This window comes from Acinonyx jubatus, chromosome X (assembly GCF_027475565.1).
Source record: "Acinonyx jubatus isolate Ajub_Pintada_27869175 chromosome X, VMU_Ajub_asm_v1.0, whole genome shotgun sequence".
NCBI classification, from domain to species: domain Eukaryota; kingdom Metazoa; phylum Chordata; class Mammalia; order Carnivora; family Felidae; genus Acinonyx; species Acinonyx jubatus.
Window position 1 is genome coordinate 100,934,270 of NC_069389.1, and position 72,089 is coordinate 101,006,358.

The following is a 72,089-nucleotide window of genomic DNA, read 5'->3' on the forward strand; positions in this document are numbered from 1 at the left end:
AAAATAAACAATTTAAGAATAATAAACAAACAAACAAATAAATAAAATGGTAAAATAGTCAGTTTATGCTTATAATAAAAATAAAAATCTAAATGTATATGCTCTGGATAATATAGATTTAAATATTGAGAGGAAAAATTGATGATACTCAAAGGAAAAACATATATCTACTATTGCATTATAAGATGTAAACATACTTTTCACAATAACCAATAGAACAAGCAGATAGTAAATCAGTAAGAATAGGAACAATATGAACAACAAAATTACATAATTGAAATATATATTATAGATATAAAAACCCTAACAAACATTAACAAATCAAGTCCAATAATTTTTTTTCAGAAATGCAAGGTAAATTTAATATTTGAAAAATCAATGAAATTCACTGCAAAAAATCATATGATAATTCTAGATAGATTCATAAAATACATTTGACAAAATTCAATACTCAGCCAAGGTTTTTTTAAAAATCTTATCAAACTAAGAATATGAGGGAAGTTCTTTAATTGGAAGGGGTTCTTCAAAAAACATAATAAGTATCATACTTAATGATGAAATATAAAGTTTCCCCTGAATTTGAGAAAAAATAAGTGTATTGACTATCACCATTTCTATTCAACATTGTATTGAAAGTATTACCCAATGCAGTTAAGCTAGAAAAAGAAATAAAAGGTACTGACTGAGATTGAAAAAGAATAATAAAACTTGTCTTTATTCTCAGATATGACTGAGTACATAGATAATACACAAGCTCTTACCTCCTCCCCAAGTATTAGTAATGAGAAGGGAGTTTGGCAATTTTAATGCATATAAGGCCAATGCACAAATTTTAATTGTATTTCTAGATACTAGCATTAAAATGAAAAAAAAATTCATGTCATTTATAATACACATAAAAATATCAATTACCTAGGAAGAAATCTAAGGGAAGTTGTGTAAGGACTCTACTAAAATCTATAAAATATTACTGATTGATATAAGATCTTAAATAAATAGATATAATATGTTCCTGGAATAAAAGGATCAATATTATAAATATGTAAAATATCCCTAAACACTTAGACATAATATAATTCAAATTAAAACCCTAGATTTTAAATTCCAGATTTCTTTTTATTATTTATTTATTTATTTATTTAAATGTTTACTTATTTATTTATTTTTTTGAGAAAGAGACAAAACATGAGCAGGGGAGGGGCAGAGAGAGAGGGAGACACAGAGTCTGAAGCAGGCTACAGCCTCTGAGCTGTCAGCACAGAGTCTGACTGGGGGCTTGAACTCACAAACTGCAAGATCATGACCTGAGCCAAAGCAGGTTGCTTAACCAACTGAGCCACCCAGGTGCCCCTCAGATATCTTTTTAAATTGGCAAGCTATTTCTCAAAATACGGATATGCAAAATTCCAAGAATATCCAATATGGTATTGCAGAAAATAATAAACCTCAAGGATTTATAGTATCAAATTTCAAGATTTACTATGAAGAAAGTAATTAAGATAGCTGGGTGTTGGTGAAAAGGCAGCAAATAAATTATGGAATAGAGAGTCCACATACTGATGCCCACACATGATTTTCATCAAAGATTCTACTGCAATTAATTGAGGAAAAAAAGAAGTAAAATACATTTGGTAAATTGGATATCTATATGGCAGAAAATAAACTTGATCCTATTAATTGGAGATTGATCATATATCTAAATATGAGAGCCGAAATAATAAAACTTCTAGAGGAAAGAAATAAGCTTGGGATAATAAAAAAAAAATCTTACCTTTATTCCAGGAGGATCTAGCATGGCAGCATAGTAGGAGAAACCTCGGCCTGCCCCATCCCTCAAACACATCTAGATACTATCAAATCATTCTGAATACCCAAGAAATCAACCTCAGAACTGATGGAACAAACTGCACAACTAGGGGGAGAGAAGGGCCACATTGAAGAAGATGGGAAGTGCAGAGATATGGTTTGGGGGAGAAACTGACAACTGGAGAGGGGAGGGAGCCCTGGTTGCAGAGAAAGGTGAAAGAAAGTGGAATGCACAGGGATCCACACAAGGAGAACACTTTCCCGAAGCCATGGGCTGAGAAGATGAGAGGGGCTGATTTTCGTGAGTTTTTGCAACCAGTGGGGCTCAAAGACTAGAGTTTCAGAGGTCCTCAGGCTTGCTTGAGGATCATCTATGGCACACTGGGAGAAACTGTAATTTTTGGAGCACATCTGTGAGAAGTGGCATTACCTCTCTGGGAACAAAAGAACCCGTAGGCACCATTTCCCTCCCCCATCCCTCAGCATAGGCCCAGAGACTCCTGCTGGGGGCAGATAACCTAGACACTGGATGTTTAGCCTGCTTTGCTAAAAATCCCACACCCTGTGCTCTGGCACAACTGTCCTCCTGGGTCAAACCTGAATCAGTCCCAGCATGGTGAGACTTTTTCCCAGAGGACCAGCACAGGTCCCTGCCACAACAGGTCCCTGAAGTTTGGAATTTAAAAATCAGCACGCTGGTTGGGGTAGAGGCCAAGGTGTGCAGCGCTGTTCCAGGAAAGCAAGTGACCCAGAACAGATAGTGTGAGAACAATGATCTGAAAAATGCCTGTGATGCACGAGAGGAAATTATTCACTCATCTGAGAGCAGCAAGCACAGACTCCCTTCTCTGGGAACAAAGGAGTGTGCTGGAGCCACTTACCTCCCCTGCCCCTCAGCATAAACCAACTTCAGTAAATAGCTGCCTAACCTAACCTACACTAAGTCCAGCCACCCTGTGCTCTGTATGTATTGCTTTCTCAAGCACGTTTGCCTAAGGACCAGTGCAGCAGTCCTCTTCTCCAGAAGACCAGCACAAATGCCCACACACACCATATGTACCGGCCATAGAGTTCTACAAAGCTTCAGTTTTAGTTGAAATAGCATCAGGTCTCTTTTAACAAGCAGACCAGAGCACACCTAGTTAAAACTTGCTATATTCTGGCCAGGATCCAAACACTCCCCTCCACAGGAAAGGAGAACCTCTGTATATGACGGAACTGAAGGACAGAGCAGCCAAAACACAGAAGCAGAGTACGTGCACCACATACTAGAGACACTTCCTAAATTTCCAGGCCCTAGACATTATATGACCTCTTTTTCATAAAACCATTACACTCAGGAGTAAGAAACATAACAGGCTTTTCTAACACAGAGAAGACTGAGACCTAGACAAAATGCCAAGATAAAGGAATTCATCCCGAAAGAACAAGCAAAAGCCATGGTGAAGAATCTAACTGAAATAAATATAAGTTATATGCCTGGTCCAGAATTTAAAACAACAATCATAAGGATACTAGCTGGGCTTGAGAAAAGCATAGAAGACAACAGGCAGTCCTTACCACAGAGATGAAAGAGCTAAAAACCCATCAGGCCAAAACGAAAAATGCAATAACTGAGAATCAAAACTGACTAAATGTAAATCCCACAAGGATGGAAGAAATGGAGGAACAAATAAGTGGCATAGAAGATAGAATTATTTAAAATAATGAAACTGAACAAAAAAGAAAAAGAGAAGTTTTGGATCATGAAAGCAGACTTAGGGAACTCAGTGACTCCACCAAACATAAATGACAGTCATATCATAGTAGCCTCAGAAGAAGAAAAGAGAGAAAAGAGGCAGAAAGTTTATTTGAGGAAATTAGAGCTGAAAAGTTCCCTAATATGCAGAAAGAAACAGATATCCAAATCCAGGAAGCATAGAGAACTCCCATCAAAATCAACAAAAGCAGGCCAACACCAAGACATACTGTAGTTAAATCTGCAAAATATAGAGATGAGGAAAAAATCTTAAAAGCATCAAGACAAAAGAAGTCCCTAACTTACAAGGGAAGACCAATAAATGTAGTAGCAGATCTCTCCACAGACATTTGGTAAACCAGAAGGTAGTAGCATGATATATTCAACATGCTGAATGGGAAAAATCTGCAGCCAAGAATACTCTATCCAGGAAAGCTATCATTCAGGTTAGAAGGCGAGATAGAGTTTTCCAGACAAACAAAAACTAAAGAGGTTTGTAACCACTAAACCAGCCTTGCAAGAAATGTTAAAGAGGACTCTTTAAGTGAGAATTAAAGACCAGAAACGACAAAGACTAGAAAGGAACAAAGAAAATCTCCAGAAACAACAACAAAACAAGTATTACAATGACAAAAATACCTATCTATCAATAACCACTCTGAATGTAAATGGACTTAATTGCTCCAATCAAAACACACAGGGTGTCAGAATGGATAAAAAGAATAAGACCCATCTCTATACTGCCTATAAGAGACTCATTTTATACATAAAGACATCTGCATATTGAAAGTGAGGGGATGGAGAAACATTTATCATGCAAATGGACGTCCCAAACAAGCCAGAGTAGCTATACTTATGTCAGACAAACTAAATTGTAAGACAAAAACTGTAGCAAGAGATGAATAAGGGTACTATATCATAATAAAGGGGTCTAGCCAACAAGATCTAAACACCCAAATGTGTAAAACAATAACAAACATAAAGAAACTAATTGATAACAATTCAATAATAGTACGGGACTTTAATATCCCACTTACATCAATGGACAGATCACCTAAGCAGAAAATCAACAAGGAAACCATGGCTTTGAGTGACACAGTGAACCAGATGGACTTAACAGATATACTCAGAACATTTCATCCTAAAGCAGCAGAATACACATTCAAGTGCACATGGGACACCCTCCAAAATAGATCACACACTGGGTCACAAATCAAGCTTCAACATGTACAACATGATTGCGATCATACCATGCATGTTTTTCTACCACAATGCTATGAAACTTGAAGTCAATCACAAGAAAAAGTTTGGAAAGACCACAAATACATGGAGGTAAAAGAAAGTCTTACTAAAGAATGAATAAATCAACCAGAAAATTATAGAAGAAATAAAAAATACATGGAAAAAATGAAAACACGACAGTCCAAAATCTTTGAGATGAAGCAAAAGGTCCTAAAAGGGAAGTATATACGAATACAGGCCTACCTCAAGAAGCAAGAAAAATCTCAAATACATAACCTAACCTTACACGTAAAGCAGCTAGAAGAAGAACAACAAACAAAGGATAAAGCAAGGAGGAAGGAAATAATAAATATTAGAGCAGAAATAAATGATATACAAACAAAAATAAAAACAGCAGAACATATCAATGAAACTAGAAGCTGGTTCTTTGAAAAAAATTAAAAAAAATTGATAACCCCCTAGCCAGACTTATCAAAAAGAAAATAGAAAGGAACCAATTAAATGAAATCACAAATGAGAGATGAGAAATAACAACCAATAAATACCACATAAATACAATTATAAGAGAATAATATAAATTATATGCCTACAAATTGGACAATCTGGAATAAATGGATAAATTCCTAGAAACATATGAGCTATCAAAACTGAAAGAGGAAGAAATAGAAAACTTAAATGGACCAATAACAAGTGAAGAAATGTAATCAGTAATAAAAAATCTCCCAACAAACAAAAGTCTGGAACTATATGGATTGCCAGGGGAACTCTACCGACATTTAAATAAGAGTTAACACCTACTCTTCTCAAACTATTCTAAAAAATAGAAATGGAAGGAAAACTTCCAAACTCATTCTATGAAACCAGCATTATATTTATTCCAAAACCAAAGACTCCACTCAAAAAGAGAACTAGAGGCCAATATCCCTGATGAACATGGATGCAAAATTTCTCAGCAAAATACTAGCAAATTGAATCCAACAGTACATTAAAAGAATCATTCAGCAGGGTCAAGTGGGATTTATTCCCAGGCTGCAAGGGTGTTTCAATATTTACAAATCAATCAATGTTGATACACCACATTAATAAAAGAAAAGATAAGAAGCATATTATCCTGTCAATAAATGCAGAAAAAGAATTTGAGAAAAAACAGCACTCATTCTTTATAAAATCCCCCAGCAAAGTAGGGATAGAGGGAACATACCTCAACATAATAAAGGACATGTATGAAAAACTCACAGCTAATATCATCCTCAATGGAAAAAACTGAGAGCTTTTTCTCTAAAGTCAGGCACAGGACAGGGATGTCCACTCTCACCACTGTCATTTAACATAGTACTAGAAGTCCTACCCTCACGAATCAGATGACGACAACAACAACAAAACAACTAAATAAATAAATAAATAAATGGCATCTAAATCAGCAAGAAAGAAGTCAAACTTTCACTATTTGCAGATGCCATGATACTCTCTATAGAAACCCAAAAGACTCCACCAAAAAATTGCTAGAACTGGTACAGGAATTCAATAAATTCACAGGATACAAAATTAACATATAGAAATCTGCTGCATTTCTATAAAGCAATAATGAAGCAGTAGAAGGAGAAATCAAGGAACCAATCCCTTTTATAATTCCACCCAAAATGATAAGATATATAGAAAAAACCTAACCAAAGAGGTGAAAGATCCATACTCTGAAAACTATAAAACACTGATGAAAGAAATTGAAGATGACACAAATGGAAAAACACTCCATACTCTTGGATTGGAAGAACAAATATCATTAAAATGTCTATGCTACACAAAGCAATCTACACATTTATTTTTTTAATATTTATTTATTTTGAGAGAGAGAAAGAGCGAGTGCAAGTGGGGGACGGGCAGAGAGAGGGAGACACAGAATGTGAAGCAGGCTCCAGGCTCTGAGCTGTCAGCACAGAGCCTGATGCGGGGCCCTAACTCACAAACCATGAGATCATGACCTAAGCCGTAGTTGGATGCTTAACCAACTGAGCCACCCAGGCATCCCCAATCTACACATTTAATGCAATCCTCATCAAAATACCATAAGAATTTTTCACAGGCCTAGAACAAGCAATCCTAAAATTTGCATGGAACCCCAAAAGACCATGAATAACCAGAACAATCTTTAAAAAGCAAAGCAAAGCCAGAGGCATCACAATTCTGGACTTCAAGTTATATTGCAAACTGTAGTGATCAAGACAGTATGGTACTGGCATAAAAACAGACACATAGATCAATGGAACACAATAGAAAACCCAGAAATGGACACACAACTACATAGTCAATTAATGTTCAACAAAGCAGAAAGAATACCCATTGGGGAAAAAAGTCTCTTTAACACATCGTGTTAGGAAAACTGGAGAGCAACATGCAAAGAATGAAACTGGCTCACTTTATTGAACCATAAAAAGAATAAATTCAAAATGAATGGAATACCTAAATGTGAGATAGAAACCGTCAAAATCCTAGAGAAGAACACAGGCAGTAACCTCTTTGACATCGACCATAGCAACTTCTTACTAGATATGTCTCCTGAGTCAAGGGAAACAAGCACCAAAATAAACTCTTGGGACTTCATGAAGATAAAAACTCCTGCATAGCAAAGGAAACAATCAACAAAACTAAAAGGCAGCCTTCAGAATGGGAGATTATATTTTCATATAACATATTTGATATAGGGTTAGTATCTAAAATCTACATAGAACTTATCAAACTCAACATCCCAAAACAAATAATCAAGTTAAAAAATGGGCAGAAGACATGAATAGACATTTTTCCAAAGCAGACATCCAGATGGCTGACACTTGAAAAGATGCTCAACATCACTTACCATCAGGGGAATGCAAATCAAAACTCCAATGAGAGATCATCTTACCCCTGTCAGAATGGCTAAAATTAACAACACAGGAAACAACAAGTGTTGGCGAGGATGCAGAGAAAGGGGAACACTCTTGCACTGTTGTTGAGTGCACCCACTCTGGAAAACAGTATGCACGTTCCTCAAAAAGTTAGAAATAGAACTACTATACAAGCCATCAATTGCCCTACAAAGTATTTACCCGAAAGATACAAAAAAGATACTGATTTGAAGGGATACATGCACCCCAATGTTTATAGCACCATTAACAACAATAGCAAAATTATGGAAAGAGCACAAATGTCCATTGACTGATGAATAGGTAAAGAAGAGGTGGTATATATTACTCAGCCAATAAAATATAATGAAATCTTGCCACTTACAACAATGTGGATAGAGCTAAAGGGTATATGCTACGTGAAATAAGTCAGTCAGAGAAAGACAAATACCATATGACTTCATACATATGTGGCATTAAAAAAAACAAAACAGATGAACATAGGGAGGAAAAAAGAGAGGCAAACCAGAAAACAGACACTTAACGATAGAGAACAAACTGAAGGTTACTAGATGGGAGATGGGCAGGAGGATGGGTTACATGGGTGATGAATATTAAGGATGGAACTTGTTATGATGACTACTGGGTGTTGTATGTAAGTGATGAGTCACTAATTTCTACACTTGAAACTAATATTATACTGTATGTTAACTAACTGGAATTTCAATAAAAACTTGAAAAGAAAAAGAAAAGGAAAAAATGCCAACACACCACAACAACATTTAATTATAAAATTTTAAAATTGCTAAATTTGACTTAATAAAAGTAGGAATTTCTGTTTTTCATAAGATACTATCAGGAAAATAAATAAGAGGTAGGCTATGAAGAAAAATTTCAGAATACATGTATTTAACAAAGCTCACATATCTAGAAAAAATAAAGTGCTTCCACAAATAACTTTAAAGAAGGAAAACCTCAATTTTTAAAATGGGTAGAGAATTGAAGAGACACATGAGAAAAGAGGAAACCAAAATGGACCATAAGCACATGGACAGGTCACAAACATTTTCACTGTTTAGGGTAATGCAAATAAAGACCACAATGACTACCACTGCACAGATACCACAATGGGAAAAAAAAAAGGCCAAAATCAACACTTGGAGAGGATTTGGAACAACTAGAACTCTCTTATATTGCTGATGGAATTGTAAAATAGTATAACTTTTAAAAAATGTTAGTATAGGGGTGCCTGGGTGGCTCAGTTCGTTAAGCATCCAACTTTGGTGCAAGTCATGATGTGATGTTTCATGGGTTCGAGCCCCGCATCAGGGTCTGTGCTGATGGCTCAGAACCTGGAGCCTGTTTCAGATTCTGTGTTTCTCTGTCTCTCTCTGCCCTCCCCTGCTCATGCTCTGTCTCTCTCTGTCTTTCAAAAATAAAAAAAATGTTAAAAAAATTTTTTAAAAATGTTAGTATTGAGGAAGCATGGAAGATGGCAGTGTAGGAGGAGGCTGGGCTCACCTTGTCCTGCTGATCACTTAGATTCCACCCACATCTGCCTAAATAGCCCAGAAAAATGCCAGAAGACTAGCAGAATGGACTCTCCAGAGCCAAGCATAGACAGGAGGCCCACAGAAGCAGGTAGGAAGGGCAGAGAGGTGGTGTGCACTACAGGGACTGGTGGGAGGGAGCTGGGGCAGTGGAGAGACAGCCCGCTGGGCAAGGCAGAGCCCCTTGCAAAAGTGGAGGGGCTGGACACCGTGAATTCTGACAGCCAGCTGGACTTAACGTCTGGAATGTTAAAAGTCAACAGCTTTGCTCTCGGAGAGTGGGGAGGGCGAGAGGACACAGGGAGGGAGAGTTGTTGAGCCCCAGAAGGACAGAGTGCAGCTCAGTGGGGAAACAAAGGTGCTGGCAAGCGCCATTTCCCTCTCCCATCCCCCAGCCAAAATTCCAAAGCGAGCTACTCCCTGCCACTGAACTTGCTTGCACCTTGCAAACACACAACGCTGTGCTTCTGTGGATCCATCCCTCCAAGGGGCCTGCCTCCCTCCCAGTGCTGCAGGGCTGCTCCAGCAGGGGACTACCCATGGCAAAGCTAGCTAAGCCTGTCGCTCCTGCCACTGTGTAGCAGTGGATCCACCCAGGCTAATATGCCCTTGGCCAGATCCCATCGAAGCAGCACCACAAACCTGGCAGTGTGCAAGTAGCCAAGACAGGGACCACACCACTCCACACTGAGTCCTGCCCCTGGGAGAGGGGAAGAGAAGGTACACACCAGTCTGACTGTGGCCCCAGCGGTGGACTGGGGGACACAGTGGGTCTGACTGCAGCCCTGCCCACCAACACATGTTACTCCTGACAGCAGAGGGGAAGTGCTCTGCAGTTTGGAGCTACCATAGGCACTACCTAAAATGATGAAACGGAAGAATTCTCCTCAAAAGAAACTCCAGGAAACGGCAACAGCTAATGAATTGATCAAAAATGATTTAAGCAATATAATGGAACAAGAATTTAGAATAAGAGTCATAAAATTAATCGCTGGGCTTGAAAAAAGTATAAAGGACAGCAGAGAATCTATTGCTTCAGAGATCAAGGGACTAAGAAATAGTCATGAGGAGCTAAAAAATGCTATAAAGGAGGTGCAAAATAAAATGGAGGCAACCACAGCTCGGATTGAAGAGGCAGAGGAGAGAATAGGTGAATTAGAAGATAAAATGATGGAAAAAGAGGAAGCTGAGAAAAAGAGAGATAAAAAAATTCAGGAGTATGAGGGGAGAATTGGAGAACTAAGTGATGCAATCAAATGGAACAATATCCGTATCATAGGAATTCCAGAAGAAGAAGAGAAAGGGGCTGAAGGTGTACTTGAACAAATCATAGCTGAGAACTTCCCTGATCTGGGGAAGGAAAAAGGCATTGAAATTCAAGAGACACAGAGAACTCCCTTCAGATGTAACTTGAATCGATCTTCTGCATGACATATCAGAGTGACACTGGCAAAATACAAGGATAAAGAGAAAATTCTGAAAGCAGCTAGTGATAAACAGGCCCTAACTTACAAAGGTAGACACATAAGAGTAGTGGCAGACCTATCAACTGAAACTTGGCAGGCCAGAAAGGAATGGCAGGAAATCTTCAATGTGATGAACAGAAAACATATACAGCTGAGAATCCTTTATCCAGCAAGTCTGTCATTCAGAATACAAGGACAGATAAAGGTTTTCCCAAACAAACAAAAACTGAAAGAAATAATCACCACTAAATCAGCCCTACAAGAGATCCTAAGGGGGACTCTGTGAGTGAAAAGTTGCAAGGACCACAAAGTACCAGAGACATAACTACAAGCCTGAAACCTACAGGTGTCACAATGACTCTAAACCCATATCTTTCAGTAATAACACTGAATGTAAATGGACTAAATGCTCCAACCAAAAGAAATAGGGTATCAGAATGGATAAAAAAAATAAGACCATCTATTTGCCATCTACAAGAGACTCATAGTAGACCTGAGGACACCTTCAGATTGAAAGTGAGGGGATGGAGAACAATCTATTACACTACTGGAAGCCAAAAGAAAGCTAGAGTAGCCATACTTATATCAGACAAACTAGACTTTATGTTAAAGGCTGTAACAAGAGATGAAGAAGGGCATTATATAATAATTACAGGGTCTATTCTTCAGGAAGAGCTAACAATTATAAACGTCTATGCGCCGAATATGGGAGCCCCCAAATATGTAAAACAATTAATCACAAACATAAGCAACCTTATTGATAAGAATGTGGTAATTGCAGGGGACTTTAATACTCCACTTACAACAATCTAGACACAGGATCAATAAACAAACAAGGGCCCTGAATGATACATTGGATCAGATGGACTTGACAAATTGATTTAGAACTCTGCATTCCAAAGCAACAGAATATACTTTCTTCTCGAGTGCACATGGAACATTCTCCAAGATAGATCACATACTGGATCACAAAACAGCCCTTTTAAGTATAAAAGAATTGATATCATACCATGCACACTTTCAGACCACAATGCTATGAAACTTGAAATCAACCACAGGAAAAAGTCTCGAAAACCTCCAAAAGCATGGAGGTTAACGAACACCCTACTAAAGAATGAATGGGTCAACTAGACAATGAGAGAAGAAATTTTAAAATATATGGAAACAAATTAAAATGAAAATACAACAATCCAAATGCTTTGGGATGCAGCAAAGGCAGTCCTGAGAGGAAAATACATTGCAATCCAGGCCTATCTCAAGAAACAAGAAAAATCCCAAATACAAAATCTAACAGCACATCTAAAGGAAATAGAAGCAGAATAGCAAAGACACCCCAAACTCAGCAGAAGAAGAGAAATAATAAAGATCAGAGCAGAAAAAAAAACAATATAGAATTAAAAAACCATAGAGCAGTTCAAGGAAACCACGAGTTGTTTTTCTGAGAAAATAAACAAAATTGATAAACCTCTAGCCAGGCTTCTCAAAAAGAAAAGGGAGATGACCCAAACAGATAAAATCATGAATGAAAATGGAATTATTACAACCAATCCCTCAGAGATACAAGCAATTATCAGGGAATACTATGAAAAATTATATGCCAACAAACTGGACAACCTGGAAGAAATGAACAAATTCCTAAGCACCCACCCACTTCCAAAACTCAAACAGGAAGAAATAGAAAACTTGAACAGACCCATAACCAATGAAGAAATTGAATCAGCTTTCAAAAATCTCCCAACAAATAAGAGTCCAGGACCAGATGGCTTCCCTGGGGAATTCTATCAGACATTTAAAACAGAGATAACACCTATCCTTCTCAAGCTGTTCCAAAAAGTAGAAAGGGAAGGAAAACTTTCATACTCATTCTATGAATCCAGCATTACTTTGATTCCCAAAGCAGACAGAGACCCTGCAAAAAAAGAGAACCACAGGCTATTACCCCTGGTGAATATGGATGCAAAAATTCTCAACAAGATATTAGCAAATCAAATTCAACAGCATACAAAAATAATTATTCACCATGATCAAGTGGGATTCATTGCTGGGCTTCAGCTCTGGTCCAACATTCACAAATCAATCAATGTGATACATCACATTAATAAAGAAAATTAAAAACCACATGATCCTGTCAATCGATGCACAACGCAGAAAAAGCATTTGACAAAATTCAGCATCCTTTCTTAATAAAAACCCTCAAGAAAGTTGGGATAGAAGGAACATACTTAAACATCATAAAAGCCACTTATGAAAACCCCCCAGCTAATATCATCCTCAATGGGGAAAAACTGAGAGCTTTCCCCTGAGATCAGGAACACAACAGGGATGTCCACTCTCACTGCTGTTGTTTAAAATAGTGTTGGAAATTCTAGCATCAGCAATCAGACAACAAAAGGAAATCAAAGGCATCAAAATTGGCAAAGATGAAGTCAAGCATTCACTTTTTGCAGATGACATGATATTATACATGGAAAACCCAATAGACTCTACCAAAAGTCTGCTAGAACTGATACATGAATTCAGCAAGGTTGCAAGATACAAAATCATTGTACAGAAATCAGTTGCATTCTTATACACTAACAATGAAGCAACAGAAAGACAAATAAAGAAACTGATCCCATTCACAATTGCACCAAGAAGCATAAAATACCTAGGAATAAATCTAACCAAAGATGTAAAAGATCTGTATGCTGAAAACTATACAAAGCTTATGAAGGATATTGAAGAAGATATAAAGAAATGGAAAGACATTCCATGCTCATGGATTGGAAGAATAAATATTGTTAAAATGTCAATACTACCCAAAGCTATCTACACATTCAATGCAATCCCAATCAAAATTGCACCAGCATTCTTCTCGAAAGTAGAACAAACAATTCTAAAATTCATATGGAACCACAAAAGGCCCTGAATAGCCAAAGTAATTTTGAAGAAGACCAAAGCAGGAGGCATCAAAATCCCAGACTTTAGCCTCTACTACAAAGCTGTAATCATCAAGACAGCATGGTATTGGCACAAAAACAGACACATAGATCAATGGAATAGAATAGAAACCCCAGAACTAGACCCACAAAAGTATGGCCAACTAATCTTTGGCAAAGCAGGAAAGAATATCCAATGGAAAAAAGACAGTCTCTTTAACATATGGTGCTGGGAGAACTGGACAGAATGCAGAAGAATGAAACTAGACCACTGTCTTACACCATTCACAAAAACAAACTCAAAATGGATAAAGGACGTAAATGTGAGACAGGAAACCATCGAAACCCTAGGGGAGAAAGTAGGAAAAGACCTCTCTGACCTCAGCCGCAGCAATTTTTTACTTGACACATCCCCAAAGGCAAGAGAATTAAAAGCAAAAATAACTCTCTTGGGACCTCATGAAGATAAAAAGCTTCTGCACTGCAAAGGAAACAATCCACAAAACTAAAAGGCAACTGAGGGAATGGGAAAAGATATTTGCAAATGACTTGTGAGACAAAGGGCTAGTATCCAAAATCTATAAAGAACTCACCAAACTCCACAACCAAAAAACAAATAATCCAGTGAAGAAATGGGAAGAAGGCATGAATAGACACTTCTCTAAAGAAGACATCCAGATGGCCAACAGGCAAGTGAAAAGATGCTCAATGTCACTCCTCATCAGGGAAATACAAATCACAACCACACTGAGATATCACCTCACACCAGTCAGAGTGGCTAAAATGAAGAAATAAGGAGAATATAGATGCTGGAGAGGATGTGGAAAAACAGGAACCCTCTTGCACTGTTGGTGGGAATGCAAACTGGTGCAGCCAATCTGGAAAACAGTGTGGAGGTTCCTCAAAAAATTAAAAGTAGAACTACCCTATGACCCAGCAATAGCACTGCTAGGAATTTACCCAAGGGATACAGAAGTGCTGATGCATAGGGGCACTTGTACCCCAATGTTTATAGCAGCACATTCAACAATAGCCAAATTATGGAAAGAGCCTAAATGTCCATCAACTGATGAATGGATAAAGAAGTTGTGGTTTATATACACAATGGAATACTACTTGGCAATGAGAAAGAATGAAGTCTGGCCTTTTGTAGCAACGTGGATGGAACTGGAGAGTATTATGCTACGTGAAATATGTCATACAGAGAAAGACAGATACCATATGTTTTCACTCTTTTGTGGATCCTGAGAAACTTAACAGAGGACCATGGGGGAGGAGAAGGGGAAAAAATAGTTACAGAGAAGGAGGAGGAAAACTATAAGAGACTCTTAAAGACTGAGAATAAACTGAAAGTTGATGGGGGTGGGAGGGGGGGAAAGTAGGTGATGGGCATTGAGGAGGGCACCTATTGGGATGAGCACTTGTGTTGTATGGAAACCAATTTGACAATAAATTTCATATTAAAAAGAAATAATTTATATCATTGAGTAAAAATGAATACTCATGAAATCAAATAACATTTGTCAAATCAAATAACATTTGACAGTGAAGTCAAATATACAGTGTGATCAACCCCATTACATTTTTTTTTTATATTTTAGAAGAATAAAATTTATTATTTAAAGTTTGAGTTTTCTTATATTTTTCACTTAAAATTAATTGAGCATATACTGTATTTCATGTACTTTTACAGGTTCTGAGAATGCATAGGCAAATTTAGCTGAGATAAAGTCCTCAGACTGTCACACTAGCAAGTAGGAATAAGAACATCACAGCCAATGCCTGAGTCTAAAATTATATTAATCATGTAAATCATACCTGGCCTTCTCCATGAAATTTTCTCAGGTTAACAAACCATAAGAAAAATGAGCTCTGAGAGATAACAGATAAATGGAAACTCAACACTAAACCAGTTGTTCCAAAATTTAAAAGGGCATCCGAATCTCTGATGACCACTTTTTAAATGAGTATTTCTGGGCCCAGTCAGGAATCTGAATTTGGTTTAGTTTTATTTGGTTTGGTAACATCCAAGATAACTTTAGGCAGCTAGTTCTAGGACCATACTTGAGGAAATACTGACTTCCACAAAAGAGGCAAGTGTCTAACAACCGGTGGTATTAGGCTCCATTTTCTCCTTCATTCATCTTCACTTCTAACTTGTGGGAAAATATGAGTGATTCAAAGTTTATTGTGGCTTTTATTTCCAGCTGCACTTGAAAGCACAAAAGGGAAAATAAGTTTCTCATCTGATAAGATTCACAGACAATATCTTTAAGATAGTCGCAAAAATTAAACCAGAGAAATAAAATGTAGTTAGTATGTTTGCCTGAGGCATGTTTTATTTTTAAAATGATACTTAAAAAATTAACCTCATTCACCCTCTTAAGAGAAACTAAAGACAGGGAAAGAATGTCTGGGAAAAGGCCATGACCATAAATGACCTGTTGGAAAATGATAAACATTTTTAATTACTACCATGTTTTATCAAGTTTTCTGTATCTCCAAATCCATGGGAGCATGACCAGTATTTTATGTTTAGAAAATATACTTCCATAAATTATTTTAATAATTTTATACTTAGATATGGTCATATTTGTTTTCTAAACAATCTTTCTTTTTGAAACTACTATTTTCTTGCTGTCATCCTCAATTTTTTAATTTTGAGGTTGTTGAGAAGAGAGCTAATTTAATTGAGTAAACTGCTATATTACATTTTGGTGCCCTGTTGAGCACATAAACATTTTCTATATGGAATCAACTCTTACACCATTAGAAGTTTATAAAATATGTTCACTTTGTACAAGCTGTATAAAGATCAATGTAAAGACCAATGAAAATATTTTACATAACCATCCCACTTTTAAATACACTTACATCAGCATTCCTATTTTACCTAACTCTTGGCTTCCATTCACAAATATGCTTTAAAACTTTAAAATCTCTACATCTAATTTTAAAATTAAACCTATTTTTTTTTAGATATTTTAATGTTTATTTATTTTTGAGAGAGAGAGAGAGACAGAGCATGAGCAGGGGAGAGGCAGAGAGAGTGGAAGACACAGACAGAATCTGAAGCAGGCTCCAGGCTCTGAGCTGTCAGCACAGAGCCCATCACAGTGCTCCAACTCACGAACTGCAAGACCATGACCTGAGCTGGAGTTTATGCTTAACCAACTGAGCCACCCAGGTGCCCTAAAAATTCAACTTATTTTTGAGAAAATATGATTCCAAGATGTTGAAAGTACAAGTGACATATAAGCTAACAGAGTTATATTATGGGGCCTACTTAATGCTGACTTGTGAGATATGCCAAAAAAATGGAATGGTAAAGCTTTCATTAGAATTAGAATATGGCACATCTAAAACAATGATTGCAATTCACTTTGGGGAGTAAGCCACTCCTAGATGTCAGATTTTGTGATGTTTTTTAGCATGATGGACAAAATACCTAGAGAATTCCTATGTAAGGCCATATCTTAAAGCCTAAGTGATGTCACCATGAGTAATAATGGAAATTTGAGACATAAGATATTATATGAGTGTATGGGCCTCTGTAAATGGGTTAGCAGTGATTGCATTACATAAAACAGTCCTGAAGGTAATCTTAACCTACATCATTTCCCAGACTTAACACTGAGATACTATTCAGGACCTTGAAGCAATACAAGATCTCATGCATTTCAAAGCAATTACAACTAACACTCAAGGAGTAAGCTGATCATCTTGTAGGAACTGGTACAATAATTCATACATAATGTTTTTAAATTTGTAGAAATAACAAAACCACATGACTCTAGTGAAAATGCCACTTGTTCAATTGCCATAGTTTCGGTTTAAAGTAGACTACTTCCTCTAAAGATTCAGTCATTTTATGGTTGTCTCATATTTATGCCAAAAAGAAAAAAAATCATAACAACCACTTTCTGCTAAATGAGAGCATGCATTTATCAAGGGTCAAATTCAGTGGAATGTTAGTTCTTTAAATTACTCTAATGATTTTTTTTTTCAAAAATGGACCAATAAAGGTGGAAGAGATAAAGCATCCTTTTTATGTCAGGATATCATTGCTATTCTCAGTACTACACACAGTACTATGCTGAACAACTATTTGGGAATTAATATGATGAATATCTAATTTTACTCTACTAACATTACTGAAAGTGAGTGGAAATGTGCGTGATCTTACTGAAATCTTTAGTGCAAAGTAAGACATAGCTTGTTTCATTCATTATTTGAAACAGATTTTCTAACATTGAGTTTAAAATTAGTTTCTAACATTGGGTTTAAAATTAGTTTTAGGTGTTCAAGTTTTCTATGATGTTTTGCTCTAATCTGAAACATCTCTGTCATGTTTTGTTCTATCTAACTGCCATTGAAAGTGGCATATCCTCCATTTATAACTCACTTTATTTCCCAAGACACTCCTAAGAGACTTCAGGCTAAGGTCAAATGTGAGAAACATATCCATGTGCAGAATATAATTGATAGTTATTTCTAAATTTGATTTTCAATATATGAATTTCCCCCTCAAAACACACCAAGGATAGCACTTAAAATATAATTTTCCTTACATCTAGTCAGGAACACTAGGTTTGATCAGGTAAATAAATTGGAGCTCAAATGTATTGGGGATTTTTAAAAAGTGATGATTCTAACTCTAATTTTTAAATTATCCAACTGAGTACCTTTTTGAGGAAAATATATCAAGAAAATAGACTTTCCATATGTTTTATATGTTTCAAGACTCCCTTTCCCATACTTAAATCATCATGATTTCTCCTCACAATAATCACAGCTATATATTCTGTTCCATGTGTAGTGTACGGTTAGTACTTAAGGATTGGGCTAGAATATTTGTACAAATCAATTATAAATTGAAACAAGTTTAAAAACCGCTCCTGACACCTCATGCCTCATTAGGATGGGCACTACCACAAAAACAAAAACAAAAACGAAAACAAAAACAGAAACGAAACAGAAAATAACGAATGTTGGCAAGGATGTTGAGAAATTGGAACACTTGTGTACTATTGGTAGGAATGTATAATGGTACAGCCATAATGGAAAACAGAAATTAAAAACAGAATCACCATAAGATTCAGCATGTTTACTTCTGGGCATATATACAAAAGAATTGAAATAAGTGTCTGGAACAGATATTGGCAAACCCATGTTCATAGCAGCATTACTCACAATAGCCAAGAAGTGGAAGCAACCCAGGTGTCCATCAACAGATGGATGGATCAATAAAATGTGATATATACATACAGTGGAATATTATTCAGCCTTTAAAATGAAGAAAACTTTACACATGTTACAACATGGATGAAACTTGAGGAAATTCTTCTACATGAAATAAGCCAGTTACAAAAAAGATAAATATTGTATGATTCCACTTCTATGAGGTATCTAGAATAGTCAAACTCAGAGAAAGTAGACTGGTGGTTACCAGGGGCTGGGTAAAAAATGGGAAATTGTTAGGTATAAAGTTTTAATTTTGCAAGATGAAATAGTCTTGGAGACAGTTGCACAACGTGAATATACTTGACACTATAGAACTGTACATTTAAAAATGTGTAAGATGGTAAAGTTTATGTTATGTGTATTTTACCACAATTGGAAAAACAATTTTAAGTCATAAAATAAAAGCCCTGGGTGCCTGGGTGACTCAGTCGGTTGAGTGGCCAACTCTTGTTTTTGGCTCAGGTCATGATCCCAGGGTCGTGAGATAGAGCGCTACATTGGGCTCCATGCTGAATGCGAAGCCTGCTTAACATGCTCTCTCTCTCTCTCTCTCTCTCTCTCTCTGCCACTCTCCTCCGCTTGTACTCTCTCTCTCTCTCTCAAATTACAAACAACAAAAAAAGCCCCTGATCATTAAGAAGGCAATTAAGGAAATATTTACATTCTTATTATTTCTGGAGCCACAATCAGTCTAGCATAATGATGCCCAAATAGTCTTTTTAAAAAAGTGATTTAAATATTATGAGTTTTTAAAAAGTTAAAATAGTGAAGAAAAACAAAGGATTATTTATCATCCCTGGGAGTATCTATGAGCCACACACCTTTGCTTAGGGCAATATTCATAAAGACCAGAGGAAAAGAAAGAAAACTCCTTTAGGCATGACATATGAGGGTATCCCAGAATTTGCTCTGGCTTGTGATAAATATATACATAGCAAATCAAAGTACAAGATATCCTATTTTAAGAAATCCCATTTTCTACACAAATGAAATAGGGCATAATTTATCATATTCTGAAGATATCCTTTAATATTCTTTGAAATAAGGGATTCCATTACATCACTTAGCTTTTATTTGAAGACTAAAGTACGTGTCTCAGAAGTAGAGACCGTGGTGATGTGTTAGAAACCACTGCCAATTGGAAATCAACCCATTATAAGGATGACACTTCTGAAATTATAATGTAAGTCAATGGGGGAATATATGATTCAGTTTTCAAAAATGTGCTTCATGTACAAATGTCAAGAAATGCATCCATTATATAAAATGGGGTCTAGTTTTAGCCATATGAAGCATAATTCAAAAACAAAAACCACACACAACCCTATATCTCTGGGTTAGTAAAGAAAGGGAAACAAAAATGAGCCATTTCTGAGGTGCTAGAGGATGTTAGTTGATGAATTTACTAGGAGCCTAGAGGAAACTAAAGTTGCTGCCTTCTGACTGGAACATTCAAGTTTATCATTTGTGTGTAACATAAAAGGGCAATTTAGATGTTAAAATTTAATCAACATGAAACATTAATGCCTTAAGTTGAAACAGAGGATGGCACAATAATGGCATTAGAAAGGGTGAAAATAGCACCATTACTCTCATTGACATCATCAATGTGTTTGCTTCAGTGAACTGTACCCTCCAAAATGGAAAAACAAAAAAGCAATTTGTAAGGAAGGTATCATCAATACTTAGCTTTCTTCTTGCCCAACTCTAGAATGACCTATATTCTACAAAGGACGCAAAAACACTTCTAACCAAAATATAAATTTCTTTATTTAAAACAGCAACATTTGGTATATTTCCTTTATCTTTTTTTAGTTAATGTGATTGCAGTAGGTGAATTTAAAAGTTGTTCATTACCGCATGAAAAGATGAAATATTACTTTTGGGGGACCACTAAGTAGTATTTAATATTCACTAAACAAACATTCATTTGTCCATCTACCTAGAAGTCATTAATTACGTACTATGTACCAGGAATATAGTAATGCATGTATATATTGATATGCAGACCTATTTAATATATGTGGGTTTGGGAATGGGAACCAGAAGACTTAGCTTCTGAGGTACTACACTGTTCCCTGCCTCTCTCAAGTATCATTTCTACAGAGGTGACTCTTACATTTATATCTCTAGTCCTAACCTCTCTCATGAGCTCCAGATCCATATTTCAAACTACCAACCAGACATTTACATCTAGAAGTTACTTCAAATTCTACAAGGTCAAATTGCAACAGCCCTGTATGTATGTATGTGCTCCTATGTTCCATACACTCACAATGTACTTTCAAACCAGTATTAGCACTCCGTCTCCACTCTTATTTTTCTTTCCAGATCCAGCTCAAGCATTGTCTCTTCTGGGAGTTGTCCATGACCTTCCCAGGCAGAGTCGTTTGCTATTCCCTCCATATTCTCATTGTGCTTAGTATAACCTTACTAGTGTATTTACCTTTTTTGGTCACTAGTGAATTTTTATAATAAATGAATTAGATGTCTTTCTCCTCTGCTACACCATAAACCTTTAGGGCAGATGCCCTACTTTGTTGTTGTTATCTCATTTGCTTTTTGATTGAATTAATTTGAAAACACTCGAGCAAAATGGTGCTTTAAAAGAAAACTCTGTTTCAGCAGGTTTGAATTGAGACTTGACCAGCTCTCACTTTTCAAATATGTTCAAATGACTGTGATATGATCCAATATCTGAAAATCACTGAATTAAGCGAGCATCTAGACAAAGATTATCACTACATGATGTTTACGATTAACTTTTGAGGTTTAAGTAAGTATACAATCTCATATAATCAACCCCCTTATCTGAGGGGGATACATTCCAAGACTTGCAGTGGATGCCTGAAACCCCAGGTAGTACTGAACCCTATATACTATGTTTTTTCCTATACATACCTATGACAAAGTTTAATTTATAAGTTAGGTACAGTAAGATATTGACAATGAATAATAAAATAGACCAATTATAACAAGAGATTAACAATGAATAATAAAATAGACCAATTATAACAATTATAAAGTATACTGTAATAAAATTATGTGAATGTGATCTCTCTCAAAATATCTTACTATGCTGTACTCATCCTTTCTCTTCCTGTGACGTGAGAGTATAAAATGCCTATGTGATGAGATGAAGTGAGTTGGATGATGTAGGCATTGTGATGTAGCATTAGGCTACCATTGACCTTCTGACACTAAGTCAGAAGGAAGATCATCTGCTTCCTGACTGTGGTTGAGGGTGGGTAACTGAAACCGAAGAAAGCCAAACCTCAGATAAGAGGGGATACTGTATTGGGTTAAATGTCTGATATGTTATTATAATGATTTCTGGTAATAAAAGCAATTTCCTGAGTGGTGCATCAAATCATCCATTTTGAGTTTCAACCTGTACACATTAAAAACATCCTGAATATTAATTAGGATGAATATTTCTTGCCATGAAAAGATGGAATCATTACCTGAAAAAAGATTACAAACCAAACTATACAAAATATTCTCATTTTAGTCGTGACGACATAGATGGGTACATTTATGTAAAGAAAAAAAAATCTGGAAAATTATACACTAAGTTGTTAAATAGTAGTAATCTCTGGCTGATAGAAATGAGGTTTCTCTTGTTTTCTTATATTTTGCTTTTTTATATGTCCCACTTTCCACAATGTACACAAAAATTTCCTTGTAAAACTGTAATAATTAAGTAAAAAAGTACATATACCTTTAACAGAATTAGTAGGGATCTGCAGAGGAAAAGAACTAGAATCAGTAGAGGGCTTATATGTATTAGACAGCATGTTACATTCTGGGGATTGAACAATTAGTAATATAAGGCCAGGTTTAGAGAACTTAAGAAACATACCCATGGTGATTCAGTAAAAAAATAATAGACCTGGGATTCAAACCCAGGTTTTTGTGATTCTAAAATATTATTCCATTTCATCTTGCTGGCCCAGATCCACTATCATCTCTCTATGAAACTGTTAAGTAATCAAAATTTCTGCTGCCCTACCCACATTATTCCATGCTATGAATTGCCATGATCACTACCATGGGGCCTGTTTCAAGATATTCTTCATCCATCAACCTAATCCTTATTACAGTTGCAAATATTCTGGTCAACTAATCTGATAAAATAATTGATGCCAATAAATCATTGTATCAGTAATTTCTCTGGACTTCCCAGTGCCATGTACGTGCAGCTTATTGTGTTAGGTGTTGGGATGACAGAGTTCACATTCAAACTGGGGTACGGAGGGGGTAGTGAGATGCTCACATAGTTCACTGCATTACAATCTAATAACTGCTCTATTAAGACAATAAAAAAAACATTCACTATGGAAGCATGAAAAAGTTAAATGCATACTACTCTGGGATATCAGAGTTTAAAAGAAAAAAAAAAAAAGGAGGAAGGGCCTATGAAGCAAAGACCATTGCCTGTGCAAAACAACACCTAGCAGTTAAAGACCCCTTCTTCCTAAAGATTAGCCTGTTTCATGGCAACCTCCTGTAATCACATTGCCCTTTTGCTGATGTCACACTTCAAAGCTATGTTTCTCTGGGTTTGCAGCAGGCCAGTAGTGGGAAATAGTTTTAGGCAGCCCTATCAGTAGATCTTAAAATAACATCTCTTAAAGCAAACACCTGTGTCCTATGCAGCCTTTCACAGTAGTACGTGTTGTTGTCACTGAACTGCATCCCTGAGCCGCTCACATAGTGACAAGTTTAATGCAGCTGGGTTACCTAAGACTTGCAGAGATTAGGAAGCTGTCAGTAAAACATCCGGGAGGGCTTTGTGAATTATTTTGTAAAATCACTCTAAATTAGTAATTAATGGAAAAATTTTGAAAACTTGTTCAACACTGAGTATAGCCGGAAAAAAAGTCAACCTCTGGAGAATCCAGTTTTATCATTAGTGCTAAAGCATATTTAACAGATGAATTTTTTCCAGAGTCCTCATCTCAATTTATTTCACTGGATATCCTTTGTTAGTCAATTCTTTCTTCTCTCTTCAAAAAAATTAGAGATTAATTTATCCAAAGAGTAAAGGTGAAGAACATAAATTTTCAAGTCAGCAATATTTGAGGAGGAATATGTCAATATGTAGCTACATAAATGGAACTAACATTTTTAAAACATAAATATAAAAACCTATAATACAAATGTTTTCAGACAACCACAATTGGTAATTTGCACATGAAAATATGTATCCCTTGTGTATTTTAAGTGAACTACATTTATGGGTTTCCTGGAGTTCCGGCATCTTTACTTTTTCAATTATTGCATTCACAAGCTACACAATTAATTGTACTTCTGTAGATCACTTTGTCCCTGAAGTAGGAAATACTTCAAAATAATTTAACTTCTACATAATATAAATACATACATAATTAGGCTATTTAGTGTTTTTAAAAGGCAAGTTATGTGATTCAGCATCAAAAAAATATATTCTAATTTATGAGAAAGTTAAGAGTGAGTCAATGATGAAGTTAAGGGACAAGCCCAGGAACAAATCTGAGATGTTCTATTTTTTCTTTAAACTCCACCTCATGTAAAAGTGTTATTTCCTCTCAAAATGTTCTTCCAATGTCCCCAAATAATGACCAAATACTATAAAAAACACTCTATACAGACAATGAATATTTTGGTGAAGTTGTTAGGTAACATTTAAAGACGTTTTCAGCAAATAACTATTTTTGGGTAAGGTAAGAAGACAAATTCCTACAAAAAAAGATGCTTCAAAACTAATTTCCAGGAAAAAAAAAAACATAGAATGCTTTGAAGAAAACTTCAAATCTAAGTATTTGTAGGTGAAAATATTAAATTCTAGCAACATCGAAAATTTATGCACTTCCTTTATCTTCTGTTATCCCATATGAAGAAGTTTATGAACAGATAAGCAACAGGGCCTGAATGGGAAAGGAATTAGGGCAAAGAAAAAGGGGGATGGGGGACAAAACAGGATCCCATACTATTTAAGAGTAAACTTTTTTTATGTGTTTATGCATTTATTTATTTTTCACAGTCTTGAACATTAGGTCTCCAGAGGGAAATACATTCATTCAGTAAATATTTACTGATTGCCTATGATTTGTTAGGCATTACCAGAGAAATGAGAGAATATAAAGATGACAATTATATTCTCTGCTCTCAAAACAGTTACGACTGAGTTGGAGACACATACATGCACACAAATACAATTTATTGCTATATAACAACTATATAAACCTGTTAAGACAATCTATGTAAACAAAATCTTATTTTTTCCGTATTTCTTAATTCATTTTTAGTACCATTCACTGTATTACTTGGTTCATATTTGCAACTGAACAGCATGTAGTGAACAGACACCAAGGCAGCATCTGAGTGCCAAAACATTTAAGAAAAAACAGACATGCCACAAAACTAACCCAAGGTCAGCACAACCTGGCCAGTTTTGAGGAAGGGCCAATCTTCCTTTTCACTTCCAATATTCTCATATATGGAAAAATACAAACTATTTTTCTTAACATAATATCATTTATATCTGATCCCAAAGGAATTTTCTTCAACCAAATCCCATTTATTTTAATCTCCAGACCATCTTCTTGAAACAAACTTCCTGTGTCCTTGGTAACAGTATATTATTACATTGAGGGCTATAACATCACTACTTTTTAATATATTTCTTCTACTTTAGGTAAGAATCTTTGAAATTCACAAAATAAAATCTTACTAATTTGGACTTTAAACTTAAGCATCTTTTTCAGAAGGAGTAGGGACTGGGATCATTTTTTTGTCCTTTACAGTTTTTCTTGTGTTAACTATTCAGAATTAGAAAATTTAAAATATAATGAAATATAATATTTGGTATTAAAAACAGCAACAGCAAAAATATCCAGTCTATATCTTGGATTGGTATACACTCTCCCCAACCTGCCATACATTCTACATTTTTATACTTAGAATCCCTGCGTTGAATGGTGGCACTTCAACTCTGTGCAAGTTCTTTAAACAACAAGCATTCAAATAAATTCACAAATTTTGATAGTACTAAGGCAAGAAGTGAAAAAATACACATTTGTTTATTTTACAACAGGTCATTAAAAATTAAATAAGGATTGAAGGAGAAAAAGATCAATTGGGTTTTCAGAGTAATTCTGAACATTCAACGAATAAAACCCTTGCATTCTTAAAGTGTTATGACAAACTGAGATTTTGGTACGAAGACAAGATTCTATGACAACTTTTTTTTTTAAGGAGAAAAACTTTTTAAAAAGTATGTTTAGCAACAACAACTTAGAAACTATAAACACCTACGATTACAATTTGCAAATGGAATGTTTGCAAAGTTGATAATGTAGAATTTGGAATATATTTTCCAATTGCAACAATGCTTTATAAAACGATGGCTAACTTTCCAGAACAGATTAGAAACCCTGTTTTTAAGCATGTTCTTAATATACCATCTATCTGCAACGAAAAATAACTAAACACAGTATAATTGCAATACTGACAATGGAAAACAAAGAAAAGGAAAATACACAGAACTCTAAAACCATGACTGCATAGCATTAAAAAGAGAGAATATGTTGGGGCACCTGGGTGGCTCAGTCGGTTGAGCGTCAGACTTCGGCTCATGTCATGATCTCACGGACTGTGAGTTGGAGCCCAGCATCCGGCTCTGTGCTGACAGCTCAGAGCCTGGAGCCTGCTTCACATTCTGTGTCTACCTCTCTCTCTCTGCCCCTCCCCCGCTCATGCTCTGTCTCTCTCTCTCTGTCAAAAATAAATAAACATTAAAAAAAAAAAGGAGAATATGTAACTCAAAAAAGACAACTAAGAGTTAGCCAAAACTCTTTGTAATGTGAATTCAAAAAGATGGTTTGCAAAGGTGTAAAAGGGTATTAAAGCCAAGTTTTGATTGCCTGAAGGACACCTCCCTCTCTCTCATACACTAAGGACAGGCAAATTGGGCACTTTCAACCTGGAAGACAAATGCCACACTGAGTTAAAAAGCACAAAACACAGCGTGAAGAAGAAAGTGAGAGGGGACTGGAAAGTAAATCTGGGCACTTTGAGAACACATTGGCCATCCTTAGCTCCAGAGGCCTGCATAGTTCCCGTGGAGGCCTGAAGGGAGAGGCCCTCCAGCCACGAAAAGCTTCATCTCAGGCCAGTTGTAGCAGTGGGTGTAGAGCGCGTTGGGGAAATCATCTATACGACCAAAGTAGTTCACCCACAGGTCATCGTGGTTGAGCCAGCCTCTGCCACAGGTGAGCTTGAGCTTCCTTCCTGAGGGCCCAGGACAGGAGTCTGGGCTGCCCGACGCCCTCTCCTCCAGGAACTTCTGGGCACGGATGTCATAAAAGAGCAGGGAGCCATGGCCCGTGCCCACGGTGATGATGTATTGGTAGAAACTCAGCGAGCGCACGCCCATGCCGCCGTCTCGGGAGCACAGGGGTCTGATGTTTTGGTGACCCTGGCGCGGATCTAGGAAGGAGACATGGGACTGAGAGCCAACCGCGTACAGGGACAACTCTTCGCAGTAAGTCAGGCACACGTTGTCACGGCAGTAGGGGAGCCTGATGGACAGCAGCCTGTACAGAGTGCTCCGGGCTTTCCACAGGTGGAAGTAGCCGTCCAGGGACACGGCTCCCAGCTCCTGGTTCTTGCCGCTGAAGGCCAAGGCCCGCACCTTGTGGTTAGTGGGGCTGGTGCTGGACCTGGGGATGGTCTCCATGTCCCTCGGACGGATGTGGGTGTACACAGGAAGCCCTGCGTCATTCTGCCAGGAGATGCTGCCATTGAACATGTCGGGGTCCATCTGCCACAGAGCCACAGTGCCGTCGCGGGAGCCGCTCACAACCACTGTATCGCTCATCCAGGCGATGGTGAAGATCCAGTCCTTATGGCCGTGGCGGTCGCCCAGGCACACGGGGTCCAGGGTGGGCAGCTGGTAGACGGCCAGGCTGTTGGGGTTCTCTCCCCCGGTGGCCAGAAGCGTCTTGGAGGGACTCAGCTCGATGGCGTGGATGCCGCAGCTCGGCTGGGCCCGGGCCAGCCAGGGCCCCCGGTCCCGCATCAGGGGGATGCGTGTGATTTGCCCCGAGTGCACGTCCACCACGAAGAGGGTGTTACATTTGGTGCCGCACACGACCTGCCTGGCGTTCAGCCACTGCGACGCGAACACCTTGTTGAGGGTGCCCAGGGCCAGCTCGCGCTCCCTCAAGAGTTCGGGCAGCTTCTGCACCGCGTAGCCGGGCAATTCGCCCTTCGAGCCCGACAGCCAGGCGCCGCCCAGAGCGCCCACCTCGCGGTCCTTGAGGTAGTGCACCAGCGAGCGCCGCGTCGCCGGCCGCTTCTGCTTCTTAGGCAGCAGCGGCCCTTCTGCGTCCGCCGCGGAGCCCTGAGAGGACGAGCTCTCGGCGGGCGCTTTCCGCTTCCTGCTACCTGTTTGCTGCGGGACCATGGTGGGCGGCGGACTAGCGGCCGCGGCGGCGGCGGCGGCAGTGGCATCGGCGGCGGCAGTGGCATCGGCGGCGGTGGCAGTGGCATCGGCTGCGCGGCGGCGGCGGCGGCGGCGGCGGCGGCGGCGGCCGCGGCGGCCGCGGCGCGAGGGACCCGTGTTGGCCGTGGCGGCGGCGGGGACAGCGGCGCCTCCGCGTCAGCGGGGAGCGCGTGCTCTCAGGGGCCAAGAGGCGGGTGCGACCGCAGGGCGTGGAGCCTACAGAGTCCACAACGCGAGGGCGGGAAAGGAGGCGAGGAGCGCGGACCCACGGGAGCGGAGCGCCGTCCTAGTGAGGCAACTGAGGCGTGGATCTAGGCAAGGGCGGGAAGTGCGGCTGGCGGGGCGGCTGCGAAGCGAACGCCGGCTGGGACCAAGCAGGGGGCCCCTGGTGAGGGGGCGGAGGCAGCGGGAGGCGTGGGGAAGGAGCAAGCAGGCGCAGTGGGAGGGACCGCTCGCGGTGCGGGGGAGGGGGGATGGACCCGTGGGGCCGGGGCTGTACTGAGGACCTGCGCTCCAAGATCCCCAAGCTGTCCGGACCTCCACTAAATGACACCGGATACTTCACCGCTCTCAGAGCAGCAGCCAACCGGCCTTCTTAAAATCCTTACTTAAATAGAATTTGAAATCTAAAATATAGGCCACCACGAGGCTAGAAGGAGCCGAGACAATTGTCTGCACGAAGAAACGAATGTGCACTTGCTGCAATCCCGAGAGACGCTTGGCTGCGATTGAATTTAGTGAGGGAATGTGAGTGTTTCGTAGCTACAGGGGGACCCTGCGTACTTAGGTTCGTATTGCAGCCACTTCTCTCTCAGCTCCTCTTCAGTTACCGTAAACAGTTTGCACTATCCGCTATATAGATTTACCTCATATTAAAAATATGTATATTTACCTCATTTATATAAGTGTATATATTTACCTCCTATATAAAGATAAATACATATATATTTACCTCATATGTAAATATATATACCTCATATATATAAATATGTACCTTTACCTCATAGATGTAAATATATTTACCTCATTTATATAAATATATATTTACCTCAGATATATATATTTGACTCCTATATATCTCATATATAAACATATATTTATCTCATATATATATAGATATATATTTACCTCGTATATGAAATATATATTTTTATCTCATCTATATAAATATATAATTACTTCATATATAAATATATATATTTCCCTCATATATATAAAAATATACACATATTTACCATGAATACATAAATATATATTTACCTCATATATAAATATATGTATATTTACCCCATGTGCATAAATATATATATTTACCTCACATATATAAAAAATATACATACCTCATATATATGTGTATTTGCTATATATAAATATATATATTTACATCATATATATATAAATATGTATCTTTACCTCATATAGGTCATCTATATAAGTATGTATCTTTACCTCATATAGATGTAAATAAATATATTTACCTCATTTATATTAATATATAATTACCTCATATATAAATATATATATTTACCTCAAGTATAAAAATATATACATATATTTACCTTGTATATATACATATACATTTACCTTATATATAAATATATATAGTTACCCCATATATATCTTTATCTCAAATATATAAAAATATATATACCTCATATATATATATACCATGTGTATATATATAACCTCATATACATATAAATATGTATATTTACCTCATATAAATGTAAATATAAATATTAACCTCATTTATATAAATATATAATTACCTCATATATAAATATATGTATATTTAACTCATATATATATATATTCGCTTGTATATATAAAAAATATATTTACCTCATATATAAACATATATATTTACCTCATATGTATAAATATATACATATATTTACCTTCTATACATATATATTAACCTCATATATAAATATATATATATTTACCCCATGTATATAAATATATATATTTACCTCATACATATAAAAAATATATACACCTCATATATATACATATTTCCCGTATATAAATATATATATTTACCTCATATATATATATAAATATTTTTCATTACCTCATACAGATGTAAATACATATATTTACCTCATTTATGTAAATATATAATTACCTCATATAAATATATGTATATTTACTTCATATATATAAAATATATACATATATTTATCTTGTTTATATATATATATATATTTACCTTATATAAATATATATATATATATTTACCCTATATATATATTTACCATGTATAAATATATATAACCTCATATATATAAAAATATGTATATTTACCTCATATAGATGTAAATACAAATATATACCTCATTTATATAAATATATAATCACCTCATATATAAATATATGTATATTTACCTCATTTATATAAATATATACATATTTACCTCAGATATATAAAAATATATATGTTTAGGATTGATGGGATGTGTGTGGGGGGGTGGGTGATGCATATTGAGGAGGGCACCTTTTGGGATGAGCACTGGGTGTTGTATGGAAACCAATTTGACAATAAATTTCATATTTAAAAATAAATAAATAAACAAATATTAAAAAATTAAAACAAAAAACAAACAAAATATATATATTTACCTCATATAAAAAATATATATATATTTACATCATAAAATATACATATTTACCTCATATATAAAAATATATATATTTACCTCGGCATATAAATATACAAATATTTATCTCATATATAAATATATATATATTTACCTCATATATATAAATATATATATTTACATTGTGTATACAAATGTAAATATATATACCACATGTGTAAATATATATATATACATTTATGTCATATATATTTTATATATTTACCTCATACATAACTATATTTATACATTACCTCATGTATAGAAATGTATATATATTTAACTCATGTGTATATATTTACCATATATAAATATATATTACCTCATATATATAAATATATGGAAATATATATACCTCATATATATAAAAATATATCTTTACCTCATGTATATAAAAATATATATATTTACCTGATGGATAAAAAATATATATATTTACCTGATGTATATAAATATACATTTACTTCATATATAAATATATGTTTATTTACCTCATATATATAAGTATACATAAATTTACCTCATGTATCAATATATCTATTTATATCATAATATATAAATATATATTTACTTGATATATAGAAATATATATATATTTACCCAGTTTATAAATATATATATACCTCATATATAAAAAAATATATATGTCATTTGTATATATTTACCATTTATAAATATATATTTACCTTATATATATAAATGTGTATGTTTTCCTCATATAGATATAAATATTTACCTCCTTTATATAAATATATATTTGCCTCTTAATTATAAATATATATATACATCATATATGTAAATACATATTACCTTATATATGAATATATATAATTCATATATATAAATATATAGTTACTTTATATATTATTTTATTTTTATTTATTTATTTATTTATTTATTTATTTATTTATTACCTCACATTGAAGTCTTTGAGCCCCTGCACTGGAGTGCCTTGAGGGATGAGTAGCAAATGCAGGTCTCCAAGGGCCCCACCTTCTGGCAGATGTGATTTCAAGGAGCCCTTAGGCACAACCTTAGGAACACACTGGGTCATGCTGATGGGGGAGGGGAAGTTCCTTGGAGGCTTTGGCTTCCATTATGACCTAGAGCCCTAAGGAAGTGGAGAGGAAGAGTCAAGGGGAGGAGCACCTTCCTCCCTGCTCCTGGGTTCAGTTTCTGCTCTCAGTCCCTCAGATTTAGGTGCCTTTGGCATAATCCCCTGGGGCCTGAGGAGGGGTCCTGAGGGATGGGCCAGATTTTTAGAGATAGAGATGAAGAACTTTCGGAAGGAGGCAACCAGAAGGACACATTGATGAAAGACTGTAAAGATAAAGAGCACTGGCTTAGTCTTAGGAGTTGGATGTTAAATACCCTGCTCTATGGCTTCAGAGCAGTCAAAGCTGCCTAGTAGCAGGCTCTTAACCCAGGCAAGTGGTTACACAGTAATACCTGGCTGTGAGGCTGCTGGTTGATACCAAATCTGTACACAGACCTCCTTCTCCTGACAGAAAACATACAGGTGGGTGGTGGGTGGGTGCATGGGAAGATGCATTTACTTTTCTGACCAATCAAGGTAACCCATGGGAACTACTTCAATGCTGCTTCCTCCCCACTTCCCCTGTCCTGTTTACTGATTTTTCTCCCTCCTTCCTCCACCCTTTTTTGCACAGTCACAGGAAGCACCCAAATTTCAAGTACAAACCACAGGCGTTTCCCACTCCAGTCTAAATGTTACATTCCAGTGCTCCGCAACGCTCTCCAGCACCCAAGATCTGATTCCTCCCCATCTCATTCATCCCATAGCAACAAAAGTGGTTGCTTCACATCTGCTGTTGGTGGTGAACATGAAATTAGAGGTTTCACAGTGGAGGCTGAATTTTGTTTGAGTGGGCATAGCGGAATGCACATTACAGAAAGAGGCAACCATGTGACAAGGCACAGAGACTGTAGAGAAGAGGTTCACAAACTTTAGTGTAAATTCAAGTCACAGGAGCCAGCTTAATAAATATGCACATGTCTTGGGGCGCCTGGGTGGCTCAGTCGGTTAAGCGTCCGACTTCGGCTCAGGTCATGCTCTCGCGGTTTGTGAGTTGGAGCCCCGTGTCGGGCTCTGTGCTGTCAGCTCTTAGCCCGGAGCCTGCTTCAGATCCTGTGTCTCCTTCTCTCTCTACCCCTCCCCTGCTCTCACTCTGTCTCTCTCTCTCTCAAAAATAAATAAACATTAAAAAAAAATTTTTTTTTAATATGCACGTCTCGACCCTATCCTGAAAAATTTGATGCAAATGGTCTGTGAACCACTCTTTGAGAAACAATGGTCTAGGCTATTTTCACCCAGGTCAGGGCAGGTGTGTTGCAGGTAGGAGATTAACATTTTCATTGTACTTCAGGGTTACCCTAAAAACGGACCCCTATCCAAGCAATTATTGTGAAAGCTTTAGTCATTAAAGTGGCTATGATCAGTTTGAGGCCAAATCAGAGGGTGGCCTAGACAGAGAAATTATACCTATTAAGTATATAGAACTTATTATATTTTTACTATATAACCTTACACCTTTACTATATTATACTAACAAGCATTGTTGCAGCAGTTTTAAAATAATATCTTGTTTAATCCACTATTATAATAGTGGTAGATTTTGTGGATGAGGAAAAGGAGATTTGCAGGGGTTATGATTTATTAAGTCAATGAATTAGCAAGTGATGGATGCAGGATTTTAACCCAAGTAGTCTGAATTCGTTTTCCATGTTCTTAATCACTTCTCAAGAGATTGGCGATATGTCAGGGATTGAGTGAAAGATTCTGCTAGTGATAGATTTTTAAAAAGATCTTTGCACCAACCCAAATGGTGAAATATGGTTGTGGACATCTCTGGAAGTTGTATTCCATGGGTAAAGACACTAAGAGCAGCTGTGAGAGATTCTGGGATTCAGCCTGTGATCAGTGGCAAGGCTTGCTGAAAGGGGCAACTCTATAGCTCTTCTGACACAGCAGCCAGACAGACTAACAAGGACCAGTTTAGGTCATCCTGATGTCATCGTGTAGTAGAATGAACAATGGAGGTATCCATAGCAAACAAAAAGAACTAAGGACTACATCCATCTTCTTTTTTTTCAGGACCAAGTAAACATCAAAATCTAGTAATGTCCCATAAAAGGGGGAAAAAACCCTTGGAATTACTGATATTAGACTTTTTACCAGCCAGATGTGTGCAATTCGTACTCATAGGCAACCTGGTTTAGAAAAACAAAGAAATGTGCTGTATCTTCTTCCCATGTTTTATTAAAGAATACCCATTACCCAGGATTCACAAAAACAAGGAGAGGGCTTTGTATGCTGTGGGGAATATGGTACCACAGACAGAGAGGCAAACTCTTACACAGCTAATATCATCCCCCAAGTCATAATGCAATGCCCATATTATGTCTGCATGAAGTAAGGAGGATGTGTATTATAACTGTCTAAAACATCACAGAGATACAGGAAGAGAGACTTCCAGTTCTGGAAGAGATAGAACATTGCTATTCCTTCCAGGTCCTCACTCTTAGAACTAAACAAACAAACAAACAAACACCTGGACATAGCACAAAATAAATGAAGTCTCTCAAAGGTGGAAAGAAGTTGGAAGGACTAAGGATCTCTGAATTGGAGGAAAGACAGGGTGGTGAGTTGCCTGAGTTTCCTTATTGTGTCCCATATACGCCAGACAGAGAGTTGCAGAAACTCCAACTCAGAACCTTCAACAGGCACAGATAATAAAAGCTCCAAGAAAAACCTATTTCCTGTAGGCAAAGGATCAGAGAAAGGGAGGCCTTACAACAGAAAACCTTTTTGGCAATACTCACCCTAATCCACCCAAACACTAACAGGAAGCCACCTCACCTTTCCCCTCCTCACTGTTTCAGTGGGGGAGAGTGGGGAGTTTATTTTCTGTTCTCAATATGGCAGAAACACGTATTAAATTCTGATTCCCCTACAGGGGTAGTGTCAATGTGGTCTTGAGGTAAGCTGAACCTCCACCCACATTTGGCATTAAGGGGGCTTAAAGAGGGGTTTCAAGGAAGGGCTAATCATCACTCCACTTTACTCTCTACCCTGCCCCCCATCCCGCCCTGCTTCTCACCAGTGTCAACAGGGCTCAGTGAGGAGCTGAGATTTCACATGCTCCCAGCATCAATGAGACTGAGCAAGGCAGTGAGATCAGAGCTAGTCAGCACTCCACTTACCCCCTACCCTTGGTATTAGTGAGGAGCTGAACCTCTACACCCACTCAGCAGCCAAAAGACTGAGGAAATGGGTAGGAAGCAGGGTTAGTCTTTTCCCCAAGAAATAGTGAAATAAGCCTACCTGTAGATTCAGGAAACTAAATGAACCCAAATAGCATAAGCCCAAATAAATCCATACCAAGGCACATTATAATTAAACTTCTGAAAACTAAAGACAAAGAAAATATCTTAAAAGCAACAGAAATGACTCATTATCTAGAGGGGAAAATCAAATTGAATGACACTAGATTTCTTATCTGAAATGATAGAGGCCAGAAGGAGTGCTGAAAAGAAATGTCAACTAAATATTCTATAGCCAGTAAAAAAAAATAATAATAATAATTAGGAATGAAAGGGGAAATAAAGACATTCTCAGATGAAGGAAAACTAAGAGAATTTGTTGCTAGAAAACCTACCCTTAAAAGATGGCTAAAGAAAGTTCTCTAGGCAGAATGGCGATCATAAAAGAAAAAGGCCTGGAATTTTAGAAAGGAAAGAATGCCAAAATGGATAAAAATATGATAAAATAAAAGAATATCATTAAATATAATTGACTACCTTACTTCTCATGAGTTTCTTAAATCATATTTGATGGTTGAAGCAAAAATCATTACTTAAGGTATATAGAGATAATACTTTAGACAATGATATTTAAAAGATAAAGGGAATTTAATGGAAATAAAGTTTCTTTTTTTAATTTATTTTTTAATTTACATCCAAGTTAGTTAGCATATAGTGCAATAATGATTTTAGGAATAGATTCCAGTGATTCATCCCCTGTGTATAACATCCAGTGTTCATCCCAACAAATGTCTTCCTTAATGTCCCTTATGCGTTTAGCCCATCCCCCCACCCACAATCCCTCCAGCAACCCTCAGTTTGTTCTGTATATTTAAGAGTCTCTTATGTTTTGAGCCCAAAAGTCCATTGATAGATGAGTGGATAAAGATGTGGCGCATATATATATATATATATATATATATATATACACATATACAATGGAGTATTACTCGACAATCAAAAGGAATGAAATCTTGCCATTTGCAACTACGCGGATGAAACTAGAGGGTATTATGCTAAGTGAAATTAGTCACTCAGAGAAAGACAAATATCATATGACTTCATTAATATGAGGAATTTAAGATACAAAACAGACGAACATAAGGGAAGGGAAGCAAAAATAATATAAAAACAGGAAAAAAGGTTTCTATATTTCACTCAAGGGTAGTAAAGCATTGGTAACGATATACAATGATAAATTATATTTCTTCATATTGTAATAACTGGAGTAACCACTAAGAAATTTTTACAAAGGGAAATACTCAAAAATACTATAAATAAATACAGATGAGGGGTGCCTGGGTGGTTCAGTTGGTTAAGTGTCTGACTTCAGCTCAGGTCATGATCTCACGGTTTGTGAGTTCGAGCCCTGCATCAGACTCCTTGCTGACAACTCAGAGCCTGGAGCCTGCTTCAGATTCTTTGTCTCCCCCTCTCTCTGCCCCTCCCATGCTCATGCTCTGTCTCTCTCTGTCTTTCAATGATAAATAAATAAATAAATAAATAAATAAATAAATAAATAAGGAATCATTCAATAAACAAATATTCAAATATTTAAATAGCTCACAGGAAGGTGAGAAAGGAGAAACAAGAAGAAGAAACAGAGGAAACAACAAAAAACAAATGTGCCAGACTTAAGTCCAAACATAACAATAATTACCTTAAATATAAATGTTCTAAACACACTAATCAAAAGACTGACAGCATAAACTAAGAGAACATGATCTGAAATATGCTTCCTACAAGTAACTCCCTTCAAACATGGTCTCAGTAGATTTAAAGTTAAAAGGTAGAAAAATATGTAAGATACAAACATTAAACATACAAAATCAGGAGAAACTATATTAATACCAGAAAAAATAAACTTTAGAGTGAGGAAAATTACTACAGGCAAAGAGAGTCATTATATAATGTTGGAAACATCAATCCACAAGGAAGACATTATAATCCTAAATGTGTATGTGCCAAACAAAAGAGACTTCTTGTTTGATCGATTGATTGATTGATTGATTCATTGATTTATTAAATTGGATTTATTCAAAGTATGCAAGACTGGTTCAGCATTTGAAAATCAAACAGTTAAATCACTATGTCAGAAGAAAAAAGAAGAAAAACTATATGATCATATAAACTGACACAGAAAAATCATTTGGCAAAATCCAAGCCCCCATTCATGATTTTAAAGAAGAGGAAGAGGAAGAGGAGGAAGAAGAAGAAGAAGAAGAAGAAGAAGAAGAAGAAGAAGAAGAAGAAGAAGAAAAATCTCAGCAAACTCAAAGTTAGGAGAGCTTCCTTCACTTGGTAAAGACATTTACAAAAACCTATAGCAAACATCCTAGTTAAAGGTGAGAAAGTAGATACTTTACCTCTAAGATCAGGAAATATAGTTTCTGCTTTAACCACTTTTATCCAATGTAGTGTTGGGATTTCTAACCAGTCTAATTAAGCAAGAAAAAAAATAATAAAAGGCCCACAAATTAGAAAGAAAGAAAACTGTTCCTATTTGTATTGCAATGATTGTCTATGTAGAAAATCCAAGTAATCTACAAAAAGAAATTCCTATAACTGGTCATTGAGTTTAGCAAGGTCATATAATGCAAAGTCAATGCTCAGAAATTAGTTACATTTCTATATACCAACAACAAACATATAGAAACGGAAATTAAAAACACAATACCATTTAAAATCATACAAATAAAATGAAATATTTACATATAAAATTAACAGAATATGTACAGGATATGTTTGGTGAAAATTACAAAATACTAATGCATGAAATCAATTAAGATCTAAGTACATGCCATGTTCACATATTTGAAGACACATCATAGTGAAGATGTCAATACTTCTGAAATTAATCTATCATTTTAAGGCAATTGCTAGCAATACTTGGAAAGGTATTTTCAGAGACATGACAAGATTGCTATAAAATTTACATGGAAAGGCACAGGACCAAGATCAGCTAAAACATTCTTGAATAAGGAACAAAGTGGTAGATATCATACTACCCCATACTGTCTTACTGCATAGCTACAAGAATAGAAGAGTGTGATATTATCAGAGTGATGATACATTGATAAATAGAACAGAATAGAGAACCTAGAAATAGACCTATACAAATATGCCTAGCTGATTTTTTTGAGAGAGAGAGAGAGAGAGCATTCAAGTGTGGCAGAGGGGCAGAAAGAGAGAATCTTAAGCAGGCTCCATGCCTGACCCTGGGATCATGACCCGAGCCGAAATCAAGAGTTGGATGATCAACCGACTGAGCCCCACAGGTGCCCCTGCTTAATTGATTTTTTACAAAAACGCAAAAGCAATTCAATAGAGGAAGGATGGTTTTTCAACAAATGATGCTAGAGAAATTGGACCTCTATAGACAAGAAATGAACCTCAACCTAAATCTTGCTCCTTTTACAAACTTTACCTCAAAGTTGGTGTACTTAAATTTAAAACATAAAATTATAAAACTTTGAGAAAAAATAAATAAAACTTTTGGGATCTAGGACTAGGCAAAGAGTTCTTAGAGTTGACATCAAAAGCTTAGTTCACACAAGGAAAATCTGATAAATTGAACTTCATCAGAATTACAAGCTTTTACTCTGTGAAAGACTTTGTTAAGAGGAATAAAAGTTAAATTGCAGAATCAGAGAAAATTTTTGAAAACTGTATACCCAACAAAGGACTCGTATCTTGAATATATTAAAAACTCTCAAAACTCAACATTAAAACAAGAATTCAATTAGAAAATGGGCAAAAGACATGAATAGACATTTAACTGAACAGGATACACAGATGGCAAATAAGAGCTTGAATAGATAATCAATATTATTACTTATCAGGGAAATGTAAATTAAAATCACAATGAGATATTACTACACACAGAATGCCTAAAGAAAAAATAATGACAATACCAATTTCTGAGCAGGATATGGAAAAACTGAATCACTCATACATTGCTGGTGGGAATGTAAAATGGTGTAGCCACTTGGAAAAACAATTTGGCAGTTTCTTAAAAAAATATGAGCAGGATATGGAAAAACTGAATCACTCATACATTTTTGGTGGGAATGTAAAATGGTATAGCCATTTGGAAAAACAATTTGGCAGTTTCTTTAAAAAAAATAAACATATGCTTACAATATAACCAAGCAATTGCACTTCTGGACATTTATCCTAGAGAAATTAGAACATATGTTCACACAAAATCCTGTACATGGCTGTTTATTACTGTTTTATTTGTAATGGCCAAAACCTGGAAACAATCCAGATGTCCTTTAACAGATGAATGGTTAAACAAACTGTGGTACATCCATACCATGGACACTACTCAACAATAAAAAAATGGAATGCACTATTGATACATGCTGCAACTTGATTGAGTCTTGAGAGAATTATGTTGAGTGAAAAAAGCCAATAACAAAAGGCTACCAAGTGTATGCTTCCATTCATGTAACATTTTGAAATGACAACATAGACTAATGATTGCCAGGAGTTAAATATGGAAAGGAGAGTGGGAGGGAAGTGGCTGTGGCAATAAAAGTGCAAGGCAGGTCTGCGATGGAAATATTCTCTATCTGGACTGTATCTATTCTCTATCTGGACTGGCCAATATTCTGGTCTTGATATTTCACTATAGTTTTTTTGTTGGAGGAAACTGGATAGGGGGTGCCTGGGTGGCTGAGTCGGTTAAGCGGCTGACTTCGGCTCAGGTCATGATCTCGCGGTCCGTGAGTTCAAGCCCCGCGTCGGGCTCTGTGCTGACAGCCCAGAGCCTGGAGCCTGTTTCAGATTCTGTGTCTCCCTCTCTCTGACCCTCCCCCATTCATGCTCTGTCTCTCTTTGTCTCAAAAATAAAATAAATGTTAAAAAATTTAAAAAAAATGTATGCTGAATATCTCTGCATTACTTCTTATCATTGTATGCAAGTCTACAATTATGTCAAAATAAAAAAAAATCTAAAAATCATTGAGAAAGAAACCATGAAACATATATAGATATTGGAAAGTTGTCAAGGGCATCCGGGTGGCTCAGTCATTTAAGTGTTTGGTTCTTGGTTTTGGCTCAGGTTCATGAGTTTGAGCCCCACATCGGGCTCCACACTGGCAGTGTGGAGTCAGGTTGGGATTCTCTCTCTCCCTCTCTCTGCCCCTCCCCTGCTCATTTTCTCTCTTTCTCTCTCTCTCTCTCTCTCTCTCTCTCTCTCTCTCAAAATAAATAAACTTAAAAAAATAAATACAAGTTGTCAAGATGGAAAAATTTTTAAATGTAGAGACTATAAGAATTCTTTTGTCAATAGGTTTAATATTAACATTGGACTCTGAGCCTCTAATTGTGAAAGCCTTGCCTTTTGACTTGGCAGAGGCCATTAGGAAATTTGGGGGCTAGAGGGGGAAAAAATGTAGTGAGGTGCTACTCTTCTTGGCATCACTTCTCCCACCATACACAACAACCAGGCAGCTAATAGAGCTGAGCAGAAATAGCACATTTAGCATGACAGCCACCCTGTAAATGTACATAAGAGGCTGCAACCTAACTACCTCAATAAGGTGCTGAAATCGTGATTCTTTTTTTTTTTTTTAATGTTTACTTATTTTTGAGACAGAGAGAGACAGAGCATGAACGGGGGAGGGTCAGAGAGAGGGAGACACAGAATCTGAAACAGGCTCCAGGCTCTGAGAGGTCAGCACAGAGCCTGACGCGGGGCTCGAACCCACGGACCGTGAGATCATGACCTGAGCCGAAGTCGGCCGCTTAACCGACTGAGCCACCCAGGCGCCCCTGAAATCGTGATTCTTTAGGCAGAGAGCGTCAGACACATTTCTAACCATGTAGGTTAGATGGTTGAGGTTAATATATTATCTGGCTGCCTTTTTATTAGGTTCAAATGTGACATTTAAAAGCGCCCTCACATCCTCACAGAACTTACAAAAGTAGGCAGAAGACTCTACTTCACAACATTAAAACAAAATCCAAGCAGGTACACTTGATTTTAGTTCATTTATTTAAATATGACATACACACACTACTATACCCTTATACTTTAAACATTCTTGATAACAAAAAAAAAATAATAAATTAATATAATGCAGATGTATACTAGTATTCTAGTGGGGTGCCTGGAATATATTTGTGTATCTTGGAGAAAAGGACCTAATATGGGGAAAGGAGAGAGAGAAATAAGAATAAGACAAGCAAAAAGGGAAAAATTAAAATACTTTCCAAAACTCAGCATATATGATATAATCACATATTTACATTTATTTGAAATTTTATATATGTATGTATTTATGTATGTATAAATATGATTTTAAAATAGAATAAAGTGGGGTGCCTGGGTGGCTTAGTAGGTTAAGCGTCCAACTTTGCCTCAGGTCATGATCTCATGGTTCATGAGTTGGAGCCCCACATTGGGCTCTGTGCTGACAGCTCAGAGCCTGAAGCCTGCTTGGATTCTTTGTCTTCCTCTCTCTCTGCCCCTCCCCAACTCGCACTCTCTCTCTCTCTCTTTCAAAATTAAACATTTAAGCATTGAAAAAGAATATAAAATAATATACAAATTAAATATCTAATATTTTCTTTGGTACCTCAGTGGATTATTTTGTATTCACTCCTTTGGAGATGTGGTCTAGTGGACTATTGTTTATTGAGTGTTTATTAATAAGACAGGTACTAAGCTAAGTGATTTACATAAATTATTTTATTTAATACCTACCACAACAACTGGAAGCAAGTATTATTTCTCCCATTGAACATATTAGGAAGTGGAGGTATAGCAGGTTTAAGACAACTCAGCAAATTTATACAGCTAGTAGGTGAAAGAGCTGAGATTGAAATGTATCTTGGCTTGTTTCCCAAGGCCCTGCACAGGCTGTAGTATATATTCTGTGTTGAATTTTTGCTTATAAAAACAAGTAATATAGTGAGGTTCTTATTTTATTTCTTTGAAGATAAAAAGTACTGCTTTTATTTTTAAGGTAGAATATAGTTATAAAATGCTAAATGTACAAACTCAGCTAAAAATTTGAACCAACTGTTGAGAACTACTAGAATAAAGTTAAGATATATTGAATTATTTTGACTTGAATGAGGTCTTTAGAACATTTGAGGGTTAGAGAGGGGAAAAATATAATGAGGTGCCAGTCTCTCTACTTGGCTTCTCTCATTCTACCCTCCACAACCTTTTTCATGATCATGAAAAAAAGAGATATATTGAATTCTTACCCAAATGTCTGGTTCCCTTTGTTCAGAGTTTTTGGACATGTCAAGTCAGTCTCAATCATTTCAAAAATCTAAACACAGCATAATGCACAGTCTCAAATATATAAAAAGAAAAGGAAATATGTAACAGTTTTAGTATTCTTTTCTTATACTTCCCCTAATTCCTAACTCATAGAATTAATTATAGGATCAATACACATCAATAGAGATTCCACTTCCTTCATTCCTAAATTATCCTGAACAGATGAGTAGGAAGAGCATGGTGCCTGCCTTCCCATAGCTCTTGTTCTAAAAAAAGTTTTTGTTGGTCATGCTTTATAACACATGACCCTGTAATCTTGGTCCCAGGTTACTGGACCAAGTATAGATTAGGCTGAAGATAAGTCAATCCACAGAAAGACAAGTGACTGTATCCTAGGTCAAAAAATGAGCTGAGACAATGAGATTCTCAGTTTCAGTAATTTTATGTACTAAATACTAACTACTGGGGCGCTTGGGTGGCTCAGTCAGTTAAGTGTCTGACTCTTGATTTCAGCTCAGGTCATGATCTCATGGTTCGTGAGTTCAAGCCCTGCATCAGGCTTTGGGCTAGCAGCACGGAGCCTGCTTGGGAGTCTTTCTCCCTCTGTCCCTCCCCTGCTCTCTCTCTATCTCTCTCTGTCTCTCTCAAAATAAATACCTAAACATCAAAAATTTTTAAAATTAAATACCAAATACCATGAACTAATATGAATTTGAGATAGCTTGTCTAGAATGGAAATTTTGAAAACCCTGATTTAGGGGGTGTGGAATGGCAGCCAGAGCTGAACTAAATAAAAGTGCAATGTATTGCAATACTAGTACCCAAAGGAACTCAGAATAAAGCTGACTGGTAAATGAACAATGAGACTCCTAGTTACTATATTTTTTTAAAAGCTTAATGAATTTATCTCCAAACTTTACATATTTTGTAATATATTTTGGAAGAGCAAACTAGCATTGCACGTGTGTTTTGATTTAGCTGATTTTAATTTCACATGAACACATGTACATTTTCCCATTTTCACTTGTCTAAATGTCCTCTAAGCATTGTCATTCCACTGAAAAATTAAAGAAGACCCAATCAGTAGTATTTTCTCACATTAATTTTGTGGTTTAAGAGAGACTGATTGACCTCATAGCAAAATGCTATCCTCTGGAGAAATGAATTGAAAATAGGAAGCAGGGATTTATCTATCTGTCCATCTATCTTTGTATCTCTCTTTTTCTCTCCACACACACACAGTTTCATATACATACATAAATAATAATTCAGAGATAAGGAAAATAATGATTCAAAAAGGTATTGGGAGGCTAAAATCAACAACACAAGAAACAACAGGTGTTGGCAAGGATGAAAAGAAAGGGAAACCCTCTTGCACTGCTGGTGGGAATGCAAACTGGTGCAGCCACTCTGGAAAACAGGATGGAGGTTGCTCAAAAAGTTGAAAACAGAACCACCCTGTGATCCATCAATTTTACTACTAGGTATTTATCCAAAGAATACAAAAATATTAATTCAAAGGGATACATGCATCCCAATGTTTATAGCAGCATTATTTACTATAGCTAAATTATGGAAACAGTCCAAGTATCCACTGACTGATGAATGGATAAAGAAGATGTGGTATGTATACACAATGGAATATTACTCAGACATAAAAAGAATGAAATATTGGGGCACCTGGGTGGCTCAGTCGGACTTTCGATTTTGGCTCAGGTCATGATCTCACAGTTTGTAGAATCCAGCCTTGTGGTGGGGCTTCTTGCTGACAGAACGAAGCCTGCTTGGGATTTGTTCTCTCCTCCTCTCTTTGCCCCACCCCTACTCATGCAATCTCTTTCTCTCTCAAAAGAAATAAATAAACTTTAAAAAAAAGAATGAATTCTTGCTATTTGCAGTGACATGGATGGAGCTAGAGAGTATTATGCTAAGTGAAATAAGTCAGTCAGAGAAAGACACATACCATATAATTTCACTTATACGTGCAATTTAAGAAACAAAACAAAGGAACAAAGGAAAAAAAAGAGACAGAGGGAGACAAATCAAGAAACAGGCTCTTAACTATAGAGAACAAACTGATGGTTTGGGGATGGGTGGAAGGATGGGTGAAATAGGTGATGGGGATTAAGGAGTGCACCTGTCATGATGAGTACCAGGTGTTGTATGGGACTGTTGAATCACTATATTGTACACTTGGATCTAATATTATATGGTTTGTTAACTAACTGGAATTTAAATAAAAACTTTTAAAAAATAAATTTTAAAAAAGGCATTGGGAGAGAATGCATGCAAATCTGGAAAATATAATAAAACCAAGTACAACATACTCTTTGTCTCTCAATAGATGTGTTGCCTACACATGAAAACATAAATAGTAATAAATTACAAGGTCTCCAAAAGCAGAAGAAGCCTTATGCAGTTTACTCATTAAAAAAAATGTTCCCACCATGCCTAGCACAAATGCTTTTAACTTGTAAAACTAGGTTTTCAAAAAATACTATTTTATTTTATTTTTTTAACATTTATTTTTGAGAAAGATACCATGATCAAGGGAGGGGCAGAGAGAGAGGGGGACAGAGGGTCCAAAACAGGCTCTAGGCTGACAGCAGCGAGCCAGATGTGGGGCTCAAACTCATGAACCGTGAGATCATTACCTGATCTGAAGTCAGACGTTCAACCAACTGAGCCACCCAGGTACGCCCAAAAATAATATTTTAAAAGGAAGGTATGTTGCAGAATAAATGCTTAAATCATGTTTCCGTCACTATTTAATGTCCAAAAATTTCAACATTGATGTATTTATTTCTTAGAGTTAAGGTGCTGAGCTAAATTATCAGGTAGACTTTTCAAAGAAAATATATCCAGATCTGAGAACATTTTTCACAATTTTTATGAAACACAATTACTAACCAGAGATAAATACAGTTTTCAAGAAAAAAAAAGTTAATTGGATAATGAGAATTATTTTCAACTAGCACAAGAAGTAAGGTATTGTGATAGCCACCTGGAGGTACTATGAGTATAAATATTATATTCACAGCCCAGAAATAGTCCTCGGGGTTTGTTGAGTGAAAATTTCTCAAAGTATTACAGCTCAGCGGAGTGCCTAACTAATGCATCTAACACATCACTTCATCCAATTGGGCCTGCTGAGCAGCAAATATTAATCAAAAATCAGTGTGCTCAGGAGAGCAAGGTCTCACCTAGGTTTATCACTAGGTATTAATAATGTTCAAACAGCTGATCTATTATCACCCCAGAAGCTCCAAGGTTAACTATTCTGGACCCAGTTTTAACAGCAACAGATTTTAAGTTATTGCCCTCACCAGAAGGACCCAAAAGGATACTGTATTTTGACCAGAATTTTCCAGTCTTAGTGGCCTAATTCATAAACTTCCAAATCTTCAATTCTCTTTAAACTGAGTTTGAGTAAGAGAAACCTATAACAATACTGACTAATAATAATTAATGATAGCTGTCATTACATCATTTATCATAGTTTATTATGAGCTATGTACATACAGTCTTTACAACAACCCTGAAGGGTGAATATTTTTGTCTCTACAGATGAGTTGAAAAACTAAGAGACAGAGTTAGGCTGCCATTGTCAGTGATGAACCAAAAATTCAGTTTGTCCCCAAATCCTCAACTGCATGTAGTTAGCCCAGGCTGCCATAACAAAATATCATAGACTAGATGGCTTAAATAACAGAAATTTGTTTCTCGCATCTCAAGTCTACAAGTGTGAGATTAGAGTGCCAGCATAGTCAAGTGCTGGTGGGACTCCAGCCTCATGACTTCATCTATACCTAGTTCCCTCCCAAAGGTGCCACCTTCTAATACCACCATATTAGGAGTTAGGACATCATAATATGGATTTGGGGAGAACACAAACATTCAGTTCATGATATGCACCAAAAAGGGCATTCACAATTTTCCATGCAAGGATTTCTAAAATCTATTATAAACAATCGTTTGTGAGATGCTTTAAAAAATATATATGTGTGTGTGGTCTGCAATGAAATACATTTGGCAAATAGGTATACACTATATTCAATTCAGGGAAATTCACAATGCATGGTGAGTGAAGTCCCTGACAAGTCCTGTGGAAAGAAATCTGTTTTACTTTAATCAGTGTTTTCCAAACTTGGTTTTCTATTAAGCACGTTCCCACAGAACACACTTTGAGAAATACTAGTTTCTGTCAGCCATGCGCTGCTCTTCTAATATCCCTCCTGTATGGCATTACAACTATAGGTTTTGGGAATTTGAGTAAAATACATTATGTTACAATGTTAGTAGGAGTGAACACAAAGAAGAAACTTAATTGCATGACATTTGTGGTTCTGTCAGTGGATTAGAAAAGACTAAAGTGGGTGTCACAGGGACAGTATAAAACTATAGCATATATTATACTTAAAATTTATATGCTTGGTATTCAACATCTTGCGTAGATGAATATTAATGGCAATGGTAAAAAGAGTTATTTTATTATTATTATTATCATTGTTATTATTATTACATGAAGAACAAAGACAAATTTATTGATATATTGCTCCCTTGTTGTATTAATTAGCATTCTCCAGAGAAATTTAGATAGATAGATAGATAGATAGATAGAAAAAGAAAGAGAGAGAGAGAGAGAGAGAGAGAGAGAGAGAGAGAGAGACTTACGAGGAATTGGTTCACATGATTATAGAGTCTTGGAGAAGTCCCAGGACTTCTCAGCTGGAAACCCAGGAAAGCCAGTGGTATAATTACAATCTGAGTCCAAAGACCTGAGAACCAGGGTTGCTGATGGTATAAATCCCAGTCCAAGAGTTGGAAAAGACTGATATCCCAACTCAAACAGGCAGCAAGGAAGTGATATAATTCCCCTTCCTCCACCTTTTTGTTCTATTTAGGCTCTCAAAGGATTGGATAATGCCCACTCACATAGGGAAAGGTAATTTGCTCCACTCAGTCTACCTGATTCAAATGCTAATTTCTTCAGAAAACACCCTCACAGGCACACCAGAAACAATTTTTAACCAGACATGTAGGCATACTATGATCCAGTTAAGTTGACATAATTTTAGCCATCACAATCATCATAGGTGGCATTTAAAATTCTAGAAAATGATTACTATACACAATTGACATAACTCTATTCTTGTACCACAACACATGACAATTTTTATGTCTGTAACTAAAGAAATTTGTTGAAGGCACTCACTCTTTAAAACAAACCTACATGTAAAAATCAATTGCAAGAGATTGATTTGACTAAAGCTTCTACACAAAGTTTCAGAGTAGATGTGATGAATTTAAAAAAAAGGACATACTAAAGCCTTCAAAGTGTGAAATAAATATCCACAACCCCATTTTTAAATGGCATGACAGACGGAGAAACAATTAAGTGGATATAACTAATTAAAACCAAATTACTAAATCGATAGTGTAATTTAGCCCAAACTAAAACTCACTCCAGCAGAGTTGAAATACTTAGATTTGACAAGCTGAGTACCAGATCTCAATTAGATAATATGATGTTTTTGGCCAGGAAACTTGCAGAAAAATCTTTATTCTTAGATTTGAGATTTATAATGAAATACAACAGAATGTTCTCAGAACATATGAAATATTCCAATATTCAGAATAATCCAAAGTGTTAGCTGTATTAGTATTATACAAAGGCCACATTCCATAGGTTAAGAAAGAAATACTCTTAAGATGGTATTTCAATTTAAGATAGAGATCCAAACTAATTTTAAATGACTTAATTTGTTAGTATAAACTTTTTTATGTTTATGCTTATTACACTGTCCAATTTCTAGATGAAATTGCCCCTGATGAAAAATTGTTGAAAGAACTGGAGAGCTGGGCATATGAGATCCTCTATGGAATTGAGGAGGTAGCATAAGATCCTGAAATATGAAGTATGAGGGATTCATTTCTAGAAAAGAGGTGGGTAAAATATGGTGAAAGAATATGCATATTTCTGCTTATGGGTCCAGATAATGAACTTATGATGCAGGCATGTTAATAAGTGATACAGTCCAGGTGGCAAATTGATTTCATCTACCCGGATATATGAATATAGATCCTGGGAGATATGGAAGAACTTGGTAGAATGATTTGGACAATCGCAGCAATATATCTGACTGTAATTGAGTGAAAAATATCAATTTTCGAAGGGCCGTAATTTTGTCAGTAATTCTCATCCCCTATACATGGGTAAAGCATATATTTATGACCCAGCTTATGTCCTGCTAAGCTGTGTTTGTAGTTGTACCTTGTATTTAGGAAAGAAGGTAATCACCTAAATGATATGATTCCATCTATTTCTCTCATCAATTCACCAATATTTCATGTTCTTTTAACAAGAAACAAACCACCTATTCAACAATTAGAAAATAATCTTAATTAACACAGAGATATAAATTACTGATATTAGATCCTTTCTTGAAAAATTTATTGGAATAATTGAAAAAAATATGAAAGTGGTAGAGGGGATACATTAGGATAAAATGAATCTGACCTATCAAGGAGTCTGCTGATGTTGATAATGGACTGATATTGATAATGATGTCTCTCAGGTATGGAAACATTCAGAAGCATCTTTTGAATAATGAAAGAATAATCAAATCATAATCAATTCAGTGAAACTTCTAATTCTGTTGAGTCTGTTTACAAATTAATGATTCAGAGGTGACATCAGCCAAATTGTGGACTAGGAAGTTCCAGATCCTCATTTCCACATGGAAACATTAAAAACAAAACAAAACAAACAAAACAGCAACAACAACAAAAAACTAAAGGCTGGCTAAAGAAAGTTTATAGGAGCTTTGGTAAATAATCAAAGGTCTACAGCAAACAAGTGAATGCCCAATCAAGAAAAAGTAGAATTCGAATGGTAGGAATTCCCTGGTGTTTTTACTACCATTACCCCACTCCCTTCCCTGGTGCTGTATAGTCTCAGTTTGGAGGAAACAGCAGCCCACTTTCCAATTCCCTCTGGAACCAGAGGAAGCAAAGCAATGTTCTGACTTACCTGGAGTTTGCCTGACTCCGTTTCACCTAACTTTGAGCTCAGGCAGAGAAAATCACTGGGTGCTGTTAATGAAAACTGCTGGGAATCTAAGACCCACAGACAGATACCTGGGGCTAGAGATTTTGGGTGAAGACATTTAATTAACCATCTAAGGCAGCAGGCCATTTCCTATTTCTCTAAACTGAAAGAAGCAGATCAGACCTTGTTTGCAACATTCTAATGTGTCTGGGATGGTTAAAGGACTGGTCTCTGTTTTACCTAACTTGGATCTCAGGCTGAGAAAAGTGGTGGGAAATATCAAGCACTACTTGTAACAGGGGAAGGACTACAAACCTGCAGGATCCTGGAATAAGAGATTATGGATGGAGACATACAATAGACCATCTAAGTCTTCAAGGAGAAACTGGTGTGACATGCTTTGGGAAATTAAGATACTCAGAAGTAATCCTGTATATGGGAGAATTGAAAAACTCCCACATGAGCCCAGACAAGATACATTCCAGAAAAAAGCCTGAGAAGACCACAACCCTTCATCTTGAGCTGAACCCAAGGATCAAAGCACATCTAGGTAAGTAGAGCACTCCCAGTACAAAAGTGTTTATTTTTTATGCAGCCCAATTTCTTTCTTTTGTTGCTAGTGCTTTTGGTGCCATATCCAAGAACTCAGCAACAACAACAAAATATCAAAACCCAGTTTAAAAATAAAGGCAAAGGACTTGAATGGATATTTCTACAAAGAATATACACAATTGCTGAAAAGTACTAAAAAGCAGACTCTAGGAGCAAATATCCAGAAGGGGAAGATTTTTTTGGATTTTTTCCAAAAAAAAAAAAAAAAAAAAAGAACCATAACCATGTATGTTATAACTTCATGCAGCAGCATGGATGAATCTTACAAATACTAATATTTAGCAAAGAAAGCCAGAGACAAAAGAGTATATACTGCATGAAATGATTTAAATAAAGCTCAGAATCTGACAATGTGAGCACTTTTTCTCTATATAGATCTTTTGCTACAATTAAAAAAAATATTTAGATTATTAACTTAAAAATCTCAGAGAAACAACCCTAAATGTCCATCAGTAGGAGAATGCATAAACAAATTTAGACTTATTCACACAATAACATACTACTCCACAACGAAAAGGAACAAACTACTGATATACACAATACAGATGAATCAGGCACACTGACATTATACTGAGAGAAGGAAGTTGTGAACAAAAAGAACATATAGTATGATTTTCATAGAAATTTTTAGAAGAGACAAAACCAATGTATGGTAAAAATTAAAAACTTTTGCTTGCATTATGTGTAGTGAGATTGGGAAATGATATGAAGGAACTTTCTGGAGTGAGAGAAGTGCTCTAGGTCTTTGTAAGGATATGAGTTACATGTTTGAGTTCTCCACCTTTATAGGATATGAGTGGGTAGAGCATTTGTCAAAATGCATTGCAATATACACTTTAGATTTGTACATTTTACTGTAATTCTAACATAAAATAATAGACTATAAACAAAATGAATGGATGGATGGATGGATGGATGCATGGATGGAAGCTGCTTTTAGTTAAAAAGAAATGTGTATCCTTTGACCCCAAAATTCCACTTGTAACAAAGTGTTCTACGGAGACAAGTGAATAGACGTTTAGATATACACCTATCTATGTATCTATCATCTATTTATTTATCATATTACACTTTTGTGAAGTTTATTTTATATTACAAAAACAGAACAATGTGTAAGTCCTCTTTTTGGGAATCACTTCAATAAAATATATGATATGACCACATAATGGAAAAGTAGGCAGCTATTTAAAATTAGATTGTAGATCGATGTTTATTAACATAGAAAGATGTCCATGAATTCTTGAGTACCAAAGATATGTGAAAATGGTCATTATAGTATTGCTCATTATATATAAATATTATTTGTGTATAGGTAAGTAGGTATATAGATACAGAGAGAACATATTCATGAAAAGGTAGATACAAAACAGTTAATACTATTTATTTCTAGGAGTTAGAATTCAAAGTAAATTTTACTTTAATATTTACACTTTCTCCACATCAAATTTTTTATAATAAGAATATACTACTTATACAAGCAGAGAAAATATAAAGCTGTTTTCATTCTGGAAAATATAATCCAAGTTAATTTTTAAACACACTTTCTGGAATTCCGGAAGATGGCGGCTTAGGAGGACGCTGGGCTCACCGCGAGACCTGCTGATCACTTAGATTCCACCTACACCTGCCTAAATAACCCAGAAAACCGCCAGAGGATTAGCAGAACGGAGTCGCCAGAGCCAAGCGCAGAAGAGAGGCCCACGGAAGAGGGTAGGAAGGGCGGCGAGGCGGTGCGCGCTCCAGGGAATGGCGGGAGGGAGCTGGGGCGGAGGGGCGGCTCGCTGGCCAAGCAGAGCCCCCGGGTCTGGCTGGCAAAAGCGGAGGGGCCTGACGGACTGAGTTCCCACAGCAAGCGCGACTTAGCGTCTGGGAGGTCATAAGTTAACAGCTCTGCGCAGAAAGCGGGAAGGCTGGAGGACAAAGGGAGGGAGAGCTGCTGAGCCCCGGACCACAGAGCTCAGTTTGGTGGGGAACAAAGGCGCTCTCCAGCGCCATCTCCCCCGCCCATCCCCCAACCAAAATCCCAAAGAGAACCAGTTCCTGCCAGGGAACTTGCTCGCTCCTTGCAAACACCCAACTCTGTGCTTCTGTGGAGCCAAACCTCTGGCAGCGGATCTGACTCCCTCCCGCTGCCACAGGGCCCCTCCTGAAGTGGATCACCTAAGGAGAAGCGAGCTAAGCCTGCCCCTCCTGCCCCTGTGCACCTTGCCTACCCACCCCAGCTAATACGCCAGATCCCCAGCACCACAAGCCTGGCAGTGGGCAAATAGCCCAGACGGGCCACGCCACCCCACAGTGAATCCCGCCCCTAGGAGAGGGGAAGAGAAGGCACACACCAGTCTGACTGTGGCCCCAGCTGTGGGCTGGGGGCAGACATCAGGTCGGACTGCGGCCTGCCCACCAACTCCAGTTATACACCACAGCACAGGGGAGGTGCCCTGCAGGTCCTCACCACGCCAGGGACTATCCAAAATGACCAAGTGGAAAAATTCCCCTCAGAAGAATCTCCAGGAAATAACAACAGCTAATGAGCTGATCAAAAAGGATTTAAATAATATAACAGAAAGTGAATTTAGAATAATAGTCATAAAATTAATCGCTGGGCTTGAAAACAGTATACAGGACAGCAGAGAATCTCTTGCTACAGAGATCAAGGGACTAAGGAACAGTCATGAGGAGCTGAAAAACGCTTTAAACAAAATGCAAAACAAAATGGAAACCACCACGGCTCGGATTGAAGAGGCAGAGGAGAGAATAGGTGAACTAGAAGATAAAGTTATGGAAAAAGAGGAAGCTGAGATAAAGAGAGATAAAAAAATCCAGGAGTATGAGGGGAAAATTAGAGAACTAAGTGATACACTAAAAAGAAATAATATACGCATAATTGGTATCCCAGAGGAGGAAGAGAGAGGGAAAGGTGCTGAAGGGGTACTTGAAGAAATAATAACTGAGAACTTCCCTGAACTGGGGAAGGAAAAAGGCATTGAAATCCAAGAGGCACAGAGAACTCCCTTCAGACGGAACTTGAATCGATCTTCTGCACGACATATCATAGTGAAACTGGCAAAATACAAGGATAGAAAATTCTGAAAGCAGCAAGGGATAAACGTGCCCTCACATATAAAGGGGACCTATAGGACTCGTGACTGATCTCTCTTTTGAAACTTGGCAGGCCAGAAAGAATTGGCACGAGATTTTCAGTGTGCTAGACAGAAAAAATATGCAGCCGAGAATCCTTTATCCAGCAAGTCTGTCATTTAGAATAGAAGGAGAGATAAAGGTCTTCCCAAACAAACAAAAGCTGAAGGAATTCATCACCACTAAACCAGCCCTACAAGAGATCCTAAGGGGGATCCTGGGAGACAAAGTACCAGAGACATCGCTACAAGCATAAAACATACAGACATCACAATGACTCTAAACCCGTATCTTTCTATAATAACACTGAATGTAAATGGATTAAATGCGCCAACCAAAAGACATAGGGTATCAGAATGTATAAAAAAACAAGACCCATCTATTTGCTGTCTACAAGAGACTCATTTTAGATCTGAGGATACCTTTAGATTGAGAGTGAGGGGATGGAGAACTATTTATCATGCTACTGGAAGCCAAAAGAAAGCTGGAGTAGCCATACTTATATCAGACAAACTAGACTTTAAATTAAAGGCTGTAACAAGAGATGAAGAAGGACATTATATAATAGTTACAGGGCCTATCCATCAGGAAGAGCTAACAATTATAAATGTCTATGCACCGAATACCGGAGTCCCCAAATATATAAAACAATTACTCATAAACATAAGCAACCTTATTGAGAAGAATGTGGTAATTGCAGGGGACTTTAACATCCCACTTACAGAAATGGATAGATCATCTAGACACATGGTCAATAAAGAAACAAGGGCCCTGAATGAGACATTGGATCAGATGGACTTGACAGATATATTTAGAACTCTGCATCCCAAAGCAAGAGAATAGACTTTCTTCTCGAGTGCACATGGAACATTCTCCAAGATAGATCATATACTAGGTCACAAAACAGCCCTTCATAAGTTTACAAGAATTGAAAGTATACCATGCATACTTTCAGACCACAATGCTATGAAGCTTGAAATCAACCACAGGAAAAAGTCTGGAAAACCTCCTAAAGCATGGACGTTAAAGAACACCCTACTAACGAATGAGTGGGTCAACCAGGCAATTAGAGAAGAAATTAAAAAATATATGGAAACAAACGAAAATGAAAATACAACAATCCAGATGCTTTGGGATGCAGCGAAGGCAGTCCTGAGAGGAAAATACATTGCAATCCAGGCCTATCTCAAGAAACAAGAAAAATCCCAAATACAAAACCTAACAGCACACCTAAAGGAAATAGAAGCAGAACAGCAAAGGCAGCCTAAACCCAGCAGAAGAAGAGAAATAATAAAGATCAGAGCAGAAATAAACAATATAGAATCTAAAAAAACTGTAGAGCAGATCAACGAAACCAAGAGTTGGTTTTTTGAAAAAATAAACAAAATTGACAAGCCTCTAGCCAGGCTTCTCAAAAAGAAAAGGGAGATGAAACAAATAGATAAAATCATGAATGAAAATGGAATTATTACAACCAATCCCTCAGAGATACAAACAATTATCAGGGAATACTATGAAAAAGTATATGCCAACAAATTGGACAACCTGGAAGAAATGGACAAATTCCTGAACACCCACACTCTTCCAAAACTCAATCAGGAGGAAATAGAAAGCTTGAACAGACCCATAACCAGCAAAGAAATTGAATCGGTTATCAAAAATCTCCCAACAAATAAGAGGACCAGATGGCTTCCCAGGGGAGTTCTACCAGACGTTTAAAGCAGAGATAATACCTATCCTTCTCAAGCTATTCCAAGAAATAGAAAGGGAAGGAAAACTTCCAGAGTCATTCTATGAAGCCTGTATTACTTTGATTCCTAAACCAGACAGAGACCCAGTAAAAAAAGAGAACTACAGGCCAATATCCCTGATGAATATGGATGCAAAAATTCTCAATAAGATACTAGCAAATCGAATTCAACGGCATATAAAAAGAATTATTCACCATGATCAAGTGGGATTCATTCCTGGGATGCAGGGTTGGTTCAACATTCGCAAATCAATCAACGTGATACATCACATTAACAAAAAAAAAAGAGAAGAACCATAGGATCCTGTCAATCGATGCAGAAAAGGCCTTTGACAAAATCCAGCACCCTTTCTTCATAAAAACCCTTGAGAAAGTCGGGATAGAAGGAACATACTTAAAGATCATAAAAGCCATTTATGAAAAGCCCACAGCTAACATCATCCTCAACGGGGAAAAACTGAGAGCTTTTTCCCTGAGATCAGGAACACGACAGGGATGCCCACTCTTACCACCGTTGTTTAACATAGTGCTGGAAGTTCTAGCATCAGCAATCAGACAACAAAAGGAAATCAAAGGCATCCAAATTGGCAAAGATGAAGTCAAGCTTTCGCTTTTTGCAGATGACAGGATACTATACATGGAAAATCCGATAGACTCCACCAAAAGTCTGCTAGAACTGATACATGAATTCAGCAAAGTTGCAGGATACAAAATCAATGTACAGAAATCAGTTGCATTCTTATACACTAATAATGAAGCAACAGAAAGACAAATAAAGAAACTGATCCCATTCACAATTGCACCAAGAAGTATAAAATACCGAGGAATAATTCTAACCAAAGATGTACAAGATCTGTATGCTGAAAACTATAGAAAGCTTATGAAGGTAATTGAAGAAGATTTAAAGAAATACAAAGACATTCCCTGCTCATGGATTGGAAGAATAAATATTGTCAAAATGTCAATACTACCCAAAGCTATCTACACATTCAATGCAATCCCAATCAAAATTGCACCAGCATTCTTCTCGAAACTAGAACAAGCAATCCTAAAATTCATATGGAACCACGAAAGGCCCCGAAGAGCCAAAGTAATTTTGAAGAAGAAGACCAAAGCAGGAGGCATCACAATCCCAGACTTTAGCCTCTACTACAAAGCTGTCATCATGAACACAGCATGGTATTGGCACAAAAACAGACACATAGACCAATGGAATAGAATAGAAACCCCAGAACTAGACCCACAAAAGTATGGCCAACTCATCTTTGACAAAGCAGGAAAGAACATCCAATGGAAAAAAGACAGCCTCTTTAACAAATGGTGCTGGGAGAACTGGACAGCAACATGCAGAAGGATGAAACTAGACCACTTTCTCACACCATTCACAAAAATAAACTCAAAATGGATAAAGGACCTGAATGTGAGACAGGAAACCATCAACACCTTAGAGGAGAAAGCAGGAAAAGACCTCTCTGACCTCAGCCGTAGCAATCTGTTACTCGACACATGCCCAAAGGCAAGGGAATTAAAAGCAAAAGTGAATTACTGGGACCTTATGAAGATAAAAAGCTTCTGCACAGCAAAGGAAACAACCAACAAAACTAAAAGGCAACCAACGGAATGGGAAAAGATATTTGCAAATGACATATCGGACAAAGGGCTAGTATCCAAAATCTATAAAGAGCTCACCAAACTCCACACCTGAAAAACAAATAACTCAGTGAAGAAATGGGCAGAAAACATGAATAGACACTTCTCTAAAGAAGACATCCGGATGGCCAACAGGCACATGAAAAGATGTTCAGCGTCGCTCCTTATCAGGGAAATACAAATCAAAACCACACTCAGGTATCACCTCACGCCAGTCAGAGTGGCCAAAATGAACAAATCAGGAGACTATAGATGCTGGAGAGGATGTGGAGAAACGGGAACCCTCTTGCACTGTTGGTGGGAATGCAAATTGGTGCAGCCGCTCTGGAAAACAGTGTGGTGGTTCCTCAAAAAATTAAAAATAGACCTACCCTATGACCCAGCAATAGCACTGCTAGGAATTTATCCAAGGAATACAGGAGTACTGATGCATAGAGGCACTTGTACCCCAATGTTCATAGCAGCACTCTCAACAATAGCCAAAGTATGGAAAGAGCCTAAATGTCCATCAACTGATGAATGGATAAAGAAATTGTGGTTTATATACACAATGGAGTACTACATGGCAATGAGAAAGAATGAAATATGGCCTTTTGTAGCAACGTGGATGGAACTGGAGAGTGTGATGCTAAGTGAAATAAGCCATACAGAGAAGGACAGATACCATATGGTTTCACTCTTATGTGGATCCTGAGAAACCTAACAGGAACCCATGGGGGAGGGGAAGGAAAAAAAAAAAAAAGAGGTTAGAGTGGGAGAGAGCCAAAGCATAAGAGACTGTTAAAAACTGAGAACAAACTGAGGGTTGATGGGGGGTGGGAGGGAGGAGAGGGTGGGTGATGGGTATTGAGGAGGGCACCTTTTGGGATGAGCACTGGGTGTTGTATGGAAACCAATTTGACAATAAATTTCATATATTAAAAAAAAAAAAACACAGTTTCTTTTGAAATTAATATAAAGAAATACCTAATTTCTTCCCCCAGTTAATTAAATACCACTAAAGAATAATTAATTATGTAGAAAAACATATTAACAGCAATTTCTGTGTTCTCTACCATTTATTTTGTCAGTAACAAGATTTTTTTAAATTTCTGGTATTAATAAAAAATTCTCAAAGTATACAAAGTAGGTGTATTCTAATTAACTTGTCTTTTCATGATGTGTGTGTGTATGTACATAATTTTAGTTTTGAAGAGTGTTCTCTTATATTCAGCGTTCATATACAAAAGGCAGATGGTTGTCAAAGAGACAAGATAAGAAAAGATGTATTTGTCTACCTTCCAGAAGTGAAGATTTCTAATTAATTTTGCTATCACTTTACACATGTCACTTGAGGTAAGCTATCAACTTTCCAACTGGCAGGCTAGCTGATGAAAATTCAACCAACATTTCCAATTCCTTTTGGCATTCTTACAGGTTGCTTGATGTTATAAATAAGCAGGGAAAAAAAAGTTTAAGGGTTGATTAAATCCTTATTAGTGGAAATGTGCAATGTTCATCCTCAAGAGCCTTTTGTTATAATACATGGAATTTTATTCTAAACTCTTTTACTCCAATGTGCTTAAGGGTAATGAATAATAGGCATTATGAATTGTGAATAGAAGTAGAGATATTGTGTAGTAACGTGGATAATGAATATTTTTTAACAAATCATATGCCTAATGGTTGTTAATTAGAGAATAGAGAATATATAATAAATAAAAATGAATGATCTTTTGCCCATTTGCAGAAATCTAACCTTACTCTTTTATACATGCAAATTAATCAAAAGGTTTCAATAAGCATTTGGACATGTACAACGGTACAAAACCCCACTTCATTTACAATTGGTTCTAAGCATGTTCTGTTATTTATAGAACATCTTTTTGAAATGTCCACCATTTTTAAGGGGTACTTCAAAGGGTGGCTATTAATTATAGTAACTGAAAAAAATCAAAGTATCTTTTCCTGAGTATTAAGCATCTTTATTTTTCAAAACAAAAATGGATTCATTTTTGTTGAATTGTTTTTCAGATTATGAAACCATAGTGTTGGAAACAGTCTCTGAGATACATATTTGCATGCAGATGATTATTGGGAAGTGCTCTCAAAAATATCATTTGTTTATGAGTGAGGGGAGGAGGTTAGACAGAGGGAGTAGTTGGACTGTTATGCAATTGAACCAGAGGCCTTTTCCTCCCAGGGAGCTATGCAGTTGGCATGGCCCTAGCAGGTATCTCAAATGGAAGCAAGGGTGTCCAACTGTTGTAACCCTTTCATCAACCAGTCATTGGTTGTGGGCTGCCCCAGGGAAAGACTTTAGCCTTTGAAGAAGCAACTACTTTCAGCTGACTACAATGCACTGGGTGAATAATGGCACAGGCTTGAAGAGGGGAGGGATCTAAAATGTTTCACATAGCACAATAAAAAGTGCACAAGTAGTAACATTGCTGGAAGATGTAAACAAGAAAGTAAAAATCTCTATAATCTCACCGATCAGACATAAACAAAGTTAACTTTTTACAGTAAAACCTTGGATTGCGAGTAACTTGTTCTGTGAGTGTTCCGTAAGAAGAGCAAACATTTCTAATAATTTTAACTTGATAAATGAGTGATGTCTTGCAATAAGAGTAGTGCATGTGCCAAACATCACATGATCACAACTGAGCCAAAGGTTCTACTCTCTTTGTCTCTCTCTCTCTTGCTGCAAGATTGTGGGTGTTCATCACCCATGCTCAGATGCTTGGTATCAGGCTGTGGTGTTTGGCAGAAATCAGTGATTTTTCAGAACTTTGGAAGGTGCCCACAACTGGCAGTAATGTATTTTTTGTCACTTCACAGTACCTATGGACAGTCCTTTGCTTTTCCATACAAGAGTAAGCTTAGGAATGCTTTTCTTCATTCTAGGTCAGGCTGTCTGAAGCATAGACCCTTTCCTCTGCTGCTTTATTGCCAATTACATTAAATGCAGTATATGACAAGATTTTATTAATACTGTACTGTGGTCAAAGTCTGTGCGAGTGTATACAATGGCCCCCATGCAGAACAAGATTCCATTGAGCCAATAGATAGCAGTGATTCTGTTAGTGATGGTGAAATTAGTCTTACACAATAACCCTCCTCTCTCTTGCCTCCCTAACACCAGCCATGAAGGTTCACAAGCAAGTGCTGGTTAATTTGTTTATTTTTCTTTATATTTTGTATTTTATTTATTATTTTCAATTATATGACTGTATGGTAATTATTTTTATGTGAATATTTTTGAGTTGTGGAAAGAATCATCTGAGTTTCCATTATTTCTTATGGGGAAACTCACTTTGATATACAAGTGCTTTAGGTTACAAGCATGTTTCTGAAATGAATTATGCTCACAAACCAAGGTTTTACTATATTTGATATCTGTATATCACCCAAGCTTAAAACCCCACAAGTTATCGTTGAGTTCTCTTGTTCCCTCTCCCTTTCACACACAATAAACTAGTAACTCTTGACAATTTTATATACTAAATGTTTTTTAAATCCATCCCTTCTTCCAATGTTATCTCCATTTCTATGGCCCTGATTCGGGCCCTCATCATGTCTTGCTTCACTTATAACATCTGCAGTTTTTACTGATTCCCCAGCTTATTGGCTGTTATTTCTTTCACTCCTCCTTGCCTTAGGTCTTCCTACCTGATTTTTCTTCCCAACATACACCACAATGTTTTATGATTTAATGGATTTTATTAATTGTATTCTTTTTTCCCTGAAATATCATATCTGTGCTAACATTCCAGTCTCCTCTGCCAAACATACACAAAACTTATTGCACCCCTCCTCCACACTTTGGCTCTGTGACTGACCTGTTTAACTCTTCAGCATTCAAGCTCAGCTTTCCCTTTAAATGCCCCCAACTCTCCTCCTAAGCTGTGTTCTCAAATCAGCCTTCAGATACCTCTATTAGAAGAACATTTACTATATTATGCTTAAAGACTTCTAATGACGTTCCATTATGTTTAGAATAAAATCCAAACTTCATACTCTGGCTTACAAAGCCTAACAAAATCTGACCTTTGCATACCTCTTCAGAATCTACCACAGTCCATCCATACTTTCCTCTTTCTGTTCTTTAATTATGTACCAATATCATTCACATTTGGCGGACTTTTTTGCTTTAGCTGTCCTCCATGCCAGGAATGTTATTTTCTCTAATCTTTACATGGCCTGATCCTTCCTGTCATTGAGTTCTCTGGTTAAATGTCATCTGGGTGAGTTCTCTTGACCACTCCACCTTAGTTACCCAGTCATCAGCATATCCCTCTTCCATTTTCTTCATGGTACTCATCACAAAGTATGAGCACTTTGGATACTGTATGTCTCCCCCACCCTTAGAATATAACACCTAGACAACAGTAAATCTATGTTTGCCTGATCTACCATCATTTCCTTGGCATCTAGAAACTTGTCTGACACATAGTAGTCTATTGATAAATTAATGAATAAATGATTTTGTCTTTGTTTCCTATGAGACTATAGGTTTCTAAAAACTAAAACATATGCCTTAATTTGAAATCCTTGTTTATCACTAGTTCCAAACAGAAGTGCCTAGTATAGAGAACAGGTTCAAAATGATGTGGAATTTCATTTCTTTATTTTTATAATTTTGGATGATGGGTTGTGGGGTTCCTAGGATCATGTCCATTTGACTTGTTTTGTGACTGCTTGTTTTACATTCTCTAAAATCTCAGAGAAAACTTCTGTAAGTTAATTCCTCATTACCCAAAAACAACTATGTTGACTTTTTTCTTTCATTTCTTCTTGAAAAATACAGACCAGAATTTTTTTGGGTTTGCATGAAGAAGGTATGCTCACTGAGGTGGGATTGTTCCAGAAGGTATTGGGTCCAACACAAGGAAATGGGGCTGTGGTTTGGCAGAATGAGGAAATTTGTTCCATACAAGTAGACTAGGAAAATATGTAAATACATAGAGAAAAGCAGGACTCAGATTTCTCACTGTCAGAGAAGGGAGTTACAAATATAAGAAAATAAAAGAAGAGTGCTAAGAATCAACACTGTGGTTAGGTTTCAGAATTGGAGATATTAGAGAAAATCCATGGTTTTAAAGTTTAAATAAATGAAAAGATATAGAGATAGAGAAATATATATATATAATATAAATATAAAATATATATAAATATGAAATAAATATATATAAATATATATTTAAATATGTATAAATAAATATATAAATAAACATATATAAATATATATTTAAATATATATAAATATAAAAAAATATATATATATATATAATTTTTCCAGTGAGAAGTCCTGAAATAAATAAGCGACACATATTTTGGTCTCTAATGTTACCCTCCAATGAAAGGAACCAGACTTCCTTGGAAAAATGGAGGGACGGATGGGGATGGAATAGTACAAGCTGAGGCTATAACATCCTGTTGTAGCAGAAAGTAAGGAAGTTGAACAAATGATGGGAGCATCTTCAAAGCATGCAGAAGTTATCCTGCAGGGACTCTTATTGGCCATAGATGGGACAATGTGAATTTCAAGATTAGCAATAATAGATAGATAGATAGATAGACAGATAAAATAGAATAAATAAAATATCCAATAATCTATATTTATAAGGAAGGAAAGAAGGAAGGAAGGAAGGAAGGAAGGAAGGAAGGAAGGAAGGAAGGAAAAAGCTCTACCATAGAGTGGAATGTTAACTAATAAATATAGGAAGAAAGATGGAATTATAAAGTCACTGTTTGGCAATCATCAAAGAGATAATTCAGACACGAAATTTAAGTAGATGCTGAAACTTCTGGATGTAGGGTTTATGAGAAGAAGAATATGCACATAATGTCAAAGGATTGCTTCAAGAATACATGTTGAATACAGAAGGAACAAGTAACTTATAACAAAAATCTAGCTGACACCACTTTAATCAAATCATCAATGTTAAAATCACCAGTAAAGGGATAAATTGAAATTTTCTACCACCTTATAAGATAAGACATACTGAAGAAAACACAACTTCTTTTTGATAGTATTCATGCCAAAAATGTATAACCTGAATCCAAGCATGAAGAAACATGAGACAAACCCAAACTGAAGTATATTTTACCAAATAACTGGCTTGTGATTTTCAAAACTGTCAAGGTTAATAAAGTCAAGGGAACCTGAGGAATTGTTCTATATTGAAGAAGACTAAAGAAAATTACATACTTAATGCAATGAATTACTCCCATTTGGATCCTTTATCTGTGAAGGACAGTGTTGGATCAATTGATGGAATTTAAATGGGGTACATGGAAAAGTTATAACCTATTGATGTTTATTTATTAATTTTGATTGTTATACTGTAGTTAAATAAGAATGTCTCCATTTGTAGAAAATAAATGTCAAAGTATTTCTGGGTAACATTGATTGATTGATTGATTTAGGAAAAAAAGTTCTTTATATTTCTTTGCAACTTTTTTGTAATTCTGATGTTATTTCTAAAAATAATAACATTTTATTTTTTTATTTTGGAGAGAGAGAGCATAAGCAGGGTAGAGGGGCAGACGGAGAAAGAGAGAATCCCAAACAGACTCCATGCTCAGCGTGGAGCCCGACGTGGCCCCGATCTCACTTCTGAGATCATGACCTGGACAGAAATCAAGACTCGGTCGCTTAACTGACTGAGCCACCCAGGTGCCTCAGAACATTTTCTTTTTTAAAAGTTTATTTATGTATTTTGAGAGAGCAAGTGTGCACAGTCGGGGGAGGGGCAGAGAGGGAGGAAGAGACTCTCAAGCAGGCTGCATGCTGTCAGCATAGAGTCTGACACAGGGCTCAACCTCACAAACCATGAGATCATGACCTGAGCTGAAATCAAGAATTGGACACTTGGGGCACCTGGGTGGCTCAGTCAGTTAAGCGTCCGACTTCGGCTCAGGTCATGATCTCCCGGTCTGTAAGTTCGAGCCCGCATCGGGCTCTGTGCTGACCGCTCAGAGCCTGGAGCCTGTTTCAGATTCTGTGTCTCCCTCTCTCTCTGACCCTCCTCCATTCATGCTCTGTCTCTCTCTGTCTCGAAAATAAATAAATGTTAAAAAAATTAAAAAAAAAAAAAAAGAATTGGACACTTAACCAACTTGAACCACCCAGGTGTCCCAAGAACATTTTCAATAGAATTTTGGATCCTTCATTGAATAATGAGCATTTATCTAGTACTTGAATGTATCTGGATTTCATCCTTTCCTGCTTCTTTAGGAACCTAGCTGACTCTGATATTCTGTCTTTTCAACTTTTTCTAAGGATTCTCCACAATATTTAGACATATTCAAGTCTCTGTAATCTTAAACAAATAAACATACAGCCAAACAAAACTTCCATGGCTCTACATACTCCTTCTAAATCCTCTATTACACAGCCAGCCTTCTTGAAATAATAGTTTATTCATTTTTTCCACATTTTCTCTCAAACAACTTCAAATTGGCTTCCAATTCTATCATTATACTAAAACAAATCTTTTTTTTTTTTTTTATAGTAGCCAATGACCTTCCAGATGCCAAATCCAATCGTCGCTTTCAAGTCTTGTTCTGTTCAAAACTACCCTTGGTTCTGTTGCTAGAGTGATATTTCTATTATCCAAATATTACCACATCAATCCATTGGTTAAGGCTGTTTATTATACCCCATAGCATTTAAAATAAAGTCTAATATTCTCAGTATGGCATAAAGGCCCCTTCAAGACCTGGCATCTGCCTACTTTTCCCATTTCATCTCTTGTCTCTTCCTCTCTCTCAAAGAGTATTGCTGAAATGTGTGCAATTCATTCTATCATAGTTTTAGCACTGATCTCAGTTATGGGCGTGTATGAGTTGTTAAGTAAATATTCAATTAATGAGTGCCTACCATGTGATTAGAACTGTACTAGATGCTGTGGAAAATTCAAAGAAATATTCAAAGGAATGCTTATTCAAGAACATTATTAATAATGTTATTGGTTTCATTGATAATAAAAATGCAATGAAATATTCAAAGTTAATGCCTATTAACTAGGAATCATTTCAAGTCATGTTTGTGAAATTTTTTTCCCTAATATCAATAAGTTTGTTGTGGCAAAAATAACCCTTTTAAAGAGGAAATAACCTTTTAACTTAAAAATGATCAATAGAGTCATGTTAGTATTAAATGGAACTAACTGATGGGTTTTGTACCTATTATGTAATAAACTACAATATAATAAAAAGATATAGGCAAATATCATGTAAGTGTTTAATATAATTGTGGTTATTCACACATGTAACTCTCTTAAATGATAAGTTGAAACTTTTGGTGTAGTAAAGAATTTTCTCTGTTTCTCTTTTCCAGAAAACACTCCAAAAGAAAAAGAGGAATAACAGCAACAACAACTACCAGAAATACAATCTTTAATGAGACTAAAAGTATTAACCATTTAAAAAAATAGAGCAAGTATTAAAACTAGCAGTTAGAAGACAGGACAAACCTAAGCATCTGGGTTGGATGAGAACTGAGGAGAAACTAATCTGATGTAATTTCTCATAAAATTCCGGAAAAGGTCATGTTTCATAGCCATAGGAATCTCTGAGTATATGTGTGACACTACAAGGACAGAAAATAAGGACAGTGTTTGAAAATCTGAAAGAAGATAAATTAGATTCTATCCCCACATATGTGTCCTTTCTTTTGTCTGTCATTGCTAAATAACTATATATCTTCATCCTCACCCCCATGAAAGATAAAATACATTCTCTGGTATGGGTGAAATAACATATGGAAAGTAAGGAATGAAATAAAAACATATGTGCTGAAAGATGGAACTCTCATTCCTCTCACAACCAGCAATAAAATGTCATCAGCCAGGTTAATATGCACAGGTAGGAGACTGGGAGATGGTTTTGTGAAGAAACTGAACCACATGAGAAAACCTATAGGCAATGGCATGTAGGGGCCTCCCCAAACGCCAGATGACCAAATGATAATGTTAACAAAACCATGATGCAGTGAGGTAAACAAAACAAAACAAAACAAAAACACAAAAAAACAAAACCGAAAACAAAAAAAAAAAACCTTATTAGGATGCATTTTTAAATAAAAACTGGCAACCCCAAATCACCAAAAATTACCAGAGATCCTCTAAAATAAAAGAAAAAGAAACAAAGGAAGAAATAAAAGCTTAGAGAGGTGAAATAAGAGATCCCCTGTTGTATTCCACCACAGAAGAAATAATTTGACAGTCATCCACAAACTTTGTGCCTCTGTGGGAGCTCTGGGATTTAGGTAGGAGGTTACAAAACCCCAGGGAGCTCAAGACCAAGGAGGGTCATTTTGAAAGGTCAGGCCTATGCCCAGATGGCATACTCATTAACAAAGGTCCTGGATACAGACTTAGAAATAACCGCATCCCCCTGTGCATTTAGTTACAACCCAATTTGGCCTTGGTACTGCCACAAGTACCATCTAAAAAGTGACCCAGAAGAAACCACATCTTCCTGTGTCTTAAGTGTCAGGTTCCCTGAACTCAGTCCTGGCTAGGAACCCTGAAGTGGCCCATAACATGTCTTTATGCCCTCTCAGCCACAGTCTGGGAGTAGTGGTGCTACTCAAGGACTAGAAAGGAGATATGCCAATTCATATTTCTAGAAGCAGTTCTGATGTTTTGGATCCTGAAGAAACCCTTGGTTCCAACTTTAAGTGCGATTTGGGGCCAATCCTGAATGCCCAGGGATATGCCCAATGACCCTTCAGGAACCCTTCCAGGGACTTGATAGGAGCCACACCTGATACAGACCCTTCTGCTAACCAATCTGTTGACCCTGTTGTGGATGCTGAGCCAGTATCAGTCTTCCTAGCCAAGATCTAGGAGGCAGTCCTTTCTATCCAGGGACAAGACCAGAGCCATACTTACCAAGTCCCTGATACTAGAAACAACTGTAGACTCCTACTGCAGACCCAGCAGCAGACATATGACCTAGCTTCAACCTCACTTGACTACATTACTGAGGGAAATTCTATTAGATCAAGGACCTGACAAGAGAAGATTTTACCTGCCAAAACCAATCAGTAAAGACTGGAAAAGATAATATAGGCCATATATAACAAATCCATGGCTAACACCATACTCGATGGTGAGAAATTCAAATAGCATATATTATCAGAAGCCATGGAGGTCAAAGGCAATGAAAAGACATATTTACTGTGCTAAAAGGAAAGAAATATGTATATCAATCACAAATTTTATTTTATTTTATTTTTAATTTAAAAAAAATTTTTTTTTACATGTATTTATTCTTGAGACAGAGAGAGACAGAGCATGAACGGGGGAGGGTCAGAGAGAGGGAGACACAGAATCTGAAACAGGCTCCAGGCTCTGAGCTGTCAGCACAGAGCCCGACACGGGGCTTGAACTCACGGACCACGAGATCATGACCTGAGCCGAAGTCCACCGCTTAACTGACTGAGCCACCTAGGCGCCCCATCAATCACAAATTTTAAATCCAGCAAAGCCGTCTTTCAAAAATGAGGGGGAGGGGCCCCTGGGTGGCCCAGTCTGTTGAGCATCCAACTTGATTTTGGCTCAGGTCATGATCCCAGGGCCTTGGGTCAGTCCCTGTGTTAGGTTCTGCATTGAGCATGGAGCTTGCTTGAGATTCTCTCTCTCTCCCTCTGCCTCTCTTCCCCCCTCACACTCTCTCTCAAATGAAATAAAATAAAATAAAATAAAATAAAAATGAGGGGGAAATTAATACATTTCCATGTAAACAATAGGTGAAGGAATTTATTACTATTACATCTGTCCTACAAGAAATGTTAAAGGTTTTCCTCAGGTTGAAATGAAAGGAAATTAGGCAGTAACTCAAATCTTTATGAAGAAAGGAAGATTTCCAAAAAAGGTAAATGAGCAAATACAAAAACCAGTATTACTGTATTTTTTGTTTCTAACTACTTTTTTATAACATGATTTAAAAGACAAAAGAATAAGAAATTATAAATAGGTTAATAAGAAAGGTCCTTGAAGATGTCAGAGAATAAGGGGACCAGGATTGCTCTTGTTCCTCAAAGACAGCTTTATTGAAGTCAGAACACTTGGAACACCCAGGAAATCTATCTGAAAAGTGACAGAAAAATCTCCACAGGTGGAGGGAGATAGCTTGACAGGACAGAGGGGCATGTATGTGAATTGGGGGACATAAAACAGCATGGACATGGAGGAGAGGAATTCCCATCTGTGGAGAGACCAAAGAAAGAGAAACAGAAGCTGTGGATTGCAGTTTTGTGTTAGCACAAGAGAAAAACCTCCCTAGATCACAGATTGGAGAACAAGAAATACAGAGAGTACCAGTTTCTACTTTGAAAAACAGCCTTAGAAGCTGAAGATTGATTGGAGTTTTCAAGTGTGTGACTTTCTCTGGACCAAAGCCGCCACCAAGTGCATGTGGCTGGGGGGACAAGAGCGGGTCCCAGGGCACTGTAGCCATCTCAGGAACACACTGGGACAGAGAAGTCCCCTCCCTTGAGTACTTTCGGAAGCGGGTATATTGTCCCCTAAAGGACAAAAGACCCTGAAGGCATCAGCCATATCAGCAGGGTGGAGTGGCACTACCCCAGAACCAGTCTATGAGGTGAATGATCCTTTAAGACATTGGGTTTTGAATCCCAGCCAAGCACCTGGAAGTGCGGGAGACTGTGGAACAGGACAAGCTGGCCACCCGTGCTACTTTGTGAGAGCTGCCTGAACAGCCTGGTTTGAGATACTGGTCCAGGGAGGAGAGATTGGTGTGTCTCCATTTTTCTCCCCATAACCAACACGGTGGGGCTTCAGGGAACAACAGCAACCCCCAGGGGATGTGGGACTTGCTTACACCAAACCACCTCCCCTCTCCGTGCCTGGCAGCTTATCTACTGGAGCCAAACTAACACTGACTGAACCAGATGGCCTCTCCTCCATACCAGCACAGCCACTGGTCCCAGGCATCAATAGAAAACTGACCTGTGGTTAATAGTCTGTTGCTTTTAAATTCTCTTTCTTTTTCTTTCCTTCTCCTCTTTTCTCTTCATGTTCTTTCTACCTTCGTCTGTTTTTCCTTTGGAATCAGGCTCATAGCTTCTGATTTCATTTTTGGACAATTCTTCTTATTATAATATATATATATATATATATATATTTCTTTTTTTATCATTATCTGCTTTGATTAATCAGGCATTTTACTCTATTATATTTATACCTTTTCTATTTCTCCTACTTCTTTATTTTCCTTTCTCTCTCTGAATTAAGCTTTATAGCTTCTTTGATTTTTGCTTAGTCTTTTTTTTCTTTCTTTGCCCCTTTCATTTTTCTCTTTGTATAGGATCAGGTACCCTGCCCATTCCTTTCTTTCAGGGTTACTTCAATAAACAAATCAAAGCACACATGGTGGAAGGTGGAAACAATCCACCACTACAAGTAAAGAGGATCTTCATAGAGGACAGACCACTGGGATAGAGCAGCCAAATATGCAACAGCAGAGTGCATTCAACACACTCCAAGAACACTTCCTAAAGTTCCAGGCCTTGGACAGTATATGACCCTTTTTTAATATAGTAGTTTTCATACATGCAGGACACATAACAAGCTATCAAAACACGTAAAAGACAGAAGCCTAGCTAAAATCATCAAATCGATGAATTCTCCACAAAGAAATTCCAAGAAGAAATGATAACCAGAAAATTGCTCAAAACACATAGAAGCAATATATCTGAACAAGAATTTAGAATAAGACTAAATAGCCAAGCTTGAAAAAAACATAGAAAACAACAGAGAATCTATTGCTGCAGAGATCAAAGACCTAAGAACTAGTCACAATGAATTAAGAAATCTTATAAATGAGATGCAAAATAAACTAGATATAATGACAGTGAGGATGGAAGAAGCAGAGAAGAGAATAGGTGAAATTGAAGATAAAATTATGGAAAATGATGAAGCTAAAAAAAAAAAAGAGGGAGAGGAAATTACTAGACCATGGAGGGAGAGTTAGAGACCTAAGTGATTCAATGAAATGAAATAATATCTGTATCATAGAAGTTCCAGAAGAAAAAGAGAGAAAGAAAGGGGCAGAGGGTTTATATGAACAAATTACAGCTGAGAACTTCCCTAATCTGGGAGGGGAACCAGGCATCCAAGTCCAAAAGGCACAGAGAACTCCTTTCAAAATCAACAAAACAGGTCAACACCATGATATATCATAATGAAACTGGCAAAAAAAGAAAGACAAAGAGAGAATTCTGAAAGAAGTTAGGGGCAAACAGGTCTTAACCTACAAGACACATATGGTTAGTAGCAGACCTGTCCACTGAAACTTGGCAGGCCAGAAGGGAGTGGCAGGAAATAATCAATGTGCTGAATAGGAAAAACATGCAGGCAAAATACTTTATCCAGCAAGGCTGTCATTCAGAATAGAAGGAGAGATAAAGGCTTTCCCAGACAAACAAAAACTAAAGGAGTTCATTACCACTAATCCAGCCCTGCAGGAGATCCTAAGGGGCACTCTGTGAGTGGAGACCAGCAAAGACTACAAAGGATCAGAGACATAACCACAAGCATGAAACATGCAGGTAACACAATGACATTAAATTCATAGCTTTCAATAATTACTCTGAATGTAAATGGACTATATGTCCCAATCAAAAGACATAGGGTATCAGAATGGATAAAAAATAATAATATCCATGTATATGATTCTGACAAGAGACTCATTTTAGACATCAAGACACTGCAGATTGAAAGTGAGGGGATGGAGAACCATCTATCGTGCTACTGGACTTCAAAGAAAGCTGGAGTAGCCAAACTTATATCAGACAAACTAGATTTTAAAACAAAGACTGTAACAAGAGATGAAGAATTGCATTATATCATAATTAAGGGGTCTATCAATCAAGAAGACCTAACAATTGTAATGTTTATGACCCAACATGGAACACCCAAATATATAAATAAATTAATTACAAACATAAATAAATGTATAGATAATAATACCATGATTGTAGGATACTTTAATACTCCACTTACAACAATGGGCAGATCATAAAGGCAGAAAATCAATAAGGAAACAATGGCTCCGAATAACACATTGGGCCAGATGGACTTAACAAATATATTTAGAACATTTCATCCAAAAGAAGCAGAATATACATTCTTCTCTAGTGCACATGGAACATTCTCCAAAACAGATTACATACTGGGTCACAGAACAGCCCTCAACAAGTATAAAAGGGTTGAGATCATAATATGCATATTTTCAGATCACAATGCTATGAAACTTGAAATCAACTACAAGAAAAAATTTGGAAAGCCCCCAAATTCATGGAGGCTAAAGAACATACTACTAAATAATGAATGGTTCAACCAGAAAATTAAAGAAGAAATGTAAAAATATATGGAAGCAAATGAAAATGAAAACTCTACACCTCAAACCCTCTGGGATGCAGCAAAGACTGTCTTAAGAGGAAAATACATTGCAATTCAGGCCTATCTTAAGAAGCAAGAAAAGTCCCATATACAAAACTTAACTTCACACCTAAAGGAGCTAGAAAAGCAGCAGATAAGAAAACCCAAAGCCAGCAGAAGAGAAATAATAAAGATTAGAGAAGAATAACCAATATAGAATCCAAAAAACAGTAGAACAGATCAATTAATCTAAGAGTTAGTTTTTTGAAAGAATAAACAAATTTGATAAACCCCTAGCCAGACTTCTCAAAAAGAAAAGAGAGAGGACACAAATAGGTAAACTCACAAATTAAAGAGGAAAGATCACAACCACCACCACAGAAATACAAACAATTATTAGAGAATACTATGAAAAATTATATACTAACAAACTGGACAATCTGTAAGAAATGGACAAATTCCTAAACACTCACACACTGCCAAAACTCAAATGGGAAAAAAAAAAAAAAGAAAATTTTAAGAGACCCAAAACTAATGAAGAAATTGAATCAGTTATCAAAAATACCCCACAAATAAGAGTCCTGGGCCAGATGGCTTCCCAGGGGAATTCTACCAGACATTTAATACAGAGTTAATACTATTCTTCTCAAGCTGGTCTAAAAAATAGAAATGGAAGAAAAGCTTCCAGACTCATTCTATGAGGACAGCATTACCTTGATTCCAAAATGAGACAAAGAGCCCATTAAAAAGGAGAATTATGGGTCAATACCCCTGATGAACGTGGATGCAAAAATTCTCAACAAAATATTACCAAATCAAATTCAATGGTACATTAAAAGAATTATTCACTATGATCAAATGGAATTAAGTCCTAGGCTGCAGGACTGGTTCAATATTTGCAAATCAATCAAAGTGATACATCACATTAATAGATGAAAGGATAAGAACTATATG

General features: G+C 36.9%; 1 protein-coding gene across 1 annotated transcript; it reads right to left on the reverse strand.

The window, feature by feature from the left end:
* Positions 1 to 24,824: 24,824 nt before the first annotated feature.
* On the reverse strand, positions 24,825 to 28,726 carry LOC106989728 (DDB1- and CUL4-associated factor 12-like protein 2). Its single transcript, XM_053201670.1, has one exon. The coding sequence runs from the start codon at positions 28,289 to 28,291 to the stop codon at positions 26,918 to 26,920; it is 1,374 nt and encodes a 457-aa protein (XP_053057645.1). The 5' UTR covers positions 28,292 to 28,726; the 3' UTR covers positions 24,825 to 26,917.
* Positions 28,727 to 72,089: the final 43,363 nt, after the last annotated feature.

Bases quoted from the DNA above. Each gene is read 5' to 3' on its own strand.
- LOC106989728 (XM_053201670.1), bottom strand. From the start codon at position 28,291: ATGGTCCCGCAGCAAACAGGTAGCAGGAAGCGGAAAGCGCCCGCCGAG.